We start from the raw sequence: 63,743 nt of genomic DNA on the forward strand, positions 1-63,743 counted from the left end.
CAGTCAGGCCTGCGCGGGATTCCAACCCACGCTCGAACTGCCAAAGTGCTGCGTGACAGGCGGATGCTCTTCCCCTACACCAACAGCTGGATTCAAGATCTTACGTTGCGCAGAACAGCGAAAGTATGCGCTCACCTAAAGTTTATTAAGTACAAGGAGCAAAATAGTAAATTAACTTACTTAAAATGGAGTTACAACTTATATTTATCAACACTGTGTCCCTTGTACTTAACACAAATCAGTTGTGATACGTGTGCATCTACCACTGTTTTATACAAAGTAAAATCTTGCTGATCTTAACCTAACCTGAAACTATGCGAAAATGTGCCAATTCGGTAGTCAATAGCTCGATAGTACCTCCATTTGTCATAATCTGTCAATTTAAAGTACTTTTTAACGCATTTTTTTAAAGTAGTAAATAAACTTGTTCCAATGTTTGGCCGTCTCGGCCTGAGCCTCCTCCTATGCTTGAAGACCATAAATCAAAATTATTCACGACTAAGTATAGTGATATCTACACATGTTTGCACCTGTAACAACAAAACCAGTACCAGATTTCTTGCATCGAGCGCGGACTATAAACTAGCCAAAATTTATTTGGAACAGTTTATGTGGATCTCTTTATCTATAGTCGACATCGTTCATGCAAATCAAAGATAAAATATGCATTCTATTAATGGAAGAAAAATAATTTTAATACTCACCTTCAATAATAAATACGATTTCGTCGAATTGATGGTAAAACCAAAACAAACAACAGTCATAAGTATATTTCCTGCTTTTCCCTCGCTTCGCACCGCTTGTGGCGCCATACGGTGTTATGGTTTTAAAACTGTGAACAGTTGACAAACAATCTGCGTACTCCGATCGACATCGATTCGACATAGATCGAGGCCGAATCGAAAAATTACTTTTTCAAATAATTGCCACAGAACCATCAAAATGTTAATTTCATGTGTTTCAAATTTATTCATTGTAAAAAGGAAATGTTTCCATGCTTTTTTCTTTTTGGTGGGCAAGCCTATTTATATCCCACGTGGGACCTATATCGGTAAATCAACATCGGCAAGCCCACCAAGTTCCCACGTGGGACCCATATCAGTAAATCAACCTCGGCAAGCCCACCAAGTTCCCATGTGGGACCCATATGGGAACTTGGTGGGTTATTGTGGGCCAGTTTAGATCCACGACGCCGACATTGGCCGATGTCGCACAAATATGGGTCCCACGTCGGCGTGCTACTGGGGATGGTTCTGCTGTGCATTTCCCTTTCCCCACGAAGATTAGTTTTGGCTGCGTGTTAAGCAAATCGTCAAATATATGAGGACCATTTTTTCAAAACTCGAAAGAGCAAATTTTGAGAAACGGAGGTGTATATACGGGATAGGTATCCTATTTATGCTACCAATCGAGCTGTGAAGTCAGAACTGGCAAATCTCAAAATGTTTCATGTTTATAGAATACTAAATTATGAGTGTTTTGTCAGAACTCGATAGAGATTATGTACAATAATAATAAAAATTCAATACCTATGAAAAAAATGTTTTGTGCTCTATCGAGTTTTGAAAAAACGTTCCTCACATCTTTCCATCTATTCAAGATACTACCTGTATCAGTAAGAATTGTTCCGTCGTCTGTCTTTAATATATACGCGCTAGGTTGATACCCTTCCTTAAATTCATTGATTCCCTTGAACATATCTCGACTTTTCTTACTTCATTAATTCATACTTTACTTCATCTTCAAGTTCATTAATTTCAGCTTTCAAAAAATCGCGTTTCTCTCTTCTGAACAATTTGGAAGTTTCACGTTTGATATCAACGACATTTAGTGTAGTTATATCGTTCGAATTTTGTAGCCAACGCAGTTTTCGCCTATTTCCCTTCTCTGTTAGTTTGGTGCATTCCGGGTCGAACCATGATTTGTTCCCACATATTTCCACGTGCCCGCTGAAATCTTAATGCTATCCGTAATTTGAACCTAAGTATCCTCAACATTAGTGCTGTCAGACCCTAAGAACGGGAATCTATTGCACTTCAATCTGGTCCCCTCTCGCCTGGTTCTTCTCTTATTTCTTTAAACTAACCTACTTCTTTTTCAGATGTTGAATATTCTCTTTATTCAACATTAATCTCTCTCTCTCCTACTATTGTTGCTACCAGATAGTGATCAGTGTCACAGTCTTATCCTCTGAACGAGCAAACATATATTATGCTAGACTATCGTCTTCTATAAAAGGTGAGCGATTTGATTATGTGTTCTTCCATCTGGTGAGCTCCATGTGTATTTATGAACGTCGCGATGTGGGAATTTTGTAGTTTTCACGATAAGGTTTTTTGAAGTTCCAAAGTTCACGAAACTAACGCCGTTGTCATTAATTTCCTTATGCAGACTTTCTTTCCCTATAACCCCTGTTGAAAATATGTCGCCCTACCTTCGTATTGAAATCCTCAAATAGAATTTTCATATGGTATCGCGGGATTTGGTCGAATACCCCGTGACACTTATTCTTAAAAAGTGTCTTTTATATCGTCAACCTTATATTCTGTTAGGGCAAGCACATTTAAAACAACGATATCACACCACCGACCATTAAGAGTAGTAAAATAAAGTTTATCATTAACAATGCAACCGGTTTAATTGCTGATATTACAAGAATCGAAATTAAAATGCTATTGGTGTGGTCATATACATAATAAAATTACAAAAGTTTACAATTATTACCGGAAATTACTGCTGTCATCTATTTCAAACATTTCAAAAGCACGTAGCTTCTTATGTATTGAAATTTCATTTCTTATCGATAGTATGAAACGTTACAAATAGTTGTACTGTAAATTTCCATAACTGATCTCCAAGTGGATCTGTATGCCAACCAAAGTTTTGTCAAGTTTAACAAAAAGTCCAAAATACGCCTCTTGAAAACAGCTGTTATTTGTAAAATAATAATAATAATAATAATAATAATAATAATAATAATAATAATAATAATAATAATAATACATAATGATCGGTTTTGGCCGTTGCAATGATCTGTCCAAGCAGATTGATAAAAAAATCAACATAGTATAACAACAAACGCTGCTTCTCTTATATGCAAAAAAAAAAAAAAAAAGAAGGAAAAGCTTGGTGTGGTGAGCGTAGGGGGGAGCCGAATTCTACTTCGACCGGGGCGCTGAAATTTCTAGCTACGGCTCTGAATACATGGTTCTAAAAGAGTAAAATTCTAGAACACTCCTCCCCTCTTCCAATAATCTAAAAAAAAGAAAGTGCTCTTTTTAAATATTACTTTAAAAAAATCCAAATAGGAGGATCCCGAACAACCATGGAAGTATATGAAGCTTTTCTAATACGTAGGAAGTATAACAGAGGCCGCAAATTAAAAGAGAAAACAGTTATATTCGGTATGTATTGTAAGGGAAACAAACGCGCCTCTATTACAAAGTGACCAATAAACCTAAACGGTATTGAGGCTATATACAAAAAAATCCAGAAAACGAGGAACAAATCAATCACCTCCGAGTTCGCGTGTAAACAGTACGTTATAAATTATCAGGATGCGCCCATCTAGCGTCATTTCTTTCCGGTATAGTTCGAATTACGAATTTTACACACTAAGTTTATGCCGTTATGCGATGCAACGTCACAGAATAAATGTTCAACATAATCTTTTTAGAGTCCAACACCCAGTAAGTAACGTGAGATATAGGAAAAGTCTTACTGACACTTTTGAAAATGTGTATTTGTATTTGCTAAATAGTGCTGAATTGGGCAGAATTGTACCAACTTTTTCACAAAAGGGGCTGAAAATGCCATCGTGGTACCAACGGGCCGATGAATGAGAAAAAGGGCTGAATTTGGTACAATTGTACCAAGTGTGGCAACAGTGGATTCCGAACAGGTACAAAATGATCTGAATTATTTTTACTTTTACCTACTCCTGCTTGTTGACTCATAGCATGGTATTGAGTTTCATAGCATTGGACAAGCATTAATAAATGGTTGAAACTCATACATTGTGTAGAAAACAAGATCTGTTGTAACTTAAATGGGAGCAAATTTCGAATCGATGCTATTATTCTAGATTCCGATTGCAAAGGATTAACGACTTTTAATTCGTTGTATGTATTTACAACAAATTCAACAATAGATTTGTGAAAACGAGGATTGAAATGTTGATTTCTAATGGTGGCATCTCTATTTGCAAGCAAAAAGTCATTTTCATAATTCGCGATCAATGCTGCCTTAAATTCCTCATATGTATTGATGTGATCACGAACTGCTTTAAACCATAAAGAACATGGTGGGAGTAATACATGAGGGATTAATTTCATATATTGTGATCTATCTATACACATTATATTGCATTCGTCCTGAAATTTTTCCAGGAAAGAAGTAGCGTTCTCATTACATTTACCACTGAATTTACTCATAGCCCGTATTTCACTCATCTTAACACTTAATTTTACCTTCCTTTTATCATTCCGTGTACTTCTTGGGTGACAATTCCTATCCATGACGTGATGTGTCGTTGCACCATCCCTTTCACGCACATCTGTCCTCTTCGGATGAATTTCTTCCAATATAATATCCTCATCAGACACAGGTGAAGGCGAAGTCATCTCTGGTGAGTGGGGAAACTCCAAGTGATCACTACCCATATTATTGTGGTATGTGTTGTCCTTAACTTGTAGCGTTCTAATTTCTTCCTGTAGAGTAGCTATCAATTGCGTATTTGCGCGTATGTTGTTAGAATTATTGATGACCTGAATCTTTTGCTGTTGAACAGAAGATTCTATTATTTCTAAATCCTTTTTTACACCACTGATTTCTTGGATTTGGTGGTTGTGCTTATCCTGACAATCCTCGGATATTCTTTTTAACTTTTCCTCGAACTGCGAGGTGATGTCGTTCATCGCCTGGACAATTGACTGTTTCGTTTCATCTGACTTCTGTTCCATTCGTCTACTTAATTCCTCATATTGCTTGTTAGATTCATCGGACTTATGCTCTATCGTCTGCTTTAACTCCTCGTATTGCTTGTTAGATTCTTCGAACTTCTGTTCTATCTTCTGTTCTATCGTCTGCTTCAATTCTTCGCATTGCTTGTTGGATTCTTCGGACTTCTGCTCAATCGTCTGCTTTAATTCGGTAGACATCTGAATCAATTGTCGCTGTAAGGCTAACAAGATTCGGTCTTCTGATGTCATTCCTGGTGTTACACTATGTTCACCGTTGTCACCATCATTGGATTCATTTCCTATTGCCTCACCATTTCCTATTGCCTCAAATGGTTTATTAGTTGATACACTTTTATGTATTTCCATTCAAACTGTCATGCACACAGACATGATGATTAGGTATCCATAAACAACAATTACATAGCAACTAAAAACATAACACTATCCCATAATGTATTTCTTTTACATATATTAAAAACATTCTTCTTTTGTTATTATTAAATTAACATTCTATTAAGTATATTGCTTATGTATGAGCACTTTCTGCCCAAGGTGCAGGTAATTATTAATCTATCCAAAGTATTTCGTTATAGCATACAAGAAGGTGTGACGAAATCAAGAACCACCGAGGAGTAACCTGGAAAAGAATTGCCCAAGTTAGATAGTTGTGGAGAAGACTTGGAAAGACCTTCTCCAGCAGTAGATTGATAATGGTTGATTATGATGATGGTGATGATTTTGTTAGATCTGGGCCTCGGAGGTAAACTAAACCAAGTCATAATTTCGTAATTTTACTGAAGCGAAAAACCGGTTCCTCAACTAAGACTAAATATATAAATTTTACTAGGTAAGGTAGGATAAAAATGGATTCAAATTTAATGAAAATCATAGAGCGAAAAAAATATTTTTGACTATTCAATCCATCATGTTGCAGCAAAACTACGAAAATTAATACAAAAGAAAACTAGAAAGTTAAGAATCACTTGTTTTGGCGAGTAAGAAAAAATAGATACAGATAACTTGAATTACCTATATACTTATATAATATGTATGTCCATGTTGCGCAAGTAATTTTCAATCAATATAAAATTTCAATGTAATGAACAAACGATTAGTTTTCTCGAATAAAGATTGCATGCACCGCTGAGAGCTCAGGAATAAGATTAATCTATGTTACGGCACTGGATATGTGCTTATGTATTGCATTACGACCTTATGAACTTGTATAAGAAACAGAATGCACTTAAAATGAGACGCGAACTATGCGAAACATCGGACTTTGAATCTAACTTGTTTTGTGATCCAACTCGGGACCTCACATAGCAAAGATGAGTGTAGTAGCTCCCACCACAAGGTTCAGGACGTTCGTGTTATAAAGTGTAGATTAAACACGGAGATGTGAAACGGTAATAAAGCATTTCATCAATTTGAAAAAAAAATACTTATATTGTAGTAATAATTTACCCTATTTGTTAAGATATGAACGTTATATTCTGTTTTGAAAATGAGTCAAAGCAGAATGTATTGAATAATAAATGAGAAATTGTAAAGTTTCAATTTCGGTGCGATTAAATACATTCGTGCTGGTTATGTGTTGCGTTATCCGAGACCGAGACGGTGATTTTTTACTCGAGACGAGACCGAGACCGAGACCGTTATTTATCAACCGAGACGAGACCGAGACTGTACGAAGTCTCGTCTCGATACCATCCCTAATAAATATATATCCCCCTCCCCTCCTACAATTTTTGCGGGGCTGAATTTGGATTTAAATGACATCAGAAGTGTCACTGTTCATCTCAGCGACCTCAAAAACTACAGATTCTACACTAATATCGGGCATTTTCGATCATTTGTAAATGTCTTTCTCCTCCTTTAAGTTACATAGTCAAAGTGATATGTCAAAAATCATCTCATGTTTGAACTTCATCTAGGTTGTTCAAGAGCTGTTGTTTTATTTATTTTTATATATATCTCCTCCTACCTCCTTCCCTAAGTTCTATCGTCAAAGTGAATAAATAAATACCATCCCAGGCCCGAACTTCATCTATGTTGAAAATTTGATCGAGATCGGTCCAGTCACTTTAATTTTAATTTTTTATTTTTTTTTTACATATATTTCCGCCTCCCCCTTCCCCTCTCCTACGATGCACTGTCAGAGTTAAATGATAAAAATTATTCCAAGCCCGCATGCCATCTATGTTGAAAATTTGATCGACATCGGTTGGGTGGCTCAAGAGTTATTAAGTTTTATTTATTTGTATATATATCTCTCCTCTCCCCTCCCCTAAGTTATACCATCAAAGTGATATTATAAAAACCAACCCAGGCCCAAACTTGATCCATATTGAAAATCTGATTAAGATCGATCTTGTGGTTAAAGCGTGATGAAGTCACAAAGACAGTCACTTATATTTTTACTTTTTTACATATATCTCCCCCTCTCCCGCCCCTTCGTTGCACTGTAAAAGTGAAATGAAGAAAACATCCCAGGCCCGAACCTTATCCATGTTAAAAGTTTGATCGAGATCGGTCGAGTGGTTCAAGAGTTCTTTTATTTTTATAGATGTCTCCCCTCTCCTCCCTGGCCCTGAAGTTCTACAGTTAAAGTGATATAATAAAAACCACCTCAATTCTCAATCTTATCTATGTTGAAAATTTGGTTAAGATCGATCGGGCGGTTTAAACGTGATGAAGTCACAACGACAGTCACTTTTATTTTTACTTTTTTGACATATCTTTCTCTCCTCTCCCCTCCCCTTCGTTGCACTGTAAAAGTGAATTGAAAGAAACATCCCGGAACCGAACCCTATCTATGATGAAAGTTTGATCGAGATCGATAGGGTAGTTCAAGAGTTATTAGGTTTTATTCATTTTCATATATTCCCCCTCCTCTCCTCCCCCGCCCCTAAGATCTACTGTCAAAATGAAATGAGGACAACCTTCTTAGGTTTGAAAATTTGATTGAGATCGATCGGGTGATTCAAAGGTTATTAATTCACGAACATAGTCACTTTTATTTTTATACTAGCTGAATATACCCACTCTTCGCATGGGGCTGTATTTGGAAGTCAACACCTGTGGGAGTATCACCATTCATTTCAGTGACCGCGAAAACTATGGATTTGACACTAATATCCGTCATTTTGTGCTATTTTTACATGTCACGGTGTACCCTCCGCTGACTCCTGGCCCGCATGCAATGGTAGCTGAATTTGCTAGTCATCACTAGGGATGCGCACGAGATGAGTCGAGACAGAATTTTCCTGACAAAATTCGAGTCGAGACACGGCTCTTCCAATGGAAAAATATACATTTTTCGAGTCGAGACATCACTTTTACCGCACATTTTCGAGACGAGACAGCCACAAATCTTGTCTCGTGCGCATCCCTAGTCATCGCTAATGGAAGTGTCACCATTGATATCAGCAACTGCGAAAACTATAGATTTGACACTAATATCAGTAATTTTGGATTACTTTTACATTTCTCGGTATCCCCCTCCCCCCGTGACTCTCGGCCCGCAGCCGAATAGGGTGAATTTGTAAGTTAATTTGATTTTTGATTTTTAGTTTAGCGTCCCTTTCAGCAGCAAGGCTATATGAGACGTGGACCTACTTATTAACGTGGAATCCGAACCACATGAGCTCCCGCCGGGAATCGAACCCGGTTCTCCCACGCCAAATTTGTAAGTTAAGGCGATCGGAGGTTCACCATTGATCTCAGCGACCGCGAAAACTTTGAATTCGACACTAATATTGGTCATTTTCTACTACTTTTACATGTCCCGGTAAACGCCCCCTGAGACCCCCCTGTTTCGAATTTTGACAAAAGCGCTTCGCCTTGGTCTGGAGCTTGGACCAAGGTATCCGTGCCCAAAATTTGGTAACTCTCGGTCAACTTGCCTGGTCCCCAGGCCGGTCCCGGTAAACGCCTCTCCCCTGAGACCCTCTTGTTTCGAAATTTGAAAAAATCTCTTCGTCTTGATCTGGAACCTGGACCAAGGTGCCCGTGACCATTTGGTGACTCTCGGTCCACTCGTCTGAAACCCAGGCCGCACATAGGCAGACAGACAAACACACAAACAAACTATTTTATTTATATTAGATTATATTAGATTTGTCGATTTTTGTATATCTCCCGCTCCATCCCCTTCCCTATGTTGCTCCGTCAAAGTGAAATAATAAAACTCATGCGAGTCGCAAACCTCATCTACGTTGAAAATTTGATCAAGATCGGTCAGGTGGTTCAAGAGTTATTAAGTTTTATTTATTTTTTTCTATGTCCCCCTCCTCCCCCACCCCTAAGTTCTACCGCCAAAGTAAATAGTATAAAAGCACCCAGGTCAGAAACGCATCTACGTTGAATATTTGATCGTGATCGGACGGGCGGTTCCAGAAATTAAGAGTCACAAATATAGTCACTTTCAATTTTATAATGTAGATTCACCTTCCTTATTTCGAGTTTACATTTTAGTGTCTATTTTTTTAAATTTTAAGTGCTTATTTGCCTGCCTACTTTCCACGTTTGGAATGCCTAAACATTCAATCTCTAAGTGTGAGCCTTATTTTTTAACGTTATTACAAAAGAATTACTATTAGTTGTTTGCTTGATTTGGATTTTAGTTTGTCGTTCAGCACTGAGGACCTACACTTTAACGGGGGATCCGAACCACACGAGCTCCTACGAGGTTAAAATCATATAGCCACGAGGGAGTTCTACTACTATTATTAGTAGTAGTAGTAGTACTGTGTACCGCCACCAAAATAGGATGACTGAGAGGCGACAAATTTTCTAATATTTAACTGCATCGGAACATCGCACTGTAGATTGTTAGATACAGAAACGAATCGTTAATCAAACATGAGAAGTAACTTTATTCCTCTAGCAACATTTATTATCATGAGAAGTAGCATTTATTATTATGAGAAATAACTAGCTGTTCCCCTTAAGGCATGGGCACCCGAAGAGGAGGGCAAGCGATCCGAGCCCTCCCCTGGCTCATGAAAATGTTAAATTTCTAGAGATTTTCTTAATACAAATAAAAATACCAAACGTAATATAGCAACCAGGGAGATGAGCCGCCCCCTAGAATTTTTTTCCGGGTCCCCATGCCCTACGGCTTCGATTCGCTGTTATTGGTTAAAACTATACGTATGGATGTGTTATTGGTTAAAACTATACGTAATTAAAATTTCTAATTGTTTATATTTATTTCTTTCTTTATTACTTTGCTCATCAACTAATATACGATTACGCAAATATTAATATTCAGATCTAAATATGGTTACAGCCTTTATTCTCAGGCTGTAGCTTAGGGTGGGCCAAGAGGTGCTCAACCCCCTTGGATGAATTTCAGCACCTCCTGAAGCTTTCTTGATATGTAGGCCTATGCCTAAACGTAAGGTGAATACAAATTAACTCCTCCAAAAATGGTCCGGGTCCTCCTGTCTCAGTGTTCTATCTAGGTGCCTGTAAGTTCCATTTTGAAATTTAAAAAATTGAAACGATGTATTTAAAAAATAGTTAAATCGTCACAATAGTTTTAAATCGTCGAACTGTCTGCACGCTAGCGCCATCTATAGGAGTCAGGGACGCAGTATAGGTAGCGACACCTATCAGAGTGATGCTCAGGGTGACTAGACCTCCCATTTTATCAGAAGGGAGTCCAGAGTCCCGAAAAAAATGAAATCATGACGCAAAATGTAATTTTTCCAACACAAAAATCTCATTTTTGATTCGTAGTTAAGTAGTGTACTAGTAATTTTTTGTATGAATTTCTACAGTTTTGTTTTAAGAAAAGAAAAGCCTAATCTTCTGCAAGAAATCCAATCATAAAATATATGCCATTACAGATTCATTCAATGCCCCTAATAATGACTTTTGTCAAATGTTAAAATGTAATGTAAAAATTAAAGTGAAATAAAGTTAAATAAATGAGTCTGAATATATTTGAAAAGCTACAGGCTTCATCGTCACTGGCAAGAGTAACAAGATAATGACTATATCTGTAGGTGGATTGACACATTATGTCAGTTTTTCAAGTATTCCTATTTTCTTCATTATTTAAATCTGGTAATCCTATGCTAACTAGTAAAAAAAAAAAAGTGACGAGTAAAACAATTGAAAGTAAGACCTTTGACACATTTCTAATTGCAATTTTCATACTAATTTGAGGACGCTGAAACCAATGGAACAATGATTAAACATATCTGTCGATTGGAGTCACGAAAAAAATAATCTCGAAGTCGGGATATAAGAAAATAATGAACATAGATAAATATGCCTATATGTAGCGTAGGCACGTTTATCATTGGTAGTTCGTTATTTCTATGGAAAAAGAGATGAGAGAGTAAGGAGCAAATGTATTCGCTTTAATATAAAATAAATATCCAGCAGCTCTAAGTTCCCTTAAATATTAGTGGCCAATAAACTAATAATATCTGCTTATAAACCAATTCACTCTTTGCCTCAGATTCTTAATACCGCTCCATCTGCATAAGACTTAATTGAAACATGTTCTTGCATAAATTAAATATACAAAATCTAAGGTATATAGTTATTACAAATCGAAGGTTAAAACTAGTTTAAATCGCTTTCATTATCTCGAGGTGGTTTGGATTCCATCTGAAAATGTAGGTTATTGTCTCACATAGCCTCGACTCTGTAAAGAGATGTTAAATTTCAACAAAGAAACACAAACTACTTTTTCTTGACCGTATCAAGTAAATTCAATCTCACTCTTATCATCATTATTCTTTTTATAGGCACACTTTACAGGAACCTTTCCCCTCTATAATCATGAATATTCAAGTTCCGGGAGGAATGTTGAAAAAAAGCATGGACCATTGAACTAAACTATCTTACTCCTATTTAAAAATTAAATCATGTTACATTGCAGTTATTATTAAAACATTTATTTTCGAAAACTGAAATGAAATTAAATCAAATATTTCAGTTTAGAGTGTCCACGATGTTCTTTAGGCTAACGGAGATGATGAGTGAAGAGAGTAAATTATGATGTAAGAATTGGTGGAATGAAAAAGTAGGAGGAAACAGGTGTACACGAGAAAACTCATATTGTTCATTACAAACTTACTTAGTCGAGGATCGAACCAGGGACCCCACGCACCAGTGGTAAGGACTCTAGTAAGAAGCCACCGTCTCCTGAATACATTTTCGAAATGACAATAACCTTATAATAGACGTGTCAGGAAAAGTTCATCCAAAGAAACCTCATCCCAAAGAGTAAACTAAACCACGTCTTGTGGATTTCTTGTCAGAAATATTGTAGCTTGTGCCAAATTGTAGTGGTATTAATGAAATATTCATATTATGAGATATAATTAAAAATCGCCTGAGTCGACCTCGTGAAAATTGTCCAAAAAATGGTGATAATATCCGTAAACTGCATCACGTATCTCATATTGTAAAATTATTAATGAAGTAAATAGTCAACAGTAATTGAAAAAAATTGTCCTAATAAACGTACTGCCAAGAGTAAAATACTAATTCTGGATTCTTGCAGGAAAGCGATTTGAAAATGAAAAATGAAATCTTTCAGTTTAACGTCCCTCGTTTATGTCCCTTAGGCTAAGGGAGACAATGATTAAGGCAAGTGAGCGATGATGGAAGAATTGGTGGAATGAGAAAGTAGGAAGAAAAAAAGTACCCCGATAAAACCCTCAGACACGATATTTGTCCACGCTACAAACTTACTTGGTTGGGAATCGAACCAGGGACCCCACACACTAGTGGTAAGAACTCTACAACTGAGCCACCGCGTTCCCCACCCAAAAGTAACTTTTTCCATATTGTAGGATTTTTAATGAAATGTTGATTTACGAAATATAAATAAAATCGTTAGTCACTTTTTAAAAGAAATTCCCACTTTTTCATTTTCAACCTCCAGTAAGCTATCATTATTGTTGAAGGAGGACATAAAAATTCGAAAAATTCTCCTAGAGAATCTCATAGTAGCCTTATGTTCAAAATTTAGTCCAAATCAATTGAATGACCTCTAAGAGACAGCTGTAATCTTAGAACTTGTATTTCATAATGTGTCTGATGAAGGCAAAGTTAATTTGCCGAAACTGTAATGCTATTATGTATTAGTTAATATATGCTTTGGTCAAAATTTGTCTTATATATATATATATATATATATATATATATATATATATATATATGTGTGTGTGTGTGTGTGTGTGTATGTGTGTGTGTGTGTGTGTGTGTGTGTGTGTTTTCTTTATTTAATTATTATTTTAATTTAACTATTAGCACGGATCCAAGGATGCTATAGGCCCCTCCCTTGACGCTCAGGTATACACTGGATAAAAGGGGCTTCAATCTTGCTTTACATTGGATAAAGTTGCAAAGTATGGTTTAGCCCCTCATTGATCATATTGTGGATCCGCCACTATATATATATATATATATATATATATATATATATATATATATATATACTGTGTATATATATATATTCTTCATCACCATGGAAACGAATTATGATTCATATTTTATAGTTACATTGTTATTTTTGATTATCATTTGAATTCTTAATCCCAGAAAATAAATTTTGACTAGAAAGATGCAATTCTCAATAGATGCACGACAGATTGACCTCAGATACAGCTTGCCCGCTCATGCCACAATTAGAATACTATTTATGCTGCTCGCTTGCCTTATACCGCTCATGTTCCACCACTCGTTACTGGACTAGGAAACGAATTCATTTTTAATGGAAATAGAAAGTCGCTAGTTGTGTAAAGGATTTTGCACGCAACGAATTTTTTAAGTAAATAGGTGTGTTGGATTACATTCAATCTACCTGGATCTAATAATGCATTGCAATGCAGAAAAATTAAGTTTAACGCCAATAAGGTGTTATTACAGTTGTGCATATAAATCCATGCAGAAACATTTTCCAAAGTGACGCACTTATCAACTACATTTTCTGCTCCACTTCTCTATGAATAAATACGAGAAAAAGGGAGAAATTTGAAACGAATTAAGAAAAAGATTTCTACACTTCTGACTCCAGTGTCATTACTCGTATATATAACATCCATATACGCTAAGGACAGCGCCTTTGCAGTGCCAATTGCGCTATTTTATAACCCTATGCCAGTGATAACAACACGAGAGAAAAAACCTGTTTTTGAGGGACTTTATCTGAAAGAAATACAGGGAATTTTCTCCGAAATTGTCAAAATATATGAGATTTTTCGTATATATAAAATCCACGACAATGATAATTCTATAGGTACTAAAAATAGATACAATGTATTATGAAAGATCGTCAAATTAGTGTTAATTTACAAATTATATCAGTTTTTTATTTTTAAAAAAGTTTGGAAATTCATGCTACTGAAGAAGTATTTTGTACAGTACGTAATACTTATGTAATAGTTAAAAATCAACCTTCAAGGACGAAAATTGTGTTCTGGTAAAATAAAATAATGAACAAGGGAAAAAGAAAGTATCATATCAAACTAGAAACAAATGAAAAAAGTAAAATATCAAAACAGAAACAACAATCAACAACCAAAACTTTCCACACAAAATATGTAAAAAAAAAAAAAAAAAAAGTTTTTCTAGTATTGTTTGGCTTAGCTTGAGATGATGGCATAAAGGCGTGCGTGATAAACGCACTACATCTCTGACAACAAACAACACTTGTTTTGATCAAGGATACTTATTCTCAGCCTATTTTTTTTTCATTGGTGGAAAATCTAATAGTTTCATTTCATATATTATTATTATTATTATGCAGTTTTACTATGCGTATCCACAGATTGTAAAATCTACAGAAAAATTTGGGCAAGTCTTTAATTTGCCCATTTTATGTTCGAGAAAAGAACCCAACCAAGCCCTATGGGACTTCTAACCCGTTCCTACTACTACTACTACTTATATTATGGATCCCTATATAATAAAACTGCACGATTATTATTATTACATCCCGGATTTGTATGCAAAATGCATGTTTATATTAACATCCAGAAACGTATGCAAAGTGTTTTTTTTTTTTTTTTTCGATGGACTTGTAAGAATTCGTTTGAGATGCATGTGATAGCGCGTATTAGTGCATATTTTGAGTGAATTTCGATGCGCACGCATATTTCGTATACTTTGCAAGATATTGCATATTTCCGAACTATATTGCTGCATACTAGTATATTTCAGAGTATATAACAAGAAAATAGATTATCACTTTATAAACGCAGATGTAGAATATTTTCTAAAGCGTTCAGCTGGTTGCATTCAACAGCAGTTGACGTGTCTTGCACACGGTCTTCATCGCGTAGCATCCGAAAGTAGACGCACTTGTATCAAATGTAAAGAAAGTATTTGTGAAAGCTCCATCATGCGTACGTATCCTTCCCGAAGTTGCGAAAAATGTTCCACTATCTCCGCAACCAGTTTTAACCCAATGGAACTCGTGCCTAGAAACTGTGTCGTATTATGCAGATAATGTAAATCAAGTGAAGACGTAAATCCTGTTGATGCCACAAGACATCAGATGCAGATTATGTGCCACGAAAATGTTTCTCTACAGGTGATATGGAGAACAGAATTAAGTACATACACAACCACTTCTCAAGAATTACCTGAAATTATCAGACAGTAGGAACAAGGGCGCAGATTTCTCTGTAAATTTGAAGGGGAGCATTCAGATGCAGAAGGTATACATGTGAGGATTTTTAGACTAATTGCGCTCAAATTATGCCATTGTATATTCATAAATAGAATAAGGGGGCCCACATGAGCTTTGGGGGGAAGGGCCCCCCAGGATTGACGCCCTTCAGTAGGACTCCCGTAAAAGTGATTTGCAGGATTCACTCTCCTTGTTGGGTGAATTATTGCCGACTCGGTCCAGTGAAACTCATGGTGTTGCAAAAATAGCATCAGAAAAACTTTGCCAAGTATTAGCAAAAATCCCATGCACAAAATCTAGGATGTTGCAAATGTATTTAATAGTAAAAGCATGGAATTAGAAGTTTTTAAAAGCAGAGGATTCATAGAAGAGAACTAACGAAGGCGTTCATAGTTCATTGCAACAGAGGTAATTAAGATGGAATATTTTTGTAAGAAATTGAAACTTTATTTTCCTAATCGCTAATGTATAGCTATTTTTTATATTTTTCGTGCATATTTGCATGCTTATCTCGGGGTTTGTTTCTGTATGGAAATCCGGGCTCTAATTATTAGTATATATAGTTAATATAATGTGCGTAATACGAAAGGAAAATGGACTTTTCGGGCCTTATGCAGAGTCGTTTTGAAACGTGATTAGTGATATAGTAAAGAGTTCAACTAACATAAGTCTCCTGCAGTAGTCGGTTGTTTAGTATGACACTAATCATACGTCGAAACGACTCTGCATAAGGCGGTTCGATTCTAGAGATTCACTTTTATAATTATTCAGTGTGGCTACCACCTTCCACCAAGATTTCCGTGATTCACTCGTTTCTAACTGGCAACAATTTCAATACTCATACTTGGTACTACTCATTAGAAATATATGAATAAATGACTAGCGTAATTCGTAACTAATGTAATGGTCTTGAGTGGCATACTCGTAAGTATTGTTTTGAAATTTGGTTTTGTCTAAAATTTGATCCCATCTAGTGTTAAGTTTTAAAACACCGCTACAATTAAGTGTTCAAGAAATAATATTCCTCCACTAATTATTTCACAACCTTTCAAAATATTTGTATTATACAAGACTACATAACATTAAGTAAAGCGTGCAAGTTTACTTTTGGCACATCACTCGGCATTTGGCACAATAATTCTTTCACTAAATGTCCTTATTGTCTCCTTAATGATTTGGGGTTAAGTTTAGAGTTGCCCTTCCACTTTTTATAAAAATTAGGAAAATTTACAGGAGGAATGGGATAAGAAGTAATGATTTGGAATTCAAATGTGATGTTTGGGTGTATAAGTTAGGCAATAAAGTTATGTTTAATACGAGAAATGATGTGTACAAATGGGTACTATTTACAAGACGCGGAAGGTTTTGATGATTCAGGAGCATGGTAGTCGTATAGGATGCCGAATCAGTGCGTTGAATGTGATATTTCCGCATTGAGTTTGACAGAATTATATAAGAATAATGAAGAGAATCTATTAATTTTTTTTTTTATGAAAACCACGAATTATTACTGAATTTAAGTGATAATTGAAGCTTCTGAGAACCGGTTCCAGTCGAACTGTTGTAGTCGAACTAAAGCCTTACTGGGTTACCTAACCTAACATAACAATGTTTAATGATTTAATTGCTTTTTGTAGGTTGGAAACTGAAGCGATAACTCTAAACTTAAGCCATGATTTGCGCTGGGCGACATGAAAATGTATCACCTTACACAAAATTCAAAGGGCTATTAGAAGCAGCTGTTGAAATTGCGTATAAATACGGCGTCTGGAAATATTGCATAAAAACTAAGAGTACAAACACCACAAACCAATCTGTGCTAGGTGGCCACAAAAGCAAGAATGATATGTAACCGAGTCGAAACAGGGTCAAGCTGGATGAACTGAAGGAAGCGAGGGGATACGTCTAAAGGGTGTGGGCGCGTCAGTGACGGTGGGTGTACAAGTAAGCGAGGATATTGAAAGCAACTGAGTTTTGGCAATGATAAGTGTTTCAATACCAATTGTCATGGTTTCATATTGAGCTACACTTGTAAACATAAGGTAAAACTTCTTTATGCTCTGTAGAAATACACCACCGGTGGAAAATAGTATTCAATAGACTCATCTCACATGTGAACTCATCTATTCTGTCCGTCGTAAGTCATTTATAATATTATTTTATACTAGTAAACCTATAATGCAGCTGTATATGTATTTAATTCTATTGCCTGTACAATTTGTTCTTTTCACTTTGCAGCACTTTTCATGCAGAGTATTGAATTTTACCTGTACGCTTGCAAAATGTGGTGCGCGACAAGTAAACCAGCACCAAGTAAACTTAGCTACCGGTTAATAATGCGATTTTTTTATCTCCTTTCCTCAATAGATAACGTTGCAGTGGCTTGCTTGAGATGTGAGGTAATATGTGGGCTATTTCGTTCCAGTGACAAGAAGCGTCACGTTTCATAGAAGTTCAGTGGGGCGACTTCCTAGATATATTTACCCCAAAACATGGCAAAGTTCCTGCTAAAATAGCCGTGAGTGGCAGAATGGTTTGCCTCCAAGAATACAAAGCTCTACTGAGACGTATCTACAAATTGCCTGAAAGATGAGAGTAGTGTGTAGCTAGTAATGGCCATTAGTTTGCATAGAGTACATGTGCTGTTTATGTTATAATTATCATGTTTTCTTTGCTTACAAAATCCACATATTAACCGGAACACCTATATATACATTTAGGCGGAGGGAGAGTAAAGATAATGAATATATTTACCAATACTTGGGAAATTAAAAGGGGAAATTTGTTAACCAGAAGAAAAGTGGATCAATGTTTAGTAGAAGGGGCAATTACAATTACAAACGAAGAAAAGTTACAATTTCGCTAATTTGTGTTATATTAGGTTAAAGCTGACTACTTGCATCATTATATTCATATTCTGTTATGTGCGCTTCTGGTGAATCATACTTTCTGTACAGCATTTCGGATTCCTCATTTGTACAAAATGTACTTCTATTCCATTCTTAAATAAGACAAATCAATTACGCTTCCCTTGCTTCAACATATTTCTCCTGTAACTCTTGTATTTCTTTTTACGTACTTTTAGCGCCTTTCATCTAAACAAGCCCCGAAAATTGCGTACAAATAAGAATCGGGAGAAATCCATGCGAGAGTTAAGGGTTAGCTTTGTATTTATTCCGGTTGAGACGAAACGAAGCTGGAGAACTTGTACGAAAGATGGATTGGCCGCACGGTTAGGCACGTAAGTGACAAGTATGCATGGAATGGAATAGAATTGAGATAAAAACAACGTGTTATTTTGTTAAATATTTTGGTAATTGTTTAGTAATGGGGACGAAGACAGAAGACAACATGCCCTGCGGGGTTCTAACCCGCCTTGAATCGCTAACGCTCGCTCGGCAATACTGTCTGAATTAAATGTTATTAACCTAACCTAACCGAATGTGAATAGAATATCGCAAAGAAGTCAGTTAAAAACCTGGTTCCCCAAAGCTAAACCATAGCCAGTATTTTATTTAAGCCCTGCGATTATGCAGCTAGGCTAAAAGACACAGTGATGATGATAATGAATAAAATGATGTGATAAGATAATGGAAGGACTCACGCATACGATGTTTGGCCCATGCATGTTAAGTTTAAGAGCGCTACGGGATATGGATTTTTTTCTTATTGTCGTCCAAAATATTTCCACTGGGTCACATGACAACCCCAGTTAGTATAGATGAAGTTTAAGGAGAGCACCAGAAGTAATTGTTGAAAAGTTCTTTCGCGATTTGCGTATAAATACAGAATCCGGACATTTGCCATAAAAACCACTCTGCAAATAACACAAATAGCCTATGCTAGATGGTCACAAAAAGGTACGAGTGCTATCTACCTGAGTCAGGGCAAGGCGCAGCAGGTGGACCTGCACGATGGTGCATCCGTAGAGAGCAGCCACGTTAACAGCAGTGGGTATGAATGTGCAAAGACAGTAGAAATACTTGTGTTCCTCACGTTACTAGATGCCTTAACCTGTCGGATAGCTTTGTTGTTACGGATTGTAGAGTATGGTAGATTAGACTAGGTTGGATTATTGGAATGTTAGGTTAATAGAGGGGAGGTTGTTGCATGTCAAATCATCCAGAAAAGTGTGGAAATGGCACCCACTGATTCAGATTTTCATCAAACTCGATACATATTACTCGTAAATATGATTTATGATCGCCTGCTTGTGAGTACAGTCTTGGGGGGAATCTCCATTAGTCAGGAACGGTGGGTATCCGATTTTTTTTATTTTATTATTATTATTATTATTATTATTATTATTATTATTATTATTATTATTACAAAATACCAATCAAAACAGCTTATAAGCGAGGCAGTTTCGTCAACTATGCACATATAGATCTGCTAAAAACGAAATATTTTTCAATTAAGACAAAATTTTTGAGTGTGCAACAAGGAATCAAAAAAATAAGTTTTATCACCAAAAGTCACAAGTTTTTCTCTTTCCTTTTTGTTTGATAATTAACCTGAAAGAATGCCTGAAAATCCTGTTAAATAAAAATTCCTCATGCCTAGGCGCCTATAATTAGTTTCATTGTTAATGATATGCTCAAAAACAGTTTAAAGCAAAAAAGAAAAAAAAATCACTTGAGGAATTGAGATGAAATTATCGATATAGGTAAAAGAGGTAGAATCCTACGTGCCAGGAACGTGATAGGCGGATTTCCATGTTTTGCGCCTATGAGCCCTAGCGAAATTGCCGCCCCTAACCACCAATAGGCCGCCCTAGCTGCCTACTGTCGCCCTTTTCAGCAGATCCACCGACAAGTCATCAAATCACCATAATAACCAACTGACTTATGGCAATATTTGCTAGGACTAATCTGCTACAATATTGTTGTAGTCACAGCCATTAAAAAAATGGCTTTCGCTTATTTTATTGAGTCGTTGGTGAAATATGTGTATTTTCAATAGTTCTATCGTTTTTTTAAAAATTGCCGCCCTGCTCCCGGGGCCACGTGGCCCATGCCTAAATTCGGCCTTGCTTGTGGCCATCATGGTGGCTATCTTGGATTATTTTTAAAATGTTAAACTGGGAGGGAATTAAGTGATACAGCGTTTTAGACTGATTGGCTTCTCAAAAATCCAGATGTGACGTTATGTTTTACCTGATGCTACTTATTTATAAGATAAACACTTGCTATGAAAAAGAAAAAAAATGTTACGCCAAGTTCCGTATGGCAGGTCCCAAGATCGCCATCGTGATGGTTATGACTGTAAGGCCAATTTTACACACAGGCAATATTTGATGTCATTATATCATACAGTCGGAAAAGCGAAAGGAAGTTTTTTTTTTTATGGGAGGGGGAGCTGATTTTTCCAGTTACCCAAAGTGTTAAGAAAGCTAGTACAATAGAGGGCTGAAGAGCTATTCATCATACAATGAAAATAGTTATACATAATGTTAAATAAAATTTTCCAGATGTGAAACAAACTATTTTAGTGGTTTAAAACATACAGGATACAAGTATCGAATATGTTTTATATGCAGAGTGGTATTCTTAAACTTAACTCGTACCGTTTGTTCATCACAAAGCCTACTTGGCGTGAGCTGGAACTGAACCAGGATCCTCACAAATTAGACGTTACCGCTGCTACCACTGATCCTCCTACCCCCAACCTATGCTGTTTCACTACAAACTAGCTTTACATTAGAATTGCATTTGAAACACACTTCCACTGTTTTTATGTTAACAGATGACTTCATGTTTGTTGGTCCCATAAATATTTATTTACCTTTGGGGTTTAAGAGATGTTATCTGTACTTCTTTTAAAATCTCATATCCGTAGTCTGCATGGAAAAGGTACACAATGGACAAACGAAATCGTGTGCATGGTAAGTTACTACTTAATACCATGTGATGTAGAATGACATGAGACAATTGTGGTAAGTAAACGTAAACCTTAACTGCTTATATCCCAAAATAATATAACTTTAACTTTGACAAATAACATAGTAATTTTATGTTACTTATATTATTTGCATATAATAAGAAGAAAAATCTCAAACCTCTATAAGAGATTTTTTTTTTTTTTTTTTTTTACACTTCCCACTATCAGAATTGTCCCAACTCTGAGAGAATTATGGCAAAGTCTCCTAGCGTCTATTGTATTTATATTGCACAGACTGTTTGGAAATCATATCATAGGCCTGTTTTAGCAATTGAAAACAGTTTTTCTAAATTATTTCTATCTGTTTTTATAAGGAAGTTGTGAATAATTACACCAGACAGTAAAACGATTCTTGTTTTTTTCTTTATTTCTACAAAAAGAAATAAGAATAATTTAACTATGAAAACTCGTAAAAAGACTTTAAAACTCTTAAGCCTGAATGTATTTAAAACGTTTACAATGGCTGCGTATTTTGGAAAATATAAATATATTATCAGCTACATCATGAGACTTACTAAAGGCACAATGTAATTAGCGACTTCTCAGGCAAAATCTGATTCCGGGTCCACTGCGAAAAGTTCATCTTAATACCTAAAAACTCATTTGTACATATAGCATGTCGCTTCACCGTCGTCCACTATAAATGGTTCATGTCCATTCAGGGTAAGGGGGGTGAAAAAATCCACTTCTGTACATCAACATCGAAAGAAAAGTTGTAATGTAGGTATTTATGTCACAGATGTTTACAAAGACATCCAAATTCAGCAGACCGTAAACAGACTTCCAATAAGTATCGTTTTGATACATTTTCTTCTTCAAATTTTATATTCTTGCTTTTTAAAAAAATGTCATATTTGCCCTTTTTTCTCTGCCATAATAAATGGGGCAATTATTGCACAGCTGGTAAACATATAATTTAGTGTAATAAGTAATGTAATTATTTTTGTACCGTAGTTCTTTTGAACATGGTAAAACCACTTACATCTGTAAAACAATAATTTTAATAGGTAGCTTAAAAATTAACACCAGCCAAAGTGTTATGAAATCCCGTACTGCGAATGAAAGCAGTTTTATTATTATTATTATTATTGCTTATAAGTCAATAAAACCAGCCTTTTAAAACAATTCTGCTTGATTTGTGTGGCTTTTATGGTAAATAACACATATTTTACTGAATTGAGCTATACATTTTAATCCATAGAAATTATAGGGCCTTGCATAATTGACTCGATACAATTCCACACGTCACCCTACTTCTTTCAAAGTATGCTATAAATTTTAAGCTTACGATTGCTCCTTTTGACTAAAGCAGATTATGAAAAATGAATAATGATAGGACAATACATTTTGTTCGTTTATTACTCTTATTATTTTTATTTCAGGTTTGTTGGTGTAAGCTTTGAAGTGCATTATGTTTTTGACCAATGTCTTATTAAAGAAGGCTAAAGCAAAGTAAGTAATACTAATTAAGGCTCCTGTTTAATGATTATCATAAGTACAAGTGCTTTTTCCAATTAGGTTTATTCTAGTAAAGAACAGCATTTATGTACTAGTATATAAAAATGTTTATATTTTTCCGGTATACAGATCCACACCGTTGGCTTGGCATATTTCTAAAGTAGCTATATCAAAGACATTTTTAAAAAACAAGTGAATATACACATATAAATTATAATCTATAAAACTTTTGTGGGGTAATACATCCCTAGCACTCCTAGGGGTGTGGAAAGAAGTAACTTGTAGAAATAATAGAAAACGATCGATGTTTGTGTCACATCGATAGTTTTCGTGGTTGTTGAGATGAATAGTGACATACTCGTTGCCGTCTAAGCCAAAGTACGGTCTCCATCTGATGATCGATATTAGTGTCGGATCCGTAGTTTTCGGGATCGCTAAGCTGATTCGTGACAGTCTCGATGACATTTAAGCCCAAGTTTAATCAACGACGTGCATATCAACTCCCGAGGCATTTATGCTTGCCGTTATTTATTCGACTCAGTTCTTTATTTTCAAATATTATGCACAACAATTATCCTTTCGGTGCAAAGCCGCGTACTTCTGCTAGTCTTGTTAGACAAATAATGAAACTGAATTTTCTCTTAACGATGAATTTTATTATTTTTTGGAAATTAAGGTTACCCCCTTCAAAATAGTTTCCTTGGGCAGCTACACAGCGATGAAAGTTTTGTTTCTGTTCCGTTTACCAGTGCTGGAATACCTTTCAGCTCGTCTGTTTCACTCTTCTGGGTATTGTCCTAAGCACCAAAATGGCATAATTTCAAGAGATTTTGAGCATTGGGAATAAAAAGAAGTAACAGGGACTGAGATCCGACGAATAGGAGGTTGACGAATGACAATAATGCTTTTTTTTTTCTGTTGAAAGTTCGTTGATGGAGACTATCATGTTGCAGCATCTAAGTGCGTGCTATGTCTGGTTGCACACGTCCCACCATTTTCCTAAGTCTTTCAAGGACCTATCGATAAAAAATTTGATACTTGGTCCTGATGGTACAAATTCCTTGTCGACGATAAACAAATGAGCATCAATTCGATTTCGGATTTGTTCACTTTCGCTTTCTTATAAAGGGGGGAGTTTGCACTCCCGACTACGGCGTTTTCTCTCGTGATCGTACTCAAGAATCCATTATTCATTTCCTGTGATACCACGACTGAAGAATTCTGGCTTAGTCGTAAGATTCTTTGAAACCTATTAGCACACATTTTTCTCATGTCTATGGATGGTAAAGACGTTCACATTTAATTCATTACTGCTCATTCTCATCGCCAATCGACGAACTGACCACACAAGAGACTTCACTCTTCCCGCATAATCATCCGTTTTTGAGGTTGAAGGTCTTCCCGCACGAGGTTCGTCTTACACTTGTTCTCCGTCTTCTAAAAAGGATTTGTTCCATTCGAACATTTGTGCTCTGGGTAGGGAGGGAATGTTCTCCACAAGCCCTTGATTAACATTTCATAAGTCACAATGGCTAAATCACCAAGCTTTACACAAAATTTGATGGCAGAATATTGCTCAAACTTTTGCCGACCCATTTTCGTAACACATCTCACAAATGTAAATTCTCTTCAGGCGCTCTCAATAATCGTGTAACAACTGAAACCAGTTCAAACTTGTATTGAGTCAGTGGTAAGGGAGCACTTAACTGCAAAAATGAAAAATTTAAGAATGAAAGGTACAGGCCACTACACTAAACTTTCTTGTTCCAATTTCTTGAACTAAATCATGTTGTGCTGCAGTTGTTAATGAAACATTTTCTTGTAGAATAGGACGAAGATTATACGATGTTTTCTGTAAGCTTCATCCAAAGAAAACTCATCCACAAAGTAAACTAGACTTGTAGATTTTTCCACAAGAAATTACTTATGCCATATGTTATAGTTATTAATGAAATATTTGTTTATTTGCGTAATTGTTGTTTTACAAAATCATTAAAAAAAAAAGAGAGAGAGAGAGAAATCTCACACAAGAGTAAATTATCCGTTGTGAATATTATAGGAATAATCAAAATGAAATATGACCAAAATCGCTTGAGTCATTTTTGACAAAGTATAATAGTTTGGAAAGAAACTCATCTTCATTAGTAAACTACCCGTTGTGAATTTTTCGTAACGAATAATCTACACAGCATTGTTGAGTTATTAATGAAATATGTATTTATGAAAGTGAAAAAATTGCGTTTTTTTAAATTTTTTTTAGAAAATCGTCCGAAAAAAAAACAATCCCTCGTAGATTTTTTCAGAACAAATGTTATGCAATATCATTAGGATATTAATGAAATATTTATGCACGAAATGTGAAGAAAATCGCGTTAACCGTTCTTGAGAAGATAGTCCGTAAAAGCTCACTCTCAGGAATAAACTACCCCTAATGGATGTTTTCAGGAGAAATGAGTTACACCATATTCTCAGGCTATAAATAAAATATTTATTTTTAAAATATGAACAAAATCATCAGATTCAAATCACTTTGTCTTTATCTCTGGACCGTGAAAAGTATAAATCCGTTGAAATCTGGATTTTTTTTTTTTTTTTTTTTTTTTTTTTTTTAACGATCACCATACTTCCCTTTTGTTGCTCGAAAGTAAAGAGATAATTGTAAAAGAATTACATAGTTATATTAATAGTATATTAATGAATTGCTATCTAGGGCTACCACTTAGAAAATTGCGTTCTCTTGTGAGATGCGGAGGGCAAGCTTTTTTCCTCCCTTTTGTCGTGCTGGGGGAATTAAGAGGTAGAATATATTTCTTCCAATATTGCAAATTTGGTAAACATGTTACTAGTTCTCTAAAGTTTTATAAAAATGTTGAAGTTTTAATGTTCCATTTCATACTCTGTAATCTAAAAGTAATAATAAATAATATAGCAGGATAATAAAGAAGTTATTGGGGAAAAGAAAAATACGGGGCATAAAAGGTAAAATCCGGAGAAAATACATGATATAAATAATTCACCCCAACCTCTACAAAATCCATACAGCACAACCAAGGATGTCATTATGTATTTGTAGTCTTCATTTCTGAAAAAAAAAAATCAGTAGAAGCTAATATTATGGAAATTTTCCTGTAAAACGATTGGGTTATGCAGTGAATAATCACCATTTGAATCATAGAATGGTATTCTTTAGTTGCTTCTACGATTATGCATTTTTTTGTTAACTTTATAGGCTTTTACCCATGGTGCTATGTACCCACGCTTTCAAACTAATCCCTCGTCACCCTTAAAGTATTAGAAATTGGATTTGCCATAAACCTATCATTGATTCTCGGTAGCTACTCGATCCATGCATGTTCACCTTTATTGACAGATTCGCTCACATTTTTTGTCGAAGTTCTTTTCATGCCATGTTTTTCGATAGAGATGCAATATGTTTACGTTGGGAACATGCTGCCTCACCTCGCCGGCCAGTAATCTTTGAAATATTCAGTTTCGAAGTTCATTTTTTAAGCATTAGCGGGGATACGGTGGTTCAGTGGTAGAGCGCTTATCTCTGGTGCGTGAGACCCTGGTTCGATCCCCGGCCAAGTAAGTTTATGGTGGACAACATAATGTCGATGAGTTTTCTCGGAGTACCCCCGTTTCCTCCCACAATATCATTTCATCAATTCTCCCATCGTCGTTCACTAGCCTTAATCATCTTTTCTCCTTAGCCTAAAGGGTATAAACGTGGGGCATTTATTTCGGAAGCGCTAGCTTACACAGGAAGCGATATTCCACCTTTTGAGTTTATCGCCGACTTGTAACCTATTTCTTCTTTGGAATGGCTTTTTGTCCGTTTATCACTAAGATATGTCCACGTTTTGTCCTGTTATCACAAAATCATATCCACGTATATAAAAGAAATATTTTTTATTGGCTTCAAACTCTTCAAACAGCCTGTTTGTCCCACATACCTGAAGTTAGTTGTCGAAGTACATGCGTTACATTACATTATTAACATGCGTTCCATACACATTTCAACCTAAATCTTCACCTACTATTTGTGTTGTGATCATAGTCAATGTGCATAGAAAGCTCTGAGATTACACTCGTCTGTCTACTAGAATCAATTCGTTTAGCGTTGAAGTTTCGTATAAGAGGTTGCAGCTGATGACTCCCACTACCTCGGTTCTCTTGAATGTCCAACAGATTAATAATTTCGTTGTTTAAGACCAATCTAATTCATTGTTCGTAATTTTTCCTGACTCATTTTAATGCTTTGAGTAAAATTACAAACAAGATACAGTTACCGGAAATCAATAAAAATACATTTTTTTTCTGTAATGGGTTCCGTACGTATAGATTTTATCATTTTTGTCTATTAGTACTTAATGTCCATTGCCATTGTTGATAGGATAGCGAAACAAGAACAACAGAATCTAATTCTCAAATCGAGAACGTTTCACTTATTTTCGTTTATCCGCGATATTTCCCTTTCATATATTAAAAGTGGAAAGTCCATTAGAAGGTATTTTCCTTTTATAAAGTTGGAGGTTTTACTCTAATGGCGCGGGAAATTACTAGAATGTTTCTGCGTCAGCAAAGTAATATTATAAATATCTAATTCGTTGATATATTGATAGCTTCAAGATACCGGGGCGCACAAAATATAAGGGAAATTATTAGGTTTGTGATGGTGTTTAAAATGTGAATGAAACAAAATGTTGTTCAGTATTTACGTATAGTTTTAATATATGTAGTGTTAATTTTGTTTTTAGGCATATACTGGTCATGTGTGAAAGTATGGTATCTGGACATAAACGGAGCGTCGTTCGAGAAAGATTGGGAGATAAACTGGAATTTATTATGTGGGATCCATTTGGTAAGTGCCATTCTGCTCAACTTTTATTAAGTTGTAACGCATGTTAATCAATGAAAACAAAAAATGAGTTGAGTCGCTTAGTGGGTTAAGTCATGAAATCATATCCTTCGTGTCCTAAGCGTCTTGCTTATTTCACTGCGGCCTAATACTAGAAATAAAATGCAAAAATATGTTTACGTATATTAAAGTATCTTTCATGATATTAGCGAAATCAGTTTACATTTAAAGCTGACTTTAGTAGAAATTATTCTTACCTTGCATTCTAGACGTGAAAATCACAACAAACGGTTTCAGGACTTGTCTGACTTCTATTTCTATGTATCGTGTTCCGCTGTACTATCCATTGAAGCGAGGTTATAGATTCTGTCCATCCTGTAACTATAAGTAAGTAGGAGTGTCACATATACACCACCTGAAGGAGTTTTATTTGAATGGCGTAATATTTTCTCAATTAATATTGAAGCGGAAAGTAGTAGATCATTTCTACCACTTCTAGCTTCAGTAGATGTAGTAAAGATAGCTTTTTTTTTTTTTCTCATAAAAGCCGTTTTTTCTGAGGAGAAAGACAGAAATTTTGGCTTTTGTGTGTGTGTGTGTGTCTTTTTATAACTTTCTTGGACAAGTACCACTTCTGTTTTCCAGTAGTGGATTCTACAACTAAGAAAATGCGTTTACAATATCCAGTACTTGCAAGTCCTATGTTTAGTTCTTGCTGGCTGTCTTAAATGGTTTTCAAACTCTATTTGTGTTTACATGCAAGTGTAATCTATGCACACACCCATATATTCCAAATGTCGCCTTGGCGGCCCAGACATCTTATCAAGTACCTAGAAGTTGGAAGTTATATATATATATATATATATATATATATATATATAATGTTCGTGTATGTGTGTGTGTGTGCACACGTTTTATATAATGGGAAAACATTTTTTAAAGCACTTGCATCTCTAAATATTAGAGTGGAAATGGGGTATATTCTTGGGACGCTTAATTGATTGAAGAAAACTGCTTCTCGCCATCTACTAGTTTTTTTCTCTAGTGACGAACGTTAAAACCCGAAGTGGTTGATTTCTGCCACTTCCGGTTTGAATAGGGAGTTCAGAGGGATGATACCTATTCTTACCAGGGATGACTCCAAAGTTTAACCTTGAATCTAGGGATAATCTATATATATTTCTTAAAGAGGTTTGTCAAGTAAGTTCCAAAACAAGATTCAGTTCCTTGCCCGGAATGACCTCACCCCATCAGGGTTGGAAATGTATAGAACAACTTTACGTGTATGTCTTATATATCAAAGTGATCTGCATGACTAATAGATTAAGAATATAACATACACTACTCAATTATATCCTATAGTAATGAATAAAAAAAACATGATTATTTCACTATAAATATTCTATATTTGTGGACCTATAAAGTTGAGAAAAGCATATCCATAATATCTAATTAACAGTGAGTGATTTGGTATCACAACTAATGTGACTCATTGTTATGGCTGGATGTTATACATTGGGTGCACTTATTTCAACTTTTATATTTTTAACGATTTAATCTATATACGTTGTCAGATTAGTACGTTCATTATATATTCGTCAGCTGCTTATTATATCTAGACGTGTTGTTCGATAGGCGCGGTGGCTCAGTGGTAGAGCGTTCACCTCCGGTGCTTGGGCTCCCTGGTTTGATCCCAGCTCGCGCCGTGTGGACTTTGTGGTAGACAAACACCGTGCTCGTGGGTTTTCTCGGGGTTCTCTCGTTTCCTCACACTTTCTTCATTCCACCATTTCATTCATTTCTCATTATCACTGTCTCCTTTAGCCTAACCGGAATAATCGTGTCATAAACTCATTTATTCATTATTTTGGCAATATGCAGCTCAAGCAATTTAATTCTCTTTTTAATTTAAAAGGACTAGCATATACTAGCAGTCGACGTTTCTATGTGTGAGTGTGTGTGTGTTCTCACTCATCGGACGCATGTGGGCGGAGTGACCTTGATCAACACTTCTTCAGCCAATCACAGCTCTGTCCGCTCTTACGTCACTTAACGCGTGAAACCCACGCGAACAGCGAGAGCTGAAGAGATTTAGCGGGAGACACTTACTTGGCGCAAACAAGATGGACATATAACAACACATTCTACCCTGCTGCAACAAGACACTGCGTAATAATGTTCTGCACTTAACCGAATCGAATTATTTTTCACATTTTAAGACACATCCATTATTATTATTCTCTTAATCGTTATTTCCTTGTTTGAGGCAATGTAAGTATCAATATAATTAAAATTTTCAAATCGATTGACGAGTATTTTCTGCGATTGTGCATGTCATCTCCTACGCCTCGTGGCTGTCTATTGAGTGCATGGTGCAAAATTTACTTTTAATTATGTGTGTAATTCATTAATTTTCCGAAATTATGATGCTGAATCTTTTGTGTCTCTAAAAGTTGTACGTAGAATTTTTGCTTATGTGTGGCTGGCGTTGAAAGGAGCTTTCTTCGGATAACTTGTTTCATCGTCAACGCTCGAGCAAACGTCCTATTTACGACTATCAAATATAATGCTTGCTCTATCTGGATCACCATCCTATGGAGTAAACATTATAAAATGGTGCCGGGATAAATGTGTCGAAGCAGAAACCTTTCTTTTTGTATAAATGTTCAGTTTTTGTGTTTACGAACATAGGCCTAGGTATTTCTGATGTTCAAAACTTGCTGCGTAATTTTGCCGCCATCTCAGAGAGTTAATAGTACCTGAAATTCGTGTCATTGTATCCTTGTCCAGTGCATTCATCCTTGCATATTTAAGCCTAAATCCTGTCGAAATTAGAATATTTTTATTATTTGCATTCTTAGATTTTTGCAGAAATTAGTCAATTATTTGTGTTAGCGAGTTTGTTATATTTGCAACATCATGGCTGAAGGTGATCTTAGAACAGTTCTCTTATCTATGCAAAGGGAACTGAGTGCGTCAATTAATGAAATTAAAGAAAATCAGAATAAGTTGAATGAAAGCCAAAACGAATTGAGTGATAATCAAAAGCGTGTGAGTGAAAGCGTTGAGGCGATAAATGTAAACCAACAGAAAATGCAAGATGATATCAAGGAATTACGTAGCGAGTGTCGTGAAAACATATCCCAATGTAAAGATGATTTGTCAGGTGAAATTAACAATGTGAATAAGTGTATTAGTGCAGTGCGACATGAATTGATAGAACGAATTGAAGCAGTGGAATTAAAGTGTTTTAATACGAGTAAAGATATACGTAGAAGTGTACGTGAATTAGCAGATGCAGTGCATGATATACGGGGCACAGTTGAAGAAAATACGCGCCAAGTAAACGACCAACAACGTCAATTAGATGAATGTCACAATAGAGTGGATGATTACGAAAAAAGGTTGCGTTTGGTCGAAAGTCTCGACAAGTACCGTGAAAGCAGAATTCAGAAGTGCGAGACTAAACAAGGTGAATATAGTATAGCAGTGCAAGAGTGTATTCAAGTGTGCCACGAGCAGGGTAAATTTAACCAGCAGTGTATTGAAACGTGTCTCCGCGCCAGTGAATTAAGTGAACAAACTAAGCAAGATGTGGAACGATTATCAGAGCGTGTGCAGCGTATAGAATTAGCAAATGAGCACCATGATACTGGAAGTAATATGTCACAAAGAAACACAGGTTCCGTGCACAGTGTGAAGCGTGAGAGAAAATCGAGCAGTGAGTCTCAAACGGCGTCCGATACAGAGGTGGAAAGTGATGTAATAAAGAGAACCGTGTCAAGAATCAAAACCGAAAGAGAAAGTCCGCGTATTAAGCGTGCAAGAAATAGTGAAGTGAATGTAAGGCGTTGTTCATTGCGATTAGCAGACATTAAACAACTCTCCACATTTTCAGGTGATATGATGAAGGAAAGTGCAAGAGCATTTTTGGAAAATTTCGGTAGAGAAATGTCGTTCGCCGGAGTGCCTCAAAGTGAATATTTAACGATCATGCCGTTGATTCTTAAGGACAGTGCACTTAAGTGGTACGATTTACACGGTAAGAAGTGTCAAACTTTTCAAGAATTTGTGATAGAGTTTCAGAATGCATTTGAGAGTCCCTTAGTGAAAGCTACGCGTCTGCGCAACTTGCGATCTATTCCGTTTGACCCAAAACGGTATAGTAGTGTTGTTGATTTTGTGACAGAGCGTTTTAGTCAAATTCAAGCTCTGGAAGAATACGAAAATCCAACCATTACGTTGTCACACATCATCACTCTCCTGCCCAAGCGGTACCAATTAGCTATGATGGGTTCTATGCCTGATAACATAAATCAGTTCCTTGCGAGTGTGCAGTCCATCGAAGGATTGTCAGGAATTATTAATATGTACGATAATCAGCGTAATAAGCAGCAACAGCAAGGTGGTGCCGGTGTTGGCGTGAATAATGTAAAAGTAGAACACGGTAGTGAAGTGAGCAGTGATAATAGTGCGCGTCCGAATTTCAAACAGGGATGGAAAAGGAAATTTCATAGACGTGGACGGCGAGGTAATTTTAACAGAAATAATAACAACTCGAGCGGTGGTAATCAGTCGCAAGGCAATGGCCGACAAAATACAAGTGCAAATGAAAATCGAAACGAAACGCAAGGTGCAAGGGCAAACGAAAATCAAAGGAGTGCGTCGACTTCCCAAGGTAGTCCGAATCAAAATAATAATTGGTTTCCAACGTTTAATAGAGGTCCTAATGTGAACAGTGGGAACAATCAGCAACGTCAATTTCCATACCAACAAAGTGGTTTTTATCCGCAGAGTTCTGTGCCTTTAAACTAGTAGCGCCCTCCCACTTGGTCGCTTCAAAGGGGAGGGATTTCAGTAGTGTAAACCGGATTACTTTTCCACATATGTGCAACGAGGAAGATTTACAAGCAGAAGATGATATAAGTAATGATAACGAAGAAGAAGTGATCAAATGTGAATTAGGTCATAATACAATGAGAGTAAAAATTTTGTTAAACGATCAACCCAAAATCTGTCTGTTAGATAGTGGATCAGAACTATGCCTATTACGGTATAATATTTTTCGAGAAGTAACAAAGTGTGTAGCAAACGTGCATTTGCAAAAAGGAGAGCATATCGTTTTGTGCGATTTTCTAGGAAGAAAGAAAAAGAACGTGAAAGGAGGGGTTATCTTACCGGTACGAATTGAAAATGTGGAAGTGCCAGTTGAGTTTCTTGTGTTACCAGAACTGCACGAAGACGTAATACTCGGTGCAAACTTTCTCGAGAAATTAAACAGTGTCATCGATTTTAAGCGAAGTAACTTGCGTGTTGAATTTCAAGGAATTAGTGGTGAAGTGCCTTTAATACAGAGAAATAGTGAAAATGTCATTGTAGCTAATGTAAGTGAAATTAAGTGCAAGGTAGCCCCTATTGTCGTATTGTCCGAGATAAGGGACCTTAATGATTTTTATGCGAGAACGATGAATGTGTTCCGCAGTGGGTGCGCCGAGCCTTTAGAGAAAAATGAAGCTAGTGACTTAGTGGAGGACTTCCCACCGGATCTATATTTCACAGTAGATGAAATAAGGGATGCAGTTACACGCGCTACGCTGTTTAGTGAAAACGAGAAAGAACAATTATTTCAGCTGTTAATGAAACATAGGAAAGTGTTCGCCCGTTTTCCTGGCCTGTGTAACAAATTTCGTACCGATTAGAAGTGGATACAAATGAACCCATTGTTGCTCGTCCTTATGATATTCCGCACAAATATAAGGAAGGAGTGCGTGAAGAGATCCGAAAACTGTTAAAGTGGGGTGTCATTAGACCTAGTTCATCATGTCATCTATTACCGTTGCACGTAGTATTGAAAAAGAGTGGAGCGTTGAGAATAGTAACAGATTGTAGAGCATTAAATGTGCACATTAAGAATCCAGCTCTGCGTGTAGAAAAGTTGTCCGACCTCTTTGCTAAATTTAGTGGGAAACGTGTGCTAGGTACTCTTGATTTTACTAGTTCGTATCAACAATGTGGAATTACATAAGATTCTATGCCATACTTAGCCTTCTTGTTCGAAGGAACGTTATATGAGTACACACGCATGGTGTTCGGCGTAAAAAAATGGATCGTCTGTACTGCAATTGTGTTTGAATAAAGTGTTCCCTTTACCGCTACAAGAGAAATTAATCAGGTATATGGACGATGTAGCTCTTGGTTGTACAAGCGTACCAGAATTCTTACAGCAGTTAGATGAAGTGCTTAGTTTGTTAAGTGATGCGAACATGACACTAAATTTATCGAAGTGCATTTTTGGTGTAAGTGAAATTAATTATTTAGGCTATTACGTATCTTCAGAAGGCATACGAAAGGATCCGAAATCAGCTGAAGCAATCGAGAAGTTACCAGTGCCTAAAAATTTAAAAATGTTACGCTCATTTCTTGGTGCTGTGCAGTGGCATTCGCGAACAATCAAAGATCATGCTGTTATTGCTAAACCCCTTTACGAACTTTTAGGGAGGAAAAAGAAATGGAAGTGGGAAGAAGAACACCAAAAGGCATTTGAATCATTAAAGGCTGAATTAGTGAAAGATGTTAAGTTACACCATCCACAGTTCGATAAGCCGTTTTATCTCGAAAGTGATGCAAGCAAACTCGGGTTGGCTTGTGTGTGTTACCAAATTATTGACGGTGAGAAGTGTGTATTAGAATATGCAAGCCGTACTCTTAATAAACACGAACAGAACTATGCCATAATTGAGCTTGAGTGTCTTGCATTTGTGTGGTGTATTCGTAAGTGGCATGTTTGGCTCAAAGGAGCGAAAATATACATACGAACAGATCATAAAAGCTTAGTGCAGTTAAAACGTATGCGTAATTGGAATGCAAGACTGATGAGGTGGTCTCTTGAACTTCAATCTTACGATTATGAAATAGAATTCATCAAAGGCAAGACTAACACACTAAGTGATTGTTTATCTCGTATGTTACCAACACAGGAAGATCTAATGGTGAATGTGAATCCTATACAGGCTGTTCAATCAGAAGTGTTCGATTTAGATCCGTCTACAATTGCGAAATTACAATGGGAATGTGACGAGTACCGTCCTATTATTAGTTATTTACAAGGTAATATAAGTGAAAGTGAAAGCAGTGCAAATAAGAATTCTTTTCGTAGTAGTGCTCGAAATTGGAAACAAAATTACACTTTGAAAAATGGTATTTTGATGGTGAGAGATTTTCACTTCCCAGACAGATTAAAATTGTGTGTACCTCCATGTTTAGTGAAAAATATTTTAATTGGCTACCATGATCATTACGGTCACTTTGGATTTATGAAAGTGTTTAATATCATTTCCCGTATGTTTTATTGGAAAACAATGCGTAGTGACATTAAATCGTACATTCTTGATTGTGAGGTCTGCATGAGGACGAAGGTAGACCATCACCCGGTGAAATGTTTAATGCAATCAGTGCCAGCGGAAAACATACGCTATTTGGTCTCAGCAGATTTAGTTGGTCCTCTACCTCGAGGTAAACATGGCGAAACTTACCTGTTAACAGTGTGTGATGTATACTCACGTTATTTAGTAGCATATCCACTTCGTCGTGCAACAAGTGCAAGTGTCGCAAAATGTCTTACTGAGTCATACATGCTTCATCTTGGTATTTTCATGAACATCTTAGTAGATAATGGACCACAGTTTATTGGCAAGGAATTCGTACAAGCTATGGAAGCATACAACATTAAAATACATTATACTACGCCTTATCACGCACAAGGAAATGTCATCGAAAGATTCCATGCTGATTTAGAGAGAATTTTGCGTGTGTTGTGCCGCGATTCTCATTCTTCATGGCCAGAATATATTGTGCAAGCTTGTTTATTGTTGAACTATACTATTAGTGCCAGTTTGGGAATAGCGCCTGCAGAATTACATCTTAACATCAAGCCAGAAGAATTTACATTGTCACATTTTGGAATTGTGAAAAACAACGAAACAATCGATGAGCAAGAAGGTATAGATTGGAATGGAAAATTAATAATGGCTGACTTACGGCGAAAGAAAATCATTCAGCAACGTAACGAAAAGTTGAACGTTCATCAGAGAGCTCGAAGAACTTTGTGTGAAGGTGACTTAGTTTTCTTACGTCAGTATAATATTAGTAGCTTGGTAGACAAACGTATAGCCAAACTGTGTGAAGTGTACCGTGGACCTTACTGTGGAAACAAGTTGGTGAAAATGTGTTTGAAGTATTGGATCCGCAAAGTGGTAAATATATCGGATTTCAGAATGTTTAGAATGAAGCTGTGGAGACCAACACCAGCTACTAGGAAAAAGTGGCTAGAAATTCTGAAGAAGCATGTGGATGAAGAACAGTTCAGTGATATTTTAGAGAGAGCCGAAAAAGAAGCCAACGGAGATTACATGAACGAAGAAGAAGAGGAAAGTAAAGAAGATCAATTGTGTAGTATTAATAATGAAGATCGAGAAGTGAGAGTACATTCTAGTTTCGTCGACGAAAATGTCTTGTGGAATGTACGACATGGTTATTTAGATGAGCGAAAGTTGTTGAATTTATTAGAGAAATATTACCATTAGTACTTCGAAGAAGTCAGTTTGAATTTAGAGATATGTTAGGAGATATTAGAGTAATATACACGTTTATTAGAGTATTCCTTTTGTTGTTATTGGAACAACATTGAAGTTTTACCTTAAGACCTACGACCACATTTCGCCATGAATTTCATGTGCATCGTTTTTTTTGTCTTCTATAAAACTCTATGGGGTTTCCTTAGTATAACTTGTTTTTGTAACCACATCTCTGTGTGTCTTCGTGGTCGTATTTACAGTGGGTAGGTTTATATGGTTTTTTGTGGGTTGGCTCTTCTTCATTTAGTCGTCAGACCATCCCTAAGATGGATACAGGTTGGCATCTGTAGACATCTGACATTGCCTCAATATAATTCTCCATCATTCGAGCTTATATTGGTTTATTTCTCTCTTCATTATAGTATTCATGTAACAGTCATCATTAAGGTTATATATCTATAGGCTTATTATATTATCTATATATATATTTTTATTCAGCATCATGTCCTATATATGTATATTTCAATATTAATTTATCATGTACCATGTACTCATTTGATGAAGCGGGGGCGCGGTGGCTCAGTGGTAGAGCGTTCACCTCTGGTGCTTGGGGTCCCGGGTTCGATCCCAGCCCCCGCCAAGTGAACTTTGTGGTGGACAAACACCGTGCTCGTGGGTTTTCTCGGGGTTCTCCCGTTTCCTCCCACTTTCTTCATTCCACCATTTTCACTCATCTCTCATTATCACCGTCTCCTTTAGCCTAACCGGCATAACCGTGGGACGTAAAACTAAAAGATTTCATTTTTTCATTTGATGAAGTTGCACGAAGGCGTTGAGGATTGAGACGTGCTTGTCGTAGTTTGTACTCGTGAAGTGATTTGAAAAAAAAAAAAAAAAAAAAAAAAAGAATGAAAGAAGAAATACTTACATTTCTTTTGTTAATCCATCCCAAGTCAACTTCCTTTTAACCATAATTATGTTATTTTAACCTTATTATAGTAATTACATGTAACACGTAAAAACATACACTTGATATCCATACACGAAGAATACAACACAAGGAAGAACACACGTAGGTCCAAACAATAAGAAGAACACACATTCTATTCACTTCCACTTAATACGAATGCAGCAGTAGCAAATGCAGCACATTTTAAGTCACAAAAAAAAGAAAAAAAAGAAAGAAAGAAAGGAAGATGCAAATTATACGTTAATAAGTTTATACGCAATAAGTTATAGTATTCCATGCATCTTCATATTGGCGCCGAATTTTGAAAAATAGTCCAGCGCTATTAAAGGACTATAGCATGCAGAGACCTTCTAGAACTTCCACCGATGGACCTAGCCCTATCCAATGGGAAGAGGATAGGAGCAGAAGATTTAATCGTCGAGTGTTCATTCAACGGGAAGAGAATGAACGAAGAGGATGGCCTATGGACTGGACATTGTGCTGGAACATGGTGTAGATTGTGAATAGTGGACAATTTGGACAGTGTAACGTATGCAGATAGTAAAAGTATAAACAGTGTGCTATAACTGAACTGTGAAGTGTTGTTATTCGAACTAAAATTATATATATATATCTATACTCATTCTTTTTTTGTTTTGTTCAATTGATTGCAAAGGTGAAAGTGTTTTAAAGGTTGAAATTAATTCATTGCTTGAAGTGTTTTCTCATTTTATTCACATTATTTGCAATATTTTAGTGTGTGTTAAATATTCAATTTCTTTAAGTATTGAGTGAATGTACATTTGAACTAATAGGTTACAATGAATACATATCCATACATTTATTCATATTTATGGACTGAATAGACATTTTATTTTAGTGAGTGCAGTGTTAACCAAGCATTAATGTGAACTATAACCCAAGTGAAGAGTGCTTCAAAAACTTACAGTGTGTCCACGTCATACGCAGACACAAACTATAAGTGTTGCCAGGGTTCTTAGGATAAACGTATCTCACCAGAACTTTACCTATCAGCTGTTCGGGTGCCATTTGTCATAAACTCATTTATTCATTATTTTGGCAATATGCAGCTCAAGCAATTTAATTCTCTTTTTAATTTAAAAGGACTAGCATATACTAGCAGACGACGTTTCTATGTGTGAGTGTGTGTGTGTTCTCACTCATCGGACGCATGTGGGCGGAGTGACCTTGATCAACACTTCTTCAGCCAATCACAGCTCTGTCCGCTCTTACGTCACTTAACGCGTAAAACCCACGCGAACAGCGAGAGCTGAAGAGATTTAGCGGGAGACACTTACTTGGCGCAAACAAGATGGACATATAACAACACATTCTACCCTGCTGCAACAAGACACTGCGTAATAATGTTCTGCACTTAACCGAATCGAATTATTTTTCACATTTTAAGACACATCCATTATTATTATTCTCTTAATCGTTATTTCCTTGTTTGAGGCATTATAAGTATCAATATAATTAAAATTTTCAAATCGATTGACGAGTATTTTCTGCGATTGTGCATGTCATCTCCTACGCCTCGTGGCTGTCTATTGAGTGCATGGTGCAAAATTTACTTTTAATTATGTGTGTAATTCATTAATTTTCCGAAATTATGATGCTGAATCTTTTGTGTCTCTAAAAGTTGTACGTAGAATTTTTGCTTATGTGTGGCTGGCGTTGAAAGGAGCTTTCTTCGGATAACTTGTTTCATCGTCAACGCTCGAGCAAACGTCCTATTTACGACTATCAAATATAATGCTTGCTCTATCTGGATCACCATCCTATGGAGTAAACATTATAATCGTGGGACGTAAAACTTCATTTCATTTCAGTGTTGTTCGATAGGTCACACGATACAAAAATGTTCAATAGATTTTGAGTTACTAATTAGGGAAAACTGGTCGTGGTGGTAATTTGAGCTCACTTATTCGATCTGAACAGCTCTTTCTTTGTAGCTATATAACCCCGATTGCTCACTCTTCAAGATTTAAGCCACGACAAGGCCCGGGTGATGAAAGGGAAGAAGGCTTCGGCTAGATGTTGTTTGCCGGAGATTGGCTTTAGTTTTCTCTCACGTCACGGTCCTGGCAAGATGGTACTATCAGGACGTGGCCTTTCTTTTTAAGGTGTGAGGACCACGTAACTCACACTGTCTCACGATCACTTTATGGCGTGATAGTGAGGTTTCTAATTTAAAATATTTATAGTGAAATAATCATTTTTTGAGTTTATGTCCCTTAAAATAGGATACAATTGGGTAGTGCATATTATATTCTTAATCTACTAGTCAGGCAGAGTACTTTGATATATAGGATATATAAGTCAAGTTATTCTATATATTTTCAACCCTGAAGAGATGGGGTCACTTCCGGCCAAGGAATTGAAACCTGTTTTGGAACTTGCTCGACAAATCCTTTCAGGAATTATATAGGTTATCCCCAGATTCAAGGTTCAACTTTGCAGTCATCCCTACTTAGAAGGCTAAATCGATTCCAAGGAACCTCTTCTTGTCGTCTGTTACCGTTTTGCTGTATGTAGATCAAGGCCTTCCTTCCCAGTTGATCTAATGGCTAGCGGGTACGCCTTTCATGCACGTGGATCTAGGTTTAGTTCCCGGTGAGGGAGCACATGAAGTTTAATTTCACGATGATTCATTTTCTGTAGTTGATTACTGAAATGGGACATTGTACTGGATTTCTATCACTTTGGTTTTGGCCCGTAAAACGCTTAATAGATTGCAGGAAACCGCTTCTCGCTATCTATTACTGTTTTTGCTATATACGATTTTGTGATCTACGTAAAAACCGGAAATGGTTGATTCCTACCACTTGTGGTTTAAATATCACCACCATCAAAGAACTAGATCCCTAACTTTTAACTCTTTACATCCTGCCCAAAATTCATGGTGGTCCATCAAGTAGTTCTAGAGATTTTTGTCTCCCCGACAGACTTCTTAAAAGTAAGTCAAGTTAAATCTGCACAATGGTTTCAGATAATGTAGATCCAAATTCGTTCTTCCTTGAAAAGGTTTGCTATCGAAGCATGTGGTTTTATGGATAAAGTAGCGGAAGGAGATACGTTGAGAAAAAGAACCAGAGAAGCACTGAAAGTGTTTCTTGTGATTTCCATGTCCAGAATGCAAGATTTTTCATTTTTTAATGTGCGTCTTATAGCTTTCATAATCAAATATTCTAACTTTACTTACTTTTAATATCCGATTCTTGACTTTAACTGCTACCACAGATGCCATTAAATTACCCAGGTCATATACCTAAGTTTTATGAAAATATATGTGTAGAAGAAATATTATAGTATTACATCAAGTTTCTGCTAAAACACTCCATAGAATTTGATATGCGGAGACAGTTTAGTAGTATCTAGTGTCGTACGCATTTTTCGCATCTCCCTAGATAAAGAAGTTTTCTAGTGTTTATTATAGTTGAAAAAATAAGAATTCTGAAGCAGCATAAAAGAACAATTATTTACTAGAAATTAGTTAAAAACACCATCACGAAACCAAGTAAAGAGAAGCTACGTTGTAAGCCCTCTCAATGTAGCTTTACCAAGCAAGAAGAAAAATGAAATGAAATCTTCAAGTTTTACGTCCCAAAGTTGTGCCGGCTAGGGTAAAGGAGACGGTGATGATGAGAAATGAAGTAAACAAATGGTGGAATGAAGAAAGCGGGAGAATCCCGAGAAAACCCACGTAAGTGGTGTTTGTCCACCACAAAATTCAGTTGGCGCGAGCTGGGAGCGAAACAAGGACCCCATGCACCAAAGGTGAACGTTCTACCACTGAGCCCAAGCAAGAAGAAGTAGGAGAAAAGAAATATTAGAGAAAATGTCACCCCAATACAAGGGTATTCTGAAAGGTAATAACTCTTTGGATTAACAATAGAATAGTTGTATAAAATTTTCTAGAACTTGTATAAAGCTATGTAACGTGGGTTCTTGTCACCATGGTATGGTGCATCCTCAGATTGCAGAAAGATTTCTTCGATGATTTGGTTCACATACAACCAAAAACTAATGTTCGTTGAGAAAAGAAAATGCATACAGCAGAACCGTATATTCGAGAGCCTAACCGAACAGAAATAACAACTGCTATGAAGAAATTAAAGAAAAAACACAAATCTCCGGATGTACAGACGTGTTCAAATTATGAGACTCACGCTCGAAAAATGCAAAATTGATGTAGGAGTTCTAATTTCAGACTTTTAGAACATTTAATTTAATGGTTAAACCACAAATATAGGATCTTTCATTTGTTTACTGTACAGTTGAAATGGTGATATCACCGTTGAACAGCAGATGGTATCAGTGAGGGGAGGGGGGATGCTGAAAGTAATGTTTCAGTTGTAGATAGATATTGTGATTCTTATCAACATGTTACAGTCTGAATTGTTGTGGTTGCTGTCGTAAGAAGTTAACGACATTCAAAGCGTTCAACAGTTCGAATGGGCCAGTTTAAAATGATAGTGACGTGTTTCGTGTATCAATCTTTTCTTCTATGTAGTCTTGTAATTGCAGCATAATGGGAAAAGCAAAAGACCTTTCTCCGCGTAAATGTAAGTTAACAAAATACTTCTGGTGGAAATAAAATATATACACGGCAATACATTGCTAGTAGAGTTGGGATAGAACAAAAATCTTGAGTACAATCTCTGTTGAAATGAACAAGAGCCAAAATAGGATTGGGAGGTGTGGACGAAAACCAAAGCTATCGCTAAGAGGTATCAGAAAACTAAAAAGATTGGCTCTTGGAAACAGAAGTGCAACTTCTAACAGACTTAAACATAAAAATGGCTGAGTATGGCGCAGACATTTGGCCTGAAAGTTTTCGAAGGATTCTTTGTGCACAGGGAATAAAAGCACACGGTCAAGAAAGCGCCTCGAATGGGCAGGGGGCCTAGAATATTGGACTGCTGACGATTGGAGAATAGTGTGTTTCAGTGATGAATTATGTATCTTTGTGTCTGATGAATGTTCACAATATGTGCGACATTGACCTGAGAAGAATGTATATAATAGACAGGACAATGAAGCACGACCAATACCTACAAGTTCTTCAAGAAGAACTGCTTTCCGAGACTGCACTCTGGTTTGATGACGTACAATTCATCTTTATGCATGATGGAGCCCCATGCCACCGGGCCAAAGCTGTGACAGAGTTCTTCGAGGACAACGAAATTAGTGTTCTTCCATGGCCAGGCACTAGTCTTGATATGAACCCGATTGAAAACTTTTGGAGCTTCATGAAAGAAAAACTAGAGAAGAAGGACATTAGAACCAAACTTTAATTGATCAAGGAGATCAACATTTTGTGATATCACGATGCTGACTTGAAGACAAAATGTGCTAAACCCGTATTTCGATGCCACAAGAGATAAAAGACTTAATAAAGAATAAGGAATTTCATGGGTATATTGGTGCAGCCCTTTAAAAAAATTGAGGGGGGTACGTTCGCTTAACCTTAAATTTTTCTCGATTTTGATTGGCTGATAAAGGTCACGTGATCTTAGGGTCCCCGCCCACACAGGAAATTTAAAATTTCAGGTCATGTGGTATGACGTCATGAGTAATCTTTGCGAGGAAATCCCTCACTCCGGATTTTTGAATCCCGTTCCTTTTTATGGTTATTCTTTTTGGTATCATGATGGTGTACTGGTGTCTCCCTATGGAGGACTTGGACCCACCTTAAATATTATCGTTTCCTTTTACGGGTAAGATGGTTACTCTCTTTCTTACCTTGATAGAGTACAGAAGTTCCCCATGGAGGGCCTACTTTGCACGTTCTCATGTGGAAATCGAGTACAGAGTCTTGGAGAGGGTTGTCTGTCACAGAGTAAAGGTACATGAACGAACCAATGGCAGAGGTCAAGGGTATTGTCCAGGATTAATTTCGTTCCCTTGGATGGATATGAGGATCAGTGTTCAATGTTGAGTTTAACGTCTCATTTTTAGCACCGTGCCTAGGACGTAGTGATTTGAACCACATGAGGAATCGAACCACGGTGTCTCAAACTAAAGACGCTTACGCTAACCGCTCAGCCACGAATGAGGTCGGTTTAACAATGTTGCAGGGTTTCGAACCATGGTCAATATAATGTCCCTGAAAGAATACATTTATAGTTTAAGATGTGTAAAAGAAAACAAATCTAACATTGTAACGTTTCCGTTTGGGGATTAAAATAAAATGCTGAAAGACTTCTTTGTGTGTTGACATACCACAAACGTGTCGGCATGATTCATGAAAAGCAAACGTTGACACTCTTTTATTGAATATGCGGTAATTGAAATAATGCATTGTTTTGACGTCACAGTTACGAAAGTTAGTAACATGATCCGGGCAGAAAGCATTCAGGATGGTGTCATGATCAGAATTGCGATACTAGATGGTGTAATATATCGACTAATAAAAAGATTTCATAACAATTTATGTGTCAAGAGAAACGTGAATTTGCAATTCAATGACGTCATGGTCGATTGTTACACCTCATTTTTCAAATCCTACACCGACGTCAACTCTGAAGTGAACAAGGTGCACTTTTTATATCAGTGTAAATTTATCATCACGAATTATTGTTAGAACGAATTTAAGGTAAGTTCACAATTAACATTTGAGATCATTTGAGATTTCATTCTCAGACAAGTTTATAAACCGCGTTACTCAATATCAATGGAGTGATGAGAATCATATTGTTGTTTTAATAAACTACGAGGATAAAATTGTTATTACTAACGAACTGTTTTACTTATATATATATATATATATATATATATATATATATATATATATATATATATATATATATATATATATATATATATAAGCTATACATGAAATATCGTCCCCTTTAGGCTATGGAAGAGTAAATGAAGGAATTAATGAAATGGAAAAGTGGGAGCACCCTAAATAAACTCACGCTTACTTGGTCGGGGATCGAATCAGGAACCCCATGCATTACAAGTAAGCGTTCTTTAAAACTAAGCATGAGAAATTATATGATTTGTTAATTTTAGTTTAGCATCTCTTCAGCTTAAAGTGCCCACCCGGGATTGAACCCGATTTTCCATGTCAGAGGTGTGTACGCTAACCACTTAGCTTAGTTTTGAAAAGAATGCATTACAAAAATTCGAAAACTACGCACGATAATAATATTGTTCGATTCCCGAAAAAGTTTGACAGCGCCCCTTTTTAACAACGAGATGTGACCCTACAGCTTAACATGGAAAGCAAACCCAGTGAAGATTGAACCAAAGTTTTCCACGTTAGAGGCACATACGCTAGCTGCTTAGCCACGAGGAAACTCAGTTTTGGAAAAGAGTGCATGAATATTTGGTTAAAAGTTTTACAATATACAGAATTTTTTCTTCTTGATAATTGCATATGCATAACGATATTGTTTGATGGATCTCTTAAAGTTGCTAACGCACATTTTAAAGTTGAAGAAAAATGCTTACGCGTACTTTGCCGCATCTCAGCACAGTTAGAAGACAGATTCATTCATTCATTCATGCTTTCTTTTTGTCACTATAGAGTCGTACGTCAGTTACATGCTGATGTTGGTCTCGGGTTTGATTTTCAGTATGACAGCAATAAAATGCTCATTTCAGCAACTGAATTATTTAAGACACGGAGTTCGAAAAAACTGATTACTAGTACGTGCCCACCGGGAATCAAACTCAGGATCTATACATGGTTTGCTTAGTTAAGAATTTAACGTAAGAGTCATGATTTCCTGTTTATCACGAGATCAGTTGATTGATTTAAAATTGTTCTTCTTTCTTTGTAGAAAAAATCCAATTAACGCTGCTCAATTTCATTCCCCTCTCATATTTTTATCGTAATTGTACCTGTTCGTTTGTTCTTCCTTTTTACAACCATGGTCGAATCGGGTTTCACCGTTCACAACGAAGTGGACAACGCATTCATGACTGTAATGAGATCTTTTGAAATGTATGTAAGAAGATTGCTCCAACATATCATCAATGCTTCGTGGTCCCTTACCGGCTAGTCCTATCTGGTATTCCTTAACTTATGCATGCAAAGAAAGCATTATTGATTTTTTTACGATATAGAATCCATGCAGGACAAGAAATTTGACGATAACGTGTTCGTGCACGTCCCGAATTTATTGGTTCACAACAAGTATGTTATGTATGCGTTGAAAATGATAATATTCAGCAACCTTCTAGTACTTGTGGTAAACAACAGCATATTTTTCAAGATGATCCAATTTATAATTTTCTCCTGTATTTTCGGGAACGTCGTCCCAACATAAATAAGATTTTGTGCATCGCTCACAATTCGAAAGGATACGATGGACATTTTATTCTAAAGACTGTGGTAGAACAATGTCAATGGAGACCTGACGTCGTGTTAAATGGGACCAAAATACTAAGTTTAACATTCATTGAACTAAATAGTCTGACATTCATTGACTCTCTGAATTTCCTGCCTATGGCATTAAGCAAATTGACAAAAGCATTCCATTTACGTGCAACCACAGGCTACTTCCCAATTTTTTCAACACCAAGGATAATCAAACGTATATTGGACCACTTCCTGAAACGAAGTTTTATGGTCAAATGAAATGTCTGTTGAAGAGAGAAACAAGTTTATGCAATGGTGCAGCGACCATCGTAATGACCCGTTCCATTTCCAGAAGGAAATTATCAACTATTGCATTCAAGATGTCAATGTACTGCGACAAGCATGTATTTCCATTATGACTTCATTTAAAGCAGAAACCGAAGTGAATCCCTTGGAGACGATAACGATTGCAAGCGCTTCAAATTTAGTCTTCCGTCGAAATTTCCTCAAGCCCAATACCATTGGAATTTTACCGCAACATTGTTATCGATGGAGAAGTACGCAATCTATCGCTGCAATGCAATGGCTGGCCTACTTTAAAAAAACGGAATGGAAACAAATCTTACATGCCGCTCGACAAAAAGAAGTGTTTATTGCGGGATTCCGAGTTGATGGCTACTACCAAGATCCCGAAACGTCAGAAGAGCACGTCTGTGAGCAAGCAGGATGTTTCTATCATGGTTGCAAAGTATGTATTACTACAGGACATAAACTTCATGTATTATTACGGTAATCCTGAAGACATCATGGAATTCCATTATGAGCGCACGCAACGAAAGAATGCAAGACTACGTAATTTGGGGTACATTGTACATGAAGTGTGGGAGTGTGAATTTAAACAGCTCTTGAAGCAAAATCCAACAATGGCGACGTAACTCAAGAATCACCCTACATGAATCGCAGCCCCTTAAATCCAATATACAGCTTTTTTCGAGGCAGGACCAATTGTGTAAAACTGTTTCATCAAATCGACGAAAAAGCAGGAGAAAAAATAAGATATCTGGATATTGTCAGTTTATACCCATTCATCGATAAGTGCGCTAAATATCTGGAGGACACCCTAGAATTTATTTACAGGGAGATGAGAATGTACCACCAATAAGTAAAGTAAATGGGCTGATCAAAATGACTCTTCGAAGTCGCCACTTTTATCATGGTCTCCTTTCATATCGATGCAACAAGAAACTACTGTTTCCACTGTGTGCTGCTTGTGCTGAAGGAATGAATCCTGCCCCTACAGCAACGTATACGCACATCCATTAGGAGTGATGCCTCACTGGAACATGGGTATCGTACGAAATACAAAAGGCAATAGAATTGGGTTATCAACCGGTGGAAATCTTTGAAATTTGGGAATATGATATTGAACAATATGACCCCATCACGAAGACAGGTGATTTGTTCACGGATTACATCAACACGTTTCTCAAATCAAAAATGGAAGATTCTAGATGGCCAAGTACATGTGTCACTGAAGAAGATAAAGCTAAATTTATACAAACCGTCCTGGAGCGTGAAGGCATTGCTTTGGACCCGGCCAAAATTGAAAATAATCCTGCACGGCGAAGTTTGTCTAAGCTGGCGCTTAACTCTCTATGGGGGAAGCTATCGCAACGTTCAAACTTTAGTCAGACCACTATTGTTGGTCAAGAATTTTATGAAAAGCTAACATCCAGATATTGAACTCCATCAAATTGTACTCATCAATGATACCATGTTGTATGCGTTCTGGGAATACAATGAACATGTCCCTGTTCAAAATCGAAACACCGATGTCGTTTTGGGAGCGTTTACATCTTGTCAGGCACGTCTGGAGCTGTACAAATACTTGGAAATGTTGCAGGAACGTGTATTGTATTTTGACACGGATTCTGTGATATTTACAGAAAAGCCGGGGGAGCCAACCATTGAACCTTCCACCTATTTAAGATGTTTATCAGATGAAATCGTTTCTTATGAAGAACGAGCTTACATCGACATTTGTTAGTGGAGGGCCGAAAGATTATGGTTTAGAAATATATAATCCAGACACCAACGCCAGCAGCTATATATTCAAGATTAGAGGATTTACATTAAACTGCGATGCAGGATAACATTTACATTTCAACGCCTTAAAAGAAATTATTTCCAACCAATGCCGTGCACAAGTCACCATTACCATCCCCCATAAAATTTGCAGCACCGAAGACCATAGCATCCTCACTCACTAAGAACAAAAAATCTACAGCATCCAATACACAAAACGACGATTCAGAGAACTCAATTCGTATGATACGGTTTCGTACGGGTACATTAAGAAACGAAAACTGGAGCAAGAAAAAGATTAAGAAAAATGTAAATACCCGATGAGGCCATTTTTCCCATTTTAACATAATCTTTTCCCTTTCCTTTTTTCCCTTATCATAAAGCAGAAACACCATCAGCGGAAGAAAATGCAGTTATCTCGTACCCAGAGGAGGAAGAACTGAACAGAGTGCTACACATCCATCTTTCACGCGTAAGTTTTATTTCTCTCTTATCAATATTTACTCCTTTTTGTTATTTCAGGAAAACTAATTTGTAAAGTAATATATTGCTTCTTTTGCTAAAATCAATATTTACTCGTTTTTATTTTTCAGGAAAACAAATTCATATCAACATGTAATCTATTGCTTCTTTTTTTCTTTACAGGATACGTCTACAAGACTCGACGGTGACACGTTCAGTGTATTCATTGACCTAGATTCTCCACTTATTGTATTAATAAAATTGTATGAGAAAAGCAAATACCTTTCGTTAAAATACAACGAGTTGAAAAATATAATATACTGAATTATTATTTCTTGAAACCCTATTTTTCCGAAAGCTGATTTTCAAATAATGTCTAACCCTGAAAATTTGATCAAAATTTTCCTATAATTTGGTTTAAAATGATTAGTTTGAAAATATTTCGTACGAAAAATTAATTTGAAAATTTAGTTTCCAAAATTTGGTTTATAATTTTTAGTACAAAATTTTAAAAGTCTAGCTCGAGAAAAGTTTGATATAAAAATTTTTAGATTTGGTTTAAATCTTTTAGTTCGAAAATTTTGAATTTTAAAATTTTAAAACTAATTCGAAAAAAGTTTGATTTAAGAATATTAGATTTCTAAAATTTAATTTAAATCTTTTAGTTCGAAACTTTTTTGTTTTCAAATTAGTTCGAAAATTTTTGGCTTGAAAATTTGCTTCAAGAAAAGTTTGATTTAGGATTTTTTAATTTACCAAAAAGTACGTTTAAAAATTTTAGTTCAAAAATTTCGATTTGAAAAAAAGTATTTCGAAAAGTTTCGTTAATTTTTTTTGGTTCGAAAATGTCTTAGTTTTGAAAATTTTGTTTAAAAATTTTTCGTTTTTCAAAATTTTTAGTTTTGAAAATTCTTGCACTCAGCGGAACCGTCTCGGAAAGAGTCGGAGCAGTTTAGATTTAAAAAATCTGGCAATACTGTTTCCATCAATGAAGCGCTTAGTGAGCAACAAAACGCTGAGCGTTTAAAAAATCGCTCAAACCCACAGCAATGTTTCTTAAGAGTTCTTATAAATTACCAATCAAATTTAAGCAAAGCGTTACCTCTTTAGTTAATCTACAAACGACAAAGATGGACCTGGACGCCTCTCTTTGACCATTGTTAGATAATAAAGGTATCCTTTGAGAGACACACTAAACACCCTGGTTCGACATCCACCAATCAAAATTGAACATTGATCCTCGAAAGTTCCTCAAAGTTTTCGGATTTTAACCATCGAAAGGAACAAAATTAGTTCTGGACATTAACCTTGACCTCTGCCATTGGTTCGTTCATATAACTTTACTCTGTGACAGACAATCCCCTCCAAGACTTTGTACTCAATCTGCACACGAGAACGTTTAAGGTGGGCTCTCTCTCTCCATCAAGGTAAAAAAGAGGGTAACCATCTTACCCGTAAAAGGAAACGATAATATTTAAGGTGGGTCTGAGTCCTAAATAGGGAGACACCAGTACACCATCATGATACCAAAAAGGATAACCATAAAAGGGAACGGGATTCAAAAATCCAGAGTGAGGGATTTCCCCGCAAGGGTCACCCATGATGTCATACCACCTAACCTGAATTGTTAAATTTTCTGCGCGGGCGGAGCCTAAGATCACGTGACCTCTATCAGCCAATCAGAATCGAGAAAATTTTAAGGTTAAGCGAACGTACCCCTCGATTTTTAAAGGGCTGCACCAATATACTCATGTCTTATGAGAGAATGTATACGCCCATATACTGTAACTATATAAGGTAATAGGACCACATCAAAGGGGATAAAATGGGTAAAAAACCTCCAAAATTTGATTTAGATTTTTTTTACCCATGAAATGGAATGATATGGACCTACAAATTACAAAGGTGCATACCCTGTCCCATACACCCCTTGAACAGGTCCTGTGAAACTTTGACTTGACCTTTGACCTCCAAATTATGTCCCCATACCAAAATGTGCCCCGAATAGAGCGTGTGTTGGCCTGAGCAAGGTACCTCTGACTCATTCGGGCAAACGGGGGTGTACTACTGCCTATAGCCGAATTGTATTCATCAGATTATGGCATATGATGATTATGTAAATCTGGTAGAGGATGATAGGAGAACAATAGAAGGAAATGCAAAAATTTTACCAAATGCTTGCAGGAACATTGATTTAGAAATAAACGCAGAAAAAACTAAAACATGGAAATTTGTCGGGATTTTAATACTGTGAATGATGGATACGTCAAAATATCAAATAATAATTTTGACAAAGTGGATACTTTCAAATATCTAGGATGAATATTAACATACTAATACCATATCCACAAAGAAATTAAATGTCAACTGAAAGAAGCGAATTCGTATTATTACGCAATTTAAAATCTTTAGTCTGCTAATTCTGTCAAGGAATGTGAAACTAAAAATACGTATATAAAACGATAATCATACCTGTTTGCTGTATGGTTGTGAAACATGGTCCCTCACTCTGAGGGAAGAACGCAGAGTGAGCATATTTGAAAATAAAATACTGAAGCTGGGAGCGCGGTGGCTCAGTGGTAGAGCGTTCACCTCCGGTGCTTGGGGTCCCTGGTTCGGTCCCAGCTCGCGCCGCGTGGACTTTGTGCTGGACAAACACCGTGCTCGTGGGTTTTCTCGGGGTTCTCCCGTTTCCTCCCACTTTCTTCATTTCACTCATTTCTCATTATCACCGTCTCCTTTAGCCTAACCGGCATAACCATGGGACGTTAAACTTAAAGATTTCATTTCATTTTTTCAAAATACTGAAGCGAATAACGGTGAAAAAAATTGCATAAAATTTGCAACATCGCAAACTCTGCCAACAGTGGACCGTGGCACACGATATGAGCTATGCAAGAAGATAAGTGTATCTGTTGTACATTAGCAAGTGCAGGAGAAGAATGACGCACAACGAAATAAGTTTGGCGTTAAATGAGGAACAGCATCGTAAAATAATCGTGCAATATTGGAAAGACAATCCGAATATTAAAATGTCAGACCTTGTTTAACGCTTCCAGAATGTGGGATACTCAAGACGAACGTTGTATAATATTGTGTCGAAAGTAGAGAAGGGTATGAACGTGGAAAATATGGTCGGCAGTGAACGGAAATTGACTTTAAGTGATCCCAAGGTGTTGAGACAACTTCGACGATCTACTAAAGTAAGGTGGCAAAATCGTACCGAGAATTTGATAGGAAATGTCACTGTGATAAAAATACAGTGAAGGATGCTTTACAGAAAATGGGAATTACCAGACGTGAACGGAAAACTATGCCGAAGGTTACGGAACAACAAATTGTGATTCAGAAACAACGTTTAAGAACTCTTGTCACCAAAACGTTCATTGCTAAAAATGATGTACTCTGCATGATGGACGATGAGACCTATTTTACATTAGACGGTCACGAGTGGCAGCCAAAATCGTTCTACGATCTACGAACTGGTGATGTGCCTGATTCAGTACGTTTTCCTCCGAAATCAAAATATCCACAAAAGGTGTTGCTATGGCTTGCGATGAGTGAAAAGAGACTCTCTAAACCGCAGTTTTTCACCACTGGCCTTGCGCTAAACACTGAACGTTATGTGAAGTTCTGTGTGTCGAAAGTTAAACAGTTTATCAACACGTATCATCGTGGAGACAATGTGGTGTTTTGGCCAGAATTAGGCTTCCACTACGCTACAGCAGGTCTTGAGCCATGGCATACGCTACATACCCAAAGATCAAAAGCCTCCTAATGTTCCTCAACTTCGGCCTATTGAGGACCTTTGGGCAAATTTGAAGAGACAAATGCATGCCAATAATTATCACCCAACATTCGTTGCAGGTCTTATCCGACGTATCCGTAGATGCTTGAATGAAATTGATACATCGTGTTTCGCGTCACACATGCAAAACGTTCCCCGCAATTGTCGTAAGGCCAGCAGATATGGCGTAAATGTGTTTGTACATTAAAGTCCAGATGACATTCTTGCTTAACAATCAGAGAACACAACAAAATTTCGGATGTTTAGTGTGGCAAACGAATTATAATTTTGTGCAATTTTTTTTTTTCACTATACGTTATTCAGACCCAAGGAGATCGGGAATGAGGAATGGTGGAAACTTCATAATGAGGAACTGCATAATTTATACTGTTTATCAAACATTGTTAGAGTCATCAAGTCCAACAGATTCAGGTGGGCAGATCATGTAGCTAAAATGAAAAGTAGAAAAACTTCCAAAATTTTAAGGAAATCCAATTAGAAAACGACTATTCGGAAGACCTAAGCGCAAATGAGAGGACAATATTAAGATGAATCTCGCAAAAATCGGAATACAAAGTAAAAACTGGATCATGATGATTAACGACAAAAGTCACTGGAGAGCTTTTGTGAACGTGGCATCAAACCTCTGGGTTTCATAGACCACAGAGTTAGTATGTTTTAGAACTTGGATACATATCTGGTAGCAATTGGAAAGAATGCTAAATTTCGTTTGGACTCTTTCCTTCGGATTATAAGTTTTGTTCAAAAATCGAGAAAGGAAAACCAACTGTTTAGTTTGATGTTAATTGTATAATTGCTTCATCTCTTCGCAAATTCTTGGACTTGCACGAACAGGAGAATTTATTTATGTTTTACAGGTAGACAAACTAGGATTAAATATTCAGTCTCTTTGCATTTATCTACATCAGTCAAGAAACTGTTAAATAATAATAATAATAAATCTTAAATTTTCAATACCTGCATGTAGCATCTATTTGCTTTTCTGCTTCACTATCAGAAACAGACCAAAATGAGCATTCCACTTCTACTTGGTATGTTGTTCATTTTCGTCTTGTTCTGTTTTATGAATAAAAGTGTACAGAAAATTGTTAATCAGGTCGAAACTAAAGATTAAACTAGGTGATAAACTAGCCAGTAACATAATATGGGGTAATGTATTTGCGTTGAATAGCTGAGGACGAAAGTATCATGTAATGTTTGTCGTTGCCAGTTACTTTGTGCAGTAGAACTTGGAAATAATTGGAAAAGTACTTGTAGCGAACTCCAGTCTAAAGATCTAGTAACGCATCTTTTAGTCCGTGCTAACCAAGTATCTTCCGGTTGAGCGTGCACAATTTGGCGTGCCATAACCCTTTGTCATGTGTAGTGGTAAGGGTTTAGTTTTATTATTCGAGCAAAAGCATTTTATGCATGTTCTACTTTATTCGTTTTAATGTAGAAATAGATGAACAGAAAACATAATTGAATTAGAGTGCTTTCAAATTGCTTAGAAATTCACAATAATTTCCATTATATCCATTATATTATTCCACAGTTCAAAAAAAAAAAAAAAACTACAGAAATGTCTACCACAGATATCTGTATATGGTTGTACGCGATTGGAGAAGGATAATTATATTGCTAGCAAAATGTGAGAGTGAGAAAAAGAAACTAGATTAAACGCGCTCTCCTCACAGATTCATTATGAATTACCATTGGACAATATTGTGTCCGTAGGTTTCCCTCGGGTTCTCCCTTGTCCTCCTACATTCTCACTCCACGAATTATTTCATTATCATTCACATTCATTAACCATCCATCTTTAGAGCATAATCCTGAAACGTAAAACTAGAAATGTCATTTCATGAATTATCATAATATATTTGAAACCTAATTGGGTGCTCGCCTTTGGACAGCGACGATTTGCGAATTTACACGATTCAGTTTCTTATTCTTATTGTGTTTCATTACTCATCTTCCGTGGGAGACATGGGTTCGATTCCCGGCAGAAGCTCCTGTAGTTCGGATTCCACGTTAATCAGTAAATCCTGTCTCATATAGCCTCGCTGTTGAAAGGGAGTTAAACTCAAGATCAACTCAACTCAATTAATCATCACTAAAAATGTATCGCCTTATCACACTTGGCAAAATTTATAAACCTGAAACAAACTAAACTAGTGACATGTAAACAAAGCTTAAAACTAATCAACCTCACTAGTTTCATGGTAACCTATAAGCTAGCTTATTTTATAACAAATTGGTACTTTAAGATGCACAAACTACATGAACCATTTATACCAATAAAAATAACGTATATGCACAGAAACCTCCCACTGAGTTGATTAATCTAATTTTTAATTTAACGTTCCACCAAGGCTAAGGGAGACGGTGATGATAAGATGGATGATAATGGTAGAATGCTGAAAGTGGAAGGAAACAGGAGAACCCGAGAAAACTGATGCATCCGGGTGTGTCCACAATAAAGTCACTTGTGCAGCTAGGATCGAACCAAAAGATCTCATGCGTCAGAGGTAGGCGCTCTACAACTGAGCCACTGCAGCCCCTTTAAGTTTCATTCAATTAAATCGAACATTTAAATAGGAACGATGCATGCAGTGAATATTTTGTGTGATTTTTTTCTTTCTTTTCTTACATACATCGTTCTTGTTTAAATGTTGGGTTTAATTGAATGCAACTTCAAAGTGGGTCAATGGGTTTAATGAACTATACCGACAAACTGTAAGAGGTGATTCCTCACATCAAAATAAGAGAAAAAGTTCATGAGGACGTATGTCGGAAAGTCATAGTTTCAGAGATAGGGCTGTCCAAAATTGCGAAAAAGCTAAATTTCAGTAGGCCCTATTTCGAATTCTAGAAACTGTGGATGGGGGTTCTTATCAGCATAAAGGAAGCCACTTATACCCAATCTAAAAGTGCATATTTCATCGATTGTCAATAGGCGTAGAGGATATTCCCTACAGGGTGTAATTCTGATATGCTCTCAATAGAGTTTTCAGTTATACTCTGATTTCAAGAAGGGTCCCAAGTAGGCAGGAGGTAAGCCTGGACAACAATGGTCATCCAATGCTTCAGAGGGAAGGCGGAAGTATTAGGAACTGGCAGCTCCATTTTTTTTGTGTTCGGAATAAGGTGTGATGATATGTATTTCGTCACGGTATATTTCACGTTTTCTTCACTTATAAGCGTGAAAGAAAACATCGCAGCATGCGTTTTCCCAAGTACGAGAGACCGTGCTGCTGACAATCCTTAACACTTTCGACATCACAAACAAACAAACAAAAAAAAAAAAAAAAAAAAAAAAGATTCGGTGTTCACTGCTATCAAGGCTTATCGTTTGCCTACTTTGAACCAATCATAAAGTCAGAGCATATCACAAAATTCGGTTGATGGTATGTCTTGGAATTCCTTCAGAAGCAGTTTTTGAACCGCTCATGGAATTTAATTTTTGCGACCTTCGACTGGGTAAAGCTTTATAGAAAGGGTGAGGAAAACCCAAGTTAGTTTTAAATTAAATTAAATTTGATTAGATAGAATTACAGATCTATTTTAAATATCAAATTATCTTAGTTATGAAATCCAGCACTCACCTTTATTTCCCATTACCAATACATTTTTAAACTTTTTCCTTCTTTTACTTTGATATTGACTACACCATAATGTACTGGAAATTATCTAGATATTTTTCTTTATTCCATTAAGTATATTGCTAATGTACTTGCGTAGTATGTTCTGGCAGCTGACGTATGTTGTTATAATAAAGAAAAAGCGTTACTATCCTTGTTTTACCGATGTTGTCTCGATAGATACTACTACCATATTCAATCAGCGAATCTTAGTGCAACTATTATTTATTCATATCCCTAAATAGGTCTGTTTATTTATTTATTTACGAACATAATTCCAAATACAGCTGGTTGCCAGTTTACACTGGAATAATAATAAATAACAACATCTAAGCAATAACAATTTGCTGAAACGTTCAAGGTGAACTTTACCTTCTGGGCGCTTTTGTTAAATTAGTTATATCCTACTTATTGTAAATGAAAATATCAGTTCCATTAAATATTGTATAACACACACTTTTAAAAATAATACAGAAAACATATATTAACACAGTTTTTCGTGGTGCTGCCATAGATTAATGAATAAGCACATCAGTAATTAATGTTGCTCTGTCTCAAAATTAGTAAGGTAGTCCCTGTATATAACCTTTAAAGGACTTTCCTAAACGTTTAGTAGATTTACTAGAGACTGACTTTATAGTTTGTTAGCTATTTTAACTACTAAAGGACTGCGAAAGTATAACTTCAATAAAATTTAACGTAGAATATTTATAATAAGAAACAAAAAGTGTAACACAATCAATAATATCACGAAAATTCTCGATATTGAATATTCTAGGATTTTGGTCTTTTTAATTTACGGGCATGAGAACTTGACTTCCGATGCATTTATACATTAAACTGTGGCAGCAGCACCAAAAAATGTGCGAATAACTAGATGTTGATATTTAAGTTTTTTTTTTTTTTATTATTTTAAAAGAGTCTGATATTCTAATTTTCTTATTTACATTTGTAGCATCTTATGTAATATAGAGAAGTTACAATGTATTTATTTATTTATATATTTCAGTGAGAACGGAAGTAGTGTATAAAGAAAAGAAGAAAATCAGAAGCTTGTAAAACAAATATAAGAAGAAAATTGTATCATATGTAAAATATATGTATTAGCTGTGTTATATCTTAGAATCAAAATATAAACTTTTTTTAAAATAAATATTTTTTCTTCTTTTTGTGCGTAATTTACCTTATACTTTTAAAATGAATACATACATACATTTTTGAAGGTCATGTGACTTCATGACAATCATTTCCAGCTTGTCATTGTACGACTGGCAGTCAAAAAGTTCCGGGAATTCTCTTCTGGCTCTTTATTATCAAAATATAAGTACACATTTAGTTAATCGCCTTCAAACTTGGCACCTTTGAAACACCAATTTGTTCCATCGCTCCTCCGATTGGTGCAAACACCGACGAAAAGCCTCTTTTGGTATTTTCCGAAGTTCAGCCGTCACGTTAGTTCTATGTTGGCGAAATGGAAAAGGCCGATTTTTAGCTTTGGGAAGAGCCAAACAACGATGGTGCTAAACTATTTTTAAGGCTATCAGACTCTGAATCAGATTTTCCGTAATTTGCACGTGAACTTGAAGTTTACGCGTTGCTCGATCTGTGATATTGCGCCAACTGATCACCACACATTCCGCTGTTCAGCTACGCTACTCCTACACTACCTGCTAAGACGTGTTCACACTTGTTAAATCCAGAATTAGGCAACCTAGGGACTTTATTGCCCAAGATTCATTGTGATTGCATCACAAATGCCAGAGCTACATCACGATTCCGGGAACTTTTTGAATGTCCCTCGTATGGCGTAGAAGCACGCGTTTACGATCGGAGAAAGATAACAGGAGCAAACTATGGAAAATGACGAGGTAAGGAACAAAATAAAAGCAGTGTTGGGAGTGCACGAACAACTATCAAAAAATCAATCGATTTTTTGCATGTCATCACCTTGTCTTTTATCAATCTCAGGTTTGCACTCTGCTCCTGTTTCCCTCTTTTGTTTTGCTGAGAATAGGAGCAGCAGCAGACGGTGACGTCACAAGACCATTCAGTTGACAATGACTTGCGTAAAAGGAAACATAAACTTCGTTCTGTTCCTTGGTATGATTGCTGTAAATTGACACACTTCCAAATTTAGCATTGCTAAGTTTCTTTTAGCTATTAGCGCTTGAAGTCATCGGAGAAAACTAGAATTGCACTCCCCTTCTATATACAAATAGCCGTTGGAGACTAATATGGAGTTTACCACTCTTTAGCACTGATGCTATGAGACATTGAGCTACAGCTTAAGATGGGATCCGAGCCATGTAAAGAAGACAAGCCCGGATATCCTGCACCCACCGTGCGTATGCAGCGAATGTGTCTTTGCTATTGATGTTCCATTTCGCATCTTTCATACATATTGTAACGTAAGAAGCATTAGTACGGCTAAAATTACTCACAAGAAGGGCAAACCATTCTTATTTTCAACGATTGTATATATATATTATAAGGGTGTCCCGTGAGGAAAGTCAAAGATTTTGAGAGGTCATTTTAAGCAAAAATGCTTATGTGAACATAGAGTCTATTCTCCCTCGTTTCGGAGATAGGGGTGGGGATAACTTTTTTGTCTCTTGCACTTGCCGATTTTCGTTTGAAACATTCTAGCACATCCTATAGTTGGGGTTATGTTACATATTATGCCTCGTTTGAAAGCTAATGAAACAGGCTTGCAGATATTATACAGGTTGTTTCAGTACTACATACAAGAGGGAAGTAACGGAGAGAATTTTTTGCGAATTTCCCTATAAATTTTTCTTTTTTAAATAATTTTGTACTGTTCTTGAGTGCAAACACTGTCGCTAGAGGAACAGTATCTGATTAGGCGAAAAGGATATTGTATACCAAAGATCCAGGTGAGGTGTCAAGTTTTTAGCTTTATTAGAAGCCGTAAAAAAAAAAAAAAAAAAAAAGAAAGAAAAAAAAGAAAAAAGCATTCTTACTAACTTTTTACTCTAATAACATAATGTTCCAACTTTCCATAGCTGACATTTTGATTACAAATATTAAGAAACAAATGTTTTAAATGCAAAAAAAGAGCGATAAGAACGATAACAGGAATTCCAGAGAGAGAATCATGTAGACATTTTTTCAAAGATTTTGAAATAATGACCATCCCGTCCATGTACATATTATCGTGCCTTATTTATATCAAAGAAAACTGTACAAATTATGTTACTCGAAGTAGTGTTCACTCACACAATACAAGGCGCAAAAATGAAATAAATATTCCCCATGTACGGCTGTGCAAAACTCAAAATAGTTATAAATATATAGGGATGAAATTGTATAATCTATTGCCACCTAGAGTGAGAGAAATGGAGATTAAAAATTTTAAATGTTTTTGTAAAAAGTGGCTCTTAGAAAAGTGTATATATAGTATTTCAGAATTTACGGAAGAAATTTCAGTATTAGAATAGAAAAGTAGTACTAGGTAAAATATAAAATATTGTATTGATTAATTAAAATTGTAAATATTACATGTACGCAAACTTAAATTTTGACGTTGTCTATTACAACATCATGTTGTTTAACGACAATAAATAATTCTTATTCTTATTCTTATTCTTAAAATTGGAAATACAATACTATTCCCTAACATAAGAGAGCGGTACATTTCTATGCGGGAATACTAATTACAATTCTGACAACAGATGAGAGTAAAACAAAACCCACTTGAATTAAAGGTTTCGTACAACATACTATACCAGAATGTCCATTACAATAGGGTTGTCGAAATCATAAATAATTATTTCTAACGCACACAAACATTTTGCTTGTCTCACGTACACTCGACAGAGACGTCGCCACTATTATGCCCAATTACCTCGAAATGTTTTTTTGATTTTTTCTGCTGTAAGCGGTGTACCGCAACTCATTAACTTGAAAGGGCCCTTTATTAATTATCTTCTATCTCGTGTGCGCAAGTGATAGGAGGAGTTTTGGTACCGTGAGGAAGTGCAAAGTGCTTGTGTGTAGACTGTGAAAGAAGTTCGACAGTGTTGTAATAGAATGCCGTTCCAATACACCCGTGCTGAACTACATGTTGGTTTCTCCCAATGGATACAGGAGCATCCTAATATTTTGCCATTCATCTTACTCACCGATGAGGCCACTTTCATCAGGAATGGGATAAACAACACCCTCAACTAGCATCATTGGAGTGACGAAAACTCTGGGGCAATCACAGTAAGACAATATTGGGAACAATTTTCTGTAAATGTTTGGGTTATCTGTGATCAGATCCTTTCGTTTTTTCCTCCCCAGCGTTTGACCGGTGAATATTATTTGTATTTCCCGCGCCATGAATTACCAGTACTACTGGAAGATGTGACTTCAAATTGGAGCGTCCATGTACTTCCAGCACGACGGGGCTCCTTTTCATGCAACACAAGCTGTATGACAACATCTTGACTCCGAGTTTCCTCATCGGTGGGTGAGTTGCGGAGAACGGAGGTCGATTAATCACTGGCCGCCCTGCTCCCCGGATCTTACACGAATTTTGCTGGTGGGGGTAATTGAAGGACGTTGTATACAGACGACAGGCCAACTCAGGAGGAGAGTTAATTCAGACCATTAGCGGCATTCAAAACCGTCAAAGAGCGCCGAGAAGACATCCATCGGGCAACACTGCATGTACAGACAGACACGCACTGCAAAGTGCATTGAGGAGGATGGTGAGATCTTTGAACATCTGCTGCACGCACAAAATAATTACGTTGAAGGTTGACGCTAATAGGTTACGTCTCTATCTGTATGTAGCTAGGCAGTGGTATTAAACAACATTGTTCTTGTAGGTAAATTATTGTAATTTTCACGATTAATAAAATAATAAGTATTACAATGGTATTAAACTTTGCTATTAGTATAGGCAAATTATTGTAATTTTCCACAATTATCAAAAATAATTATTACAATAATAAACAATTAAAATAAGGAACATGATTGTTAACAATTATTAAACAAGGAAAATTATTTGTTTGCAGAAGTCATTATTTAACGATTAAATGAGTTAGTAAGAATGCTTCTTTTACGGCTTCTAATAAAGCTAAAAACTTGACACCTCACCTGGATCTTTGGTATATAGTATCCTTTTTGCCTAATCAGATACTGTTCCTCTAGCGACAGTGTTTCCACTCAAGAACAGTACTAAATTATTTTAAAAAGTGAATTTTATAGGGAAATTCGAAAAAATTCCCTCCGTTACTTCTCTCTTGTAAGCAGTACTGAAACAACATGTATAGCATCTGCAAGCCTGTTTCATTAGCTTTCAAACAAGGTATAATATGTAACAAAACCCTGACTACAGGGTGTGCTAGAATGTTTCAAACGAAAATCGGTAAGTACAAGAGACAAAAAAGTTACCCCCACCCCTATCTCCGAAACGAGGGGGGATATACCCTATGTTCATAAGCATTTTTGCTTAGAATGACTTCCCCTATCACCTCCCAAAATCTTTGACTTTCCTCACCGGACACCCTGTATATCCATTTTAGTAAAGGATAATGCAGGTCGATATATAAATTTACTTCTGATGTACAATGAGTTCTAAAAAAATGCGTAATCTTAACCTCATTGTTTGCCATTGTGAAATTTTAGCGCATTTGTAAAAGCTTTTATGACCATTTTGTTAGTATTTTTATATACGCGCAAATAATAAAAATAAGAAAAAAATCAGTTGTTCGCAAGGAACGCATTTTAATCTATATTTATTTATACTGACCTTATTTGTGTTTCTAAGTATGTTCAGATCAACTTAATGTAAAAGTATATAGATTACTGTCTTCAAATATCAAGATTTAAACAAGGAAATTAATTAAACTTTCAATTAGGTCAGATAAATGGGTATGATTTATATGCATTAAATAAAAGGCATATAGTGGTTCGAAGAATATTTAAATCTGATTATAAGAAATCAAAAACCAAAAATGATTAAACATGGATTTATTTTACGCTTTGTCGAAGTTTATCACACTACAAATTTTAAAAGGAAAGAAAAAAAGTATAATAACCTTCAATTAAGTTCGAAACCTTCCATAAACACAGAAAATGAGTGAACTGATTTTTTTGACTGGCGATCAAGTAGCTACATCGATGAATTTTAATTTTTATGTACAGCTTTCCCGTACCATCGTATATGGTATCATGACCATATCGGAACTAGGAAAATATTTACTAGTAATCACAACATAAGGAAGATACAGTGTATAAATGAGCAACGCAAATAAAAAGAAATGAGGCTTGAGTACTTTTATATCACTACAAAGATTCTACAATTAAACATGGATAGAGGTACTTTTTTATAAGGATTGAGATGTTATGATGAGTAGCTTTAATCATACAGTAAACCTGCCTTCAACGGACCCTTTATTAAACGGAAAATTGTCTTAAACAGAAATATTTCAAGTTCCCATGAATTTTGGAGCAAAAAACGTATAAACGTCCCTTCATTAAGCGAAAACTGTTATGTGGACAACGGAAGGCAAAATAAACCTTGAACGGAAAATTCTGAGTTCCGGACTTCAGCGTTTAGAAAATTTTTAGAGGTCCTGTGAGAAGCAACAATACACGATCATAAATTCTTCGTTCCTTTGTTAAATCATTCTGGACAATTTGCCTTACGGAAAAAGGTCTCTGATTTACTTAGTGTAGTACCTGAGGCTAAAGTGTGTGCGGAAAATCGAGCACCCAAGCAGCCATGTATACCAGTACAGAAAACCCTATTTGACTATTGGAAAAAATAAAGAGAACGTGTGCGTAGCATATTTTATATTCATTTGAAGATTAATTTGTAGAAGAAAGAAGTACTGTAATTGAATAACTTAGTACAGCAATATATTTTCCCAGTATGTTCGTTATAACCATGCGTTTTTTAAAGGAAAGCGGAAACCTCTATTGAGCGGAAACCTGATTTTAACGGAAATTTTTGCGAGTCCCGCCCGATTCCGCTAAAGGCAGGTTTCACTGTAATAATAAAATTACAAAATTGTCCAAAGCAGAGACGTATATCAATCGACAGATACCATCCAGCTGAACAAAATGATTTATGCCAGTATGAAAGCTCATGCGTAGTTTTCGAGAAAATCCAAGATATTTTCTAAACCTAAAAATTGATGTTGTACAACCACCATCTACTAAAGTGAAAACTAATATTGAAATATACCTTCAGCAACCTCTTCATTATGACACTAGCAAGACGACATACATAGAGGTGGTGAGAAAAACGAATTGATATGGCGCTGACAAACGACCTCATGATACGTTTTAATTATTTATTCAACAGCTTATAAAATCTAAATTAAAAGAAAGTTATGAGAATTACTGTGAATGAGTGAGTGAACGAAGATGGCACTGTAATTGCATTTGTTTATTGTTTTCAGTGTTACAGGGCGTCTAGCAGAATTCGCAATTCCTAATTCGGAACTTTTCCGTGACTTTTTGGGGACTTATCAAACTTCGTGACCCGCAAAAATACCTTACTTTCCAAATTTTAAGGTGACAGCATTTTATTTGATCTGCTTCTGAGGAAGAAATCCAATTCGTAAGCTAGAATCACTCCACAATTGCTCAATACTGAATTAAGCATGACTGATCGTTAGGGTGGATCATTTTGCACTTTTGTTGGAAATTCGATGACGGCTAGTGCGGAAAAGGTGCCATTAGTGGCACGGACCTTATTGGGGTTTTTTTTTTTTTTTTTTTGGACAACCCCTTACCCTGCCCCAACGGACTTAGTTTTTTAAGTGTTTGGTTAGGCAACACGCACAACACCAGACAGAAAAGCTACTTGTGGTCGTTTTTAGAGTTACCTGATGGCTATAATACAATTATTTTATTAAAAGAAACTTGTAGCAATGCCAGTAAATAATTTTAAAATGTTTATGAGTCAAAGTATAGCCATATTAGCTCAGTTGTTGGAATTAATATCTAGATTTTGTTTGGAATGCCACGTTAACGATGATTATAGGCATAACACGATTTTCT

At 36.2% G+C, this 63,743-nt stretch overlaps 2 protein-coding genes across 3 annotated transcripts in view; one reads left to right on the forward strand and one right to left on the reverse strand.

Annotated features, from left to right (window-relative positions):
• Positions 1-1,241, reverse strand: part of LOC145695095 (uncharacterized) — a 14,601-nt gene extending 13,360 nt beyond the window's left edge. The window contains exon 1 of the mRNA XM_081771990.1: positions 705-1,241. Coding sequence (XP_081628116.1) covers positions 705-885 — 181 coding nt within the window. The 5' untranslated portion in view covers positions 886-1,241. The remainder of the gene's footprint in view (positions 1-704) is intronic.
• A 15,204-nt stretch (positions 1,242-16,445) lies between these two features.
• Positions 16,446-56,874, forward strand: mRpL33 (mitochondrial ribosomal protein L33). Of its 2 annotated transcripts, XR_014133109.1 has the most exons (5): positions 16,446-16,548; positions 22,947-23,016; positions 27,783-27,886; positions 45,223-48,300; positions 48,474-48,692. XR_014133109.1 is itself a non-coding variant. In XM_081771991.1 (4 exons), exons 2-4 carry the CDS (start codon positions 22,976-22,978, stop codon positions 56,778-56,780), a joined length of 195 nt encoding a protein of 64 aa, XP_081628117.1. In that variant the 5' UTR covers positions 16,467-16,548; positions 22,947-22,975; the 3' UTR covers positions 56,781-56,874. The 2 variants fall into 2 exon arrangements, 1 of the variants encoding a protein (XP_081628117.1); XM_081771991.1 differs by lacking the exons at positions 45,223-48,300; positions 48,474-48,692 and adding an exon at positions 56,731-56,874 and having other exon boundaries at positions 16,467-16,548.
• The last annotated feature ends 6,869 nt before the right edge of the window (positions 56,875-63,743 follow it).

This window comes from Thermobia domestica, chromosome 9 (genome assembly GCF_964235325.1).
Source record: "Thermobia domestica chromosome 9, izTheDome1.hap1.1, whole genome shotgun sequence".
In the NCBI taxonomy this organism is placed as follows: Eukaryota; Metazoa; Arthropoda; class Insecta; order Zygentoma; family Lepismatidae; genus Thermobia; species Thermobia domestica.

What these genes read in the sequence shown, in the direction of transcription:
- mRpL33 (XM_081771991.1), top strand. Translation starts at nt 22,976, where the DNA reads ATGTTTTTGACCAATGTCTTATTAAAGAAGGCTAAAGCAAA. An exon ending in TTAAAGAAGGCTAAAGCAAA is followed by an intron (nt 23,017 to 27,782) that starts GTAAGTAATACT and finishes TTTTGTTTTTAG; the next exon opens with GCATATACTGGTCATGTGTG. An exon ending in TATTATGTGGGATCCATTTG is followed by an intron (nt 27,887 to 56,730) that starts GTAAGTGCCATT and finishes TATATATTTCAG; the next exon opens with TGAGAACGGAAGTAGTGTAT.